We start from the raw sequence: 58,299 nt of genomic DNA, 5'->3' as shown, positions 1-58,299 counted from the left end.
TTTTGACCCTGAACACTATGTGTGTCTCAAGTTCAATTATAAAAATCACCCATTGAAAAAAAAATCTAAATGTAATATAAAAAAAATTACCAAACATCAATTTCAAGGGAGTCATTGGTTTTGTGTGTCTAGGTTTTTTTTTCAGTGGACATAAAAAATTTAAACTACATTTTTTGCGTCCAAATGAATAAATTGTCATTATTATTCCTTAATTTCTGACAAATAAAATAACATCATTGCACAAATACTGATTGAAATGGTTAGTATTGGAATTAATAATCAGATAAAAAAAAAATGTCTTGCAGAAATTTTTTGGTTTCTGTTGCATGATTAAACACTTCCCGGGATCAAATTGTCCAAGGAACATTAATGCTGTACCTCAGAAACGAACAGGGTTACTATTCATCCTTTAGTCGTCGTTTAACAATCTGCTTGGAGTCAGAGAAACTGGGAACGATTTTTGTGGAGTTTGCCTCATTTTGGAGATCACCTAATCTTTCACAGAAACCACATCGAGAGTCACACACACAAAGCAAAACCCTGGGGCGTTTTTGTTTTTTCCGACTTGAAAATTCCTTCGGTGGTTCAAGGCAGTTTCTTATGTAATTATTTCTTGTTTCAAACTACATGCAGAAACATTCAAACTAATATTTTATTTTTAATAAAGTATTAGTTTACCACTGTCTGTAAGTGAATGCAGCAATCTGAATTGTTCGTAGTGATCGCTTCCTCATACTGACTTAAAATGTAATGTTGGGAAAGCTTTGTTTCAAATGTTATGTAGATTATGTAAGTAAACATCATCCAGTTTTCTGAAGCCATTTCTGCTTGACCCATAATGATGTGGATTAGACTTGTATGAGCCTCAGATAGAACATTGTCATCTGATCTTCTGCATGTTTGGCCACACTGGGCTCTCTAAAGTAAACCTTTTGTTTTGAACAAATGAAACTTTTTGTCTGAGTCATTCTAGGTTTTTTCTTTTGTTTGTTTATGTTTGACATCCATTTCGAATCTGGTGGGAATGGGAGAGATGCAAAGAGGCACAAATGTCTTCTTGGAAAGTTATATTGGGACTTTTATGGCGCTCTTCAAGTTGAGTTAGGCCTGGCTGTAACCACTGATGTGTGTGTCTACATACGCATTCACGGAGGGCGTTTGGGCACACCTTGCTATTGTCAAATTGGACCTGTGTCTATTTTCCTAAAGGTGTAAGTTTTTTTTTTTGCGTTAATTAATAAAGGGTGTCCAAATCTTTTCTCACAGATTCTCACTCCAACTCCATAGCTCCATGTGTCTGTTGTTCCTTAAAATAGATGTGAACTGTTGGTTCAGTGATTAAAATGTGGTTACAGTTGTTTCATGGTGATCCCACACTCTGACAGTCGGGGAAAAAGTCAGTCATCCTCCATGAACAGTTGAACATAAGCTAAAAAAACTCTTCTAACAGCCCTGACATTAGTATTACAATTATGTTTGTGAACTCAAAAGAAGAAAACACAAAGTGCACTAATTATATTATTTTATTTTACAGGTTTTGTTCAGTTTGCCCTTTATGAACAGTTTTTCCGTTCAGTGCGCTTTTTATTAATATAATGTCTGCTGCAAACTGGCTTGCACATCCCTTGAATCGTGAGCACGTTATTTCTATTTAAACATCTTTATACTATAATCTTGTATAGTATAATATTATTACTAAATGTTTTATACATTTTTAATACTTTTTGAAAACTGTGAACCTGTATATCTGATGCTGCTTTTCCAGTAACTTTCTTCCACATGGTTCATCTGACCACTACTGCCAACAAGTAGCTGAAATCCTCAAATACTTGAGATTAGTTATAAAAATTCTACATTACTGACAATTTTAATAGTTCAAACACACAATCTACCTCAAACATCTTAGCACTACCACAGAGGCAAACAACTACGATCTGACTATCCTGCAGTCATGGGGTTACAGCTGACCCACACCAAGGAAAAGAAATGGCGCCTTAGCAAACATGAATAATTTAGATATGCCCAAAAGATCTGTAAACAGGAATATTCTGCGCAAATTATTAGCAGCCGAAAAGTTTTTTAAAAATCCACGAATACCGAACCGCGAATGGGCGGTGGTCCGCTGCAGTTTGTTCGGAATAAGGATTACTTCATTGCCATTAGTCCAGTGGAAAGAAACACATGTTTTTAACGTCTGCTAATAAAGAGGGAAGTCAACGGAAATGTAAAAAACAAGTACAGAATCTCAAGATTGAAGCATAAAACAGAATCAACTGTAATGTAAAAGTCTGAAGATCTAGATAATATGAAAGTTATATATATTTTTTAAATGTTTCACTTAACTGCCTGTCAATGTGCCAGTTTTCTGTTCTTCACAGTAAATAACAGTGAAACGGATGTTCCCTCCATATGTGATGAGACCGTTGGAGTCCAGGTCCCATCGTGCATCAGATCAACATGTCATGTGGGAACGGCCTGGCTGGACACAGTGTAGCAACTTGTAACACCATAAAATTACAACTCTTTACAAGGAAATCAATTAACTTTTAGGACAGCGAAACACCCTCGTTCTTTTTAACACAAGACAAAGTGGAAAATGAGAGAAACGTGTTGTAAGCTGACCGATGAATGAGTCAAAATGGTGAGGAGGGAAGCTGTCATTTCCCTGCAATCTGCTGCAGGCCAGACGAAAGAGTTTCATATCACTGTACTGGACAACCATGGATTACTTCTTTACTACTAGAATGGAAATATATTTTATTACTCTTAATTATCAACATATTTATAGATAATTAACTGGTAGATGTTTAGAGTTAAAAAAAAAAACATTGGAATATTAATTAATGTATACATTTGACCTATTTTTCATTATTTTAATAGAAAATGTGAAAATATTTTTCATTAACATAATTATTGAAACTTTTGAAGCAAAAAAAAATGTGATTACTTTATAAAATTTTAAACAAGACAAACATAAACATGATTTGTGAAAAAGTGCCCATGAATAATCTTCTATATCCTTTACAGTAAGATCTTTTCACAGAAATAATTATAGATGACAGGATAATTTTAAATCTTTCTGTCCTTTTTATTAAATCATGAACTATTACACAGGAGTATGTTTGACATAATTAGTGGCTCGTTGAAACATTTAGGTGAAAATCTAAAATTAAAATGCATTTTCTTACGTAAAAATATGCCATTCTGATGTAATTCATATAAATAAAAACATTTTTTTTATGTGTTATTCTTTTTCCACACCCAAATTCAGAGTATAGGACAATCCATCATTCTTTATATGTATGTTTGCTGTGCAATGACTGTAACTCACCCATTAAGATATGGTCAAGTGCCATTTTAATGAGTGCACAGCAAACATTATCTGTGCGATAGCGTACCCAGTGGAGAAGCTTTATTCCATCATTTTCATTCACTTTCATATAAATTCTCAACATGTAATTTACGTTACTCCTCCTCTCTACGGTGAAATGACAATTGTTTGTGTCCATTAGAAACAGGCGTTCGTTTTTCTTCTTTTAATGCTGATCTTAAGGCTCTCAACACAATCTCCACCCAATTGTTAAGGAAAATCTTTCCAGCCATATGTGTCATTTGAAAGTAATTTAAAAAGCTACCAGTCCACCCAGCTCACTTAACCAGGAAGATGTGGTAAGGGAATACTTGTACTTTCTCCTTAATTACACAGAATATTGATACAAATATTTATATGTGAATTAATTATTTAATCTAAATAATCAGAGGACCAGCAAAATCTTCCTCTTGTGCTTTTTGGGGAGATCTGCTAGTTTGAATTAATGACTGTTTAAAAAAGGGGAATCCTTTAAAAACCAAAAACCTTAAACAACTCCAGTTTAGGAATTTCATCAGGTAGCGGAAGCACAAATGCAAAGTGTCATATATTAATATTAATATTAGGTATTGAAGCTGATTCTAGTTACTACCGAACAATCAACCAAAGTAATTTTAAATGATTAGGTCATTGATTTCTGCACTAAAAACTGCAGTGTTAAATAATGCCATGGGATCCAAAATTTGCATCCACCTAACTTTTGTGCTGGTGCACTGAGGGACAAAAATTAGACGCACAAGTGCAACCATCGCAAAACGTTCTGGGGCGTGTTCCAGTTGCAAGTCATAAAACTCATAAAGTTTTCCACTTGTTGCCGTTACTGTCAAAGTAACCCGCTGTAATGGATAAATGATTCTGCGTATCACTTTTATCTGCACATATTCACACTCCTGCACTCCTTACATAACCATAATATGAGACTGGTGAGAGGTGACTGTCACATTTGAACAAAACTGGTTAAGGTGGACCAACACCTCTTAGAAAACGTGCAGAATGAAGAGAAGATAAAACCAAACCTGCTGCTACAGTCTTTGCTTTTTAGAGCACCAATAGTTTAAGCAGCATTCATAGCAGCATTCACTTAGAAATTTTAGGATGCTGCAATGGTAAAGTGAAAAGCCAGACCAAGTCTAGATGTTTTTCAGTTATTGGCATGAAACCGTGGAGTCAAATGAATGACAATCTCAAACGATGTCCTTTAAAAGAGCCTTAAAATGGACAATGGTAGAAGCTGTTTAACAGTGTACATCTACTGTTATACTTTCATACATGAAACCATGTAAGTAACGTATGAATATTCATGCATTTTTTCAATACAAATGTGTGTGTTTATTCTTTTGTATGTAAGCATATGGAGAGAATATATCTGTTATTCCTGTAAGCTGCTTAGTGGATGAACAGAGGAGGGAAGCTTAAGATTTGGCTTCGGCCTTTTTGAGTTTGTAAAGTTGTATTGTTTCTGTTTTCTGTGTTTAATGTTGACAATTTGCCAAACAAACGTGAAACTGAACTGAACTGAACTGAACTGAACTGAACATGGTCATATGCACTGATGAGTGTATCCTACAATATACGATTATGGCCATGGTGTTTTTATACCAGTATTCGTACCTATAATTAATATTTATTTAATAACCTAACGTCTAAAAAACTAGTAGTAAATCATGATCGTAAAATTTACAGACCTAAGACATTTGAAATGTCACACATTGCGCATTAAATCTGAAATTAAACTTTTGTTTCACGTTTTGAATTTAGTTCATGAAATTAACTTTTTGAAAATGTTCTAGTTTTTAACCCCTTCACCTTCATGAGGCCTCATTGACTAACATGTCACCATTTTCAGGGTCACAATTAATTAAGATGCAAATGTAGATCACTGGGATTCTTCTCCATGAAGGTAAGACACTGACTGCAAATTGATTTCTGACATCTCAGTATTTTTCACTGTGACAGGGCATTGAATCCTGAGGTGTGAATAGGAATGGTGAGAGTCCAGGTCCCTGTGGTGCTCCTGTGCTGCTGACCACCTGATTAGACACACAAACCTTCAGTCTTACAAGCTGTGTTTAGCTGCTCTTTATTTAGGCGGTTGCTGAGGACTCCAGACAAAACTTGTGGAGTTTTTGACCCACAAGGTTTGGACACAGTAAATCAAACCGTATTTACTGTGCTCTGAAAAACCAAAGAACGTGCCTCCTGTTCTGCAAGCGGTGGGTTTGTTAAAGCAGGTTTATGAAGCCGTTTTCAGCTCCATCTACAGTGATGGCATTTTTATCACTGTGTATTTCAGTGATCATGCTGCTTGCCAAAGTTCAGCTACAATATTGGTAAGGCACCATTAGCCTCTATCATAAATATACAGATCATACTGATTGAACTATTCTGGTACTTCAAACCAAAAAGCTATATTGCTTTTTTTCAGATTCATAAAAATAATTTTTTATTATTATTTTTTTTCTTGTCAGGACAATCACTTGCTCATTTTAGGGCAGGTGAGGGTGTGAGTTTCTTCTATGATTGAATACTTGGGAAGCTAATCTTGGCAGGAAACATAAGTGAGCTCACTTTTTAAAAATATTTGTTTGTTTCCAGTTTTGTTTTTTGTTTTTTTTTAAGGATAAATAGAGCAAATAATGTAATCATTTTCTCAAAGATTTATTATAATATTTTATTTGGCAAAAATAGAAACATTTTCACATTTCGAAATATTTACAGCCAAACAAAAAACATAGAGAAACAAACATATAGACCTATCAATGTATCAAATTCCATAAAAGTGCATTTGTACTGTACTTCACACATGATGAATATACCAACTGTAACAATAAATCAATCAGATTTATTGGGGCCTGCCTAGCAATGCATAAGGAGAGCAGTGACTGACTTGCGAAGCAAGTCAGTCACTGCCTCCATGCATTGCATGGCAGGCACCTATTGTTCTTCACCTAATAGAACGCCTCTTTATTATTATTGGGGCCTGCCCATAGCAATGCATAAGGAGAGCAGTGACTGACTTGCGAAGCAAGTCAGTCACTGCCTCCATGCATTGCATGGCAGGCACCTATTGTTCTTCACCTAATAGAACGCCTCTTTATTATTATTGGGGCCTGCCTAGCAATGCATAAGGAGAGCAGTGACTGACTTGCGAAGCAAGTCAGTCACTGCCTCCATGCATTGCATGGCAGGCACCTATTGTTCTTCACCTAATAGAACGCCTCTTTATTATTATTATTATTATAGAACTTTATTTTTCTTCCGTAGACCGGAATGCGGCTCGCACCGCTGCGAGCCCACCCACAAAAGTGGTATCAAAACGTGCGGCTCGTTCCCGGCATTGGAGCTATTACTTTTGGTGGGATTCGGAGTTACGATAAAAAAGTAAAAAGCGAAAAACCATCAAAAAATTCTTGTCAGTTAGAAACTGCCCAAACTAGAGTGTAACTGACGTTTCGTTAGAGTGTGGGAAGCAGTGCGATTCTGACCCCAAATAAATTTTGAAATCGCCATCACGCCCACAAATATCGCCCTATCGGTATCAAACTCGGTCATGACATAGATACGCATGCCTGCTCCGGTAAAATGTTTTCAAAATTTTTCTAGGGCTTATGGTTTTCTGTCTAGGGGCTTCAGAGCAAAGTGATGCGACAGGATTTCGACTCGCTCAGCCAGGATCACTTCCATGTATTTCTGAAAAATGTCAGACCTCAGCGCACACCATTTTTATCTTGTCGCTGTTATTAATGTGAGTGATGTACAGATATGAATAGCGGACTATCGGAGACGAAAGATAGCCCTCTTATACGCTTCAAACGGTTTTCCGATACGTATCACGGTTTCCGAATGGGAAGGAGTTGTTTGGACCGCTTTTTTCAGTCAAAACTGACTGGGTGTCTCACAAAGATAGAATTCTTTCTGTCTCACACACATGACAGTTGCAGAGGATTAATTACCATAGCAACGAAGCACAGCAGGGCCGAGAAGCTAATTAGAACTACAAAAACGCATCACTGTAGTTTTTACTGTGGCAGAGCTCTGAGGAAGGAGCTGGCCTGTAGAACTACTTGTGTTTTGGGCATTTTATAACTGATTTTAACCAACCTTTGCTACACATGGGATTAGTGTTAATTAAGTTTAATTAATCTTAATGAAATTAAGCTTAATGAAAATTTCAAAATAAAAGCCTTGACAATTTTATATCAATTGCTGTTTGGAGCATTTTAGAACTGATTTAACACAATCACTGTTACTCATGTGAATAGATTGGGGCCATTTAAACGAGGCTTACTGAAAATTTCAAAATAAAAGCCTTAATATTCCTTTCTGGCTCATGCCTATTTTAGTGAAAATGGCTGCCTCAAACTGATAGAATTATGTCTCCCCCTGTCTGACTCACAGCATGCAGAGGATCCATTACCATAGCAACGGAGCACAGCAGGGCCAGTGGTTAGGACTACAAATACGCATCACTGTAGTTTTTATTATGGCAGAGCTCTGAGTAAGTTGTTGGCCTTTAGAACTACTTGTGTTTTGGGCATTTTATAACTGATTTTATCCAACCATTGTTACACACAGGATTAGTGTGGTAATTTTAAATTAAGTTGAATTAAAATTTCAAAATAAAAGCCCTGACATTCGTTTATATTATGGAATTGCTCTCTTGGGGATTATGTGACTTTTTTATATACACCACTGTTACACTTTAGATTATTTTGGAAAGTTAAAATGAAGCTTACTGAAAATTTCCAAATAAAAGCCTTAAGACTCTTTCTGGCTCATGCCTATTTTAGGCAAAATGGCTGCCACAAACTGATAGAATTATGTCTCCCCCTGTCTGACTCACAGCTGGCAGAGGATCCATTACCATAGCAATGGAACACAGCAGGGCCAGTGGTTAGGACTACAAAAACGCATCACTGTAGTTCTAACATGGCAGAACTCAGAGGAAAAAGCTGGACTTTAGAACTGCTTGTGTTTTGGGCCTTTTATAACTCTTTTTAACCAACCATTGTTACACATGGAATTAGTTTGGCAATTTTAAATTAAGCTTTAAACAAATTTCAAAATAAAAGCCTTGACAATTTTTATATTAACTAAGTGCTTTTTTGACCATTATATGTCTGATTTAACCAAATCACTGTTGTACATGGGATTACATTGACCGTTTAAAATTAAGCATTCTGAAAATTCCAAAATAAAAGCCTTGAGATTCGTCTGTGGCTAATGCAGCGCCGCGGGCGCTGCAATGATATTAGCTTGCATTATCTTTTCCTCTCAAGTTAGGGCACTGTCTTGCACAGCAAGGTAGAGCATTAGCATTAGCCTTTTACCTTGCATGAGGTATTCGCTATTTCCCTTACTTAATGCAGTAAGTCATGCTTGTGACTCTCCACATGGTATTGATGACATTGCAGCTTTCTTTAGCATGGATGCTAATGTTTAGCATCAGAACGCTGGGTCCAAACTGACGGGCACATTTTGGCAGGCCCCGGTTAAATTTCTTCAGGAATTTTCTAGTATAACTTATTCTTCCGTAGACCGGAATGCGGCTCGCACCGCTGCGAGCCCACCCACAAAAGTGGTATCAAAACGTGCGGCTCGTTCCCGGCATTGGAGCTATTACTTTTATGGGGAATCGGCGTTACGACGGCGACGTAAAAAGCGAAAAACGAGCGAAATTTCCAACTGCCGAAATGCAGAGCATAACTGCCACCAACTGCCGCTCCGCTAGAGTGAAAAATGAAGTGGATTTCTGACCCTAAATAAATTTTGAAATCGCCGTCATGCCCACAAATATCGTGCAATCGGTCTCAAACTCGGTCATGACATAGATACGAATGTTTGCTCCGGTAAAATGTTTTAAAAATTTTTCTAGGGCTTACAGTTTTCTGTCAAGGTACTTTAGAGCAAAATCAAGTTCCAGCCTAACTGACGCTCTCCACCATGTATTTTAATACTTTTATGGAAAATTTCAGACCTTTATGCACACCATTTTTATATCATCGCTGCAATTACTGTGAATGAGCTACAGATTTGATTTGCAGGACAATCGGAGACAAAAAATAGCTCTCTCATACGCTTCAAACGGTTTTCCGATACGTATCACGGTTCCCGAACGGCAAGGAGTTGTTCGGGCTGCTTTTTCCATTATAACTGACTGAGCTGTCTCACAAAGATAGAAATCTGTCTCTGCCTCACACACATGACAGTTGACCTCTTTAGAACTACAATTCCTGAAGGTTAGAACTACAACATGGCGGAACTGTCAGTTACTACTGAGGAGGACTGAGCTGCTCTTTAGAACTACAATGACTGCAGGTTAGAACTACAACATGGCGGAACACTCAGTGCCTACAAAAGAGGTCAGAGCTGATTGTCAGAACTACAACATGGCGGAACTGTCAGTTACTACTGAGGAGGAATGAGCTGGCCTTTAGAATTACATTGTGTTTGGGCTTTTATAACTGATTTTAAGCAACCATTGTTACACACAGTATTTGTGTGGAAACTTTAAATTAAGCTGAATGAAAATTTCAAAATAAAACCTTGAATATTTCTCTCAGGCCTGTCAGAAAAACTAACTTCTTCAAGCATTTAGAATTAAGTCTCTCCTTGTGTGTCACACTGACATGACAGTTGACCTCTTCTTTAGAACTACAATTCTGGAAGGTTAGAACTACAACATGGCGGAACACTCAGTGCCTACAGAAGAGTCATAGCTGATTGTCAGAACTACAACATGGTGGAACTGTCAGTTACTACTGATGAGTAATCAGCTGGCCATGACAAGTACTTGGTTTTTGGGAATTTTAGAACTGATTTCAAAACTCCATAGTTACACATGGGATTAGTGTTACCATTAAAATTAAGCTTAATGTAAATTTAAAAAAAAAGCCTTGATTTTTCCATCAAGTAATTGCTCTTTTGACCACTATATAACTGATTTAACCCAATCAGTGTTAAACATGGGATGAGATTGGCCATTTAAAATTAATCTCAATGAAAATTTCAAAATAAAAGCCTTAAGATTCCTTTCTGGCTCATGCCTCTTTTAGGGAAAATGGCTGCCTCAAAACTGATAGAATTAAGTCTCCCCCTGTCTGACTCACAGCTGGCAGAGGATCCATTACCATGGCAACGGAACACAAAGGGGCCAGCTGATTAGGACTACAAAAACGCATCACTGTAGTTCTAACATGGCAGAACTCAGAGAAAAAAGCTGGACTTTAGAGCTGCTTGTGATTTGGGCCTTTTATAACTATTTTTAACCAACCATTGTTACACATGGAATTAGTGTAGAAATTTTAAATTAAGCTTTAAAAAAATTTCAAAATAAAAGCCTTGAGAATTTTTAGATTAAATAAGTGCTCTTTTGACCATTATATGTCTGATTTAACCAAATCACTGTTATACATGGGATTACATTTACCATTTAAAATGAAACATTCTGAACATTTCAAAATAAAAGCCTTAAGATTCGGCCGTGGCTAATGCAGCGCCGCAGGCGCTTCAATGATATTAGCTTGCATTATCTTTTCCTCTCAAGTTAGGGCACTGTCTTGCGCAGCAAGACAGTGCATTAGCATTAGCACAAACATTAGCATTTCTCTGTTCCCCACCAGTGCACTGCCATAGGCAGTGCAATAAGATTATCCTGCATGGTCTTTTCCACTCAGGTTAGATTAGCATTAGCCTTTTACCTTGCATGAGGTATTAGCTATTTCCCTTACTTATTACCCATATTTAGTATACTGAATGCAGTAAGTCATGTTTGTGACTCTCCACATTGTATTGATGACATTGCAGCTTTCTTTAGCATGAATGCTAATGTTTAGCATCAGAACGCTGGGTCAAAATCGACGGGCACACTTTGGCAGGCCCCGGTTAAATTTCTTCAGGAATTTTCTAGTTATTATTATAGAACTTTATTTTTCTTCCGTAGACCGGAATGCGGCTCGCACCGCTGCGAGCCCACCCACAAAAGTGGTATCAAAACGTGCGGCTCGTTCCCGGCATTGGAGCTATTACTTTTGGTGGGATTCGGAGTTACGATAAAAAGTAAAAAGCGAAAAACCATCAAAAAATTCTTGTCAGTTAGAAACTGCCCAAACTAGAGTGTAACTGACGTTTCGTTAGAGTGTGGGAAGCAGTGCGATTCTGACCCCAAATAAATTTTGAAATCGCCATCACGCCCACAAATATCGCCCTATCGGTATCAAACTCGGTCATGACATAGATACGCATGCCTGCTCCGGTAAAATGTTTTCAAAATTTTTCTAGGGCTTATGGTTTTCTGTCTAGGGGCTTCAGAGCAAAGTGATGCGACAGGATTTCGACTCGCTCAGCCAGGATCACTTCCATGTATTTCTGAAAAATGTCAGACCTCAGCGCACACCATTTTTATCTTGTCGCTGTTATTAATGTGAGTGATGTACAGATATGAATAGCGGGACTATCGGAGACGAAAGATAGCCCTCTTATACGCTTCAAACGGTTTTCCGATACGTATCACGGTTTCCGAATGGGAAGGAGTTGTTTGGACCGCTTTTTTCAGTCAAAACTGACTGGGTGTCTCACAAAGATAGAATTCTTTCTGTCTCACACACATGACAGTTGCAGAGGATTAATTACCATAGCAACGAAGCACAGCAGGGCCGAGCAGCTAATTAGAACTACAAAAACGCATCACTGTAGTTTTTACTGTGGCAGAGCTCTGAGGAAGGAGCTGGCCTGTAGAACTACTTGTGTTTTGGGCATTTTATAACTGATTTTAACCAACCTTTGCTACACATGGGATTAGTGTTAATTAAGTTTAATTAATCTTAATGAAATTAAGCTTAATGAAAATTTCAAAATAAAAGCCTTGACAATTTTTATATCAATTGCTGTTTGGAGCATTTTAGAACTGATTTAACACAATCACTGTTACTCATGTGAATAGATTGGGGCCATTTAAACGAGGCTTACTGAAAATTTCAAAATAAAAGCCTTAATATTCCTTTCTGGCTCATGCCTATTTTAGTGAAAATGGCTGCCTCAAACTGATAGAATTATGTCTCCCCCTGTCTGACTCACAGCATGCAGAGGATCCATTACCATAGCAACGGAGCACAGCAGGGCCAGTGGTTAGGACTACAAATACGCATCACTGTAGTTTTATTATGGCAGAGCTCTGAGTAAGTTGTTGGCCTTTAGAACTACTTGTGTTTTGGGCATTTTATAACTGATTTTATCCAACCATTGTTACACACAGGATTAGTGTGGTAATTTTAAATTAAGTTGAATTAAAATTTCAAAATAAAAGCCCTGACATTCGTTTATATTATGGAATTGCTCTCTTGGGGATTATGTGACTTTTTTATATACACCACTGTTACACTTTAGATTATTTTGGAAAGTTAAAATGAAGCTTACTGAAAATTTCCAAATAAAAGCCTTAAGACTCTTTCTGGCTCATGCCTATTTTAGGCAAAATGGCTGCCACAAACTGATAGAATTATGTCTCCCCCTGTCTGACTCACAGCTGGCAGAGGATCCATTACCATAGCAATGGAACACAGCAGGGCCAGTGGTTAGGACTACAAAAATGCATCACTGTAGTTCTAACATGGCAGAACTCAGAGGAAAAAGCTGGACTTTAGAACTGCTTGTGTTTTGGGCCTTTTATAACTCTTTTTAACCAACCATTGTTACACATGGAATTAGTGTGAAAATTTTAAATTAAGCTTTAAAAAATTTTCAAAATAAAAGCCTTGACAATTTTCCCATCACTTAAGTGCTCTTTTGACCATTTTATGTCTGATTTAACCAAATCACTGTTATACATGGGATTACATTGACCATTTAAAATTAAACATTCTGAACATTTCAAAATAAAAGCCTTAAGATTCGGCCGTGGCTAATGCAGCGCCGCAGGCGCTGCAATGATATTAGCTTGCATTATCTTTTCCTCTCAAGTTAGGGCACTGTCTTGCGCAGCAAGACAGTGCATTAGCATTAGCACAAACATTAGCATTTCTCTGTTTCCCATCAGTGCACTGCCATAGGCAGTGCAATAAGATTATCCTGCATGATCTTTTCCACTCAGGTTAGGGCTCTGCCTTGCGCAGCAAGGCAGAGCATTAGCATTAGCCTTTTACCTTGCATGAGGTATTAGCTATTTCCCTTACTTATTACCCATATTTAGTGTACTGAATGCAGTAAGTCATGCTTGTGACTCTCCACATTGTATTGATGACATTGCAGCTTTCTTTAGCATGGATGCTAATGTTTAGCATCAGAAAGCTGGGTCAAAATCGACGGGCACACTTTGGCAGGCCCCGGTTAAATTTCTTCAGGAATTTTCTAGTTGGGGCCCTGCCCATAGCAATGCATAAGGAGAGCAGTGACTGACTTGCGAAGCAAGTCAGTCACTGCCTCCATGCATTGCATGGCAGGCACCTATTAATCTTCACCCAATAGAACGCCTCTTTATTATTATTATTATAACTTCTTCTTCCGCTACCGTTAATGCGGCTCGCACCGCTGCGAGCCCACCCACAAAAGTGGTATCAAAACGTGCGGCTCGATCCCGGCATTGGAGCTATTACTTTTATGGGGAATCGGCGTTACGACGGCGACGTAAAAAGCGAAAAACGAGCAAAATTTCCAACTGCCGAAACGCAGAGCATAACTGCCACCAACTGCCGCTCCGCTAGAGTGAAAAATGAAGTGGATTTCTGACCCCAAATAAATTTTGACATCGTCGCCACGCCCACAAATATCGTGCAATCGGTATGAAACTCGGACATGACATCGATACGTATGTCTGCTCCGGTAAAATGTTTTCGAAATTTTTCTAGGCTTAGGGTTTTCTGTCACGGTGTTTTAGAGCCAAATCAAGTTCCAGCCTAACTGACGCTCTCCACCATATATTTTCATACTTTTATGGAAAATTTCAGACCTCAGCACACACCATTTTTATATCATCGCTGTAATTACTATGAATGAGCTACAGATTTGATTTGCAGGACTATCGGAGACAAAAAATAGCTCTCTCATATGCTTCAAATGGTTTTCCGATACGTATCACGGTTCCTGAACGGCAAGGAGTTGTTCGGGCTGCTTTTTCCATTATAACTGAACTGGGTGTCTCACAAAGATAGAAATCTGTCTCTGCCTCACACACATGACAGTTGACCTCTTTAGAACTACAATTCCTGAAGGTTAGAACTACAACATGGCGGAACACTCAGTGCCTACAAAAGAGGTCAGAGCTGATTGTCAGAACTACAACATGGCGGAACTGTCAGTTACTACTGAGGAGGAATGAGCTGCTCTTTAGAACTACAATTCCTGAAGGTTAGAACTACAACATGGCGGAACACTCAGTGCCTACAAAAGAGGTCAGAGCTGATTGTCAGAACTACAACATGGCGGAACTGTCAGTTACTGCTGAGGAGGAATGAGCTGGCCTTTAGAATTACATTGTGTTTGGACTTTTTATAACTGATTTTAACCAACCATTGTTACACACAGTATTTGTGTGGAAATTTTAAATTAAGCTTAATGAAAATTTCAAAATAAAACCTTGAATATTTCTCTTAGGCCTGTCAGAAAAACTAACTTCTTCAAGCATTTATAATTAAGTCTCTACTTGTGTGTCACACTGACATGACAGTTGACCTCCTCTTTAGAATTACAATTCCTGAAGGTTATGACTACAACATGGCTGAAAACTCAGTGCCTACAGAAGAGGTCATAGGTGAATATAAAAACTACAACATGGTGGAACTGTCAGTTACTACTGAGGAGGACTGAGCTGCTCTTTTGAACTACAATTCCTGAAGGTTAGAACTACAACATGGCGGAACATTCAGTGCCTACAGAAGAGGTTAGAGCTGATTGTCAGAACTACAACATGGCGGAACTGTGAGTTACTGCTGAGGAGGAAGGAGCTGGCCTTTAGAATTATATTGTGTTTGGACTTTTTATAACTCATTTTAAGCAACAATTGTTACACACAGGATTAGTGTGGCAATTTTAAATGAAGCTTAATGCAAATTTCAAAATAAAAGGCTTAAGATTCATCTGTGGCTAATGCAGCCCCGCAGGGGCTGCAATGATATTAGCTTGCATGATCTTTTTCACTCAGGTTACGGCTCTGCCTTGCGCAGCAAGGCAGAGCATTAACATTAGCACAAACATTAGCATTTCACTGTTCCCCACTAGTGTACTGCCTATGGCAGTGCAATAAGATTATGCAGCATGATCTTTTTCTCTTAGGTTAGGGCTCTGCCTTGCATAGCAAGGCAGAGCATTAACATTAGCACAAACATTAGCATTTCACTGTTACCCAGTGTGCACTGCTGTAGGCAGTGCAATAAGATTATCCTGCATTATCCTGAATTAGCATTAGCCTTTTTCTTTAAATATGGTAAATAGGTAAGCAAAGATATCAACACAGACATTAGCATTTTAGTCCCCCCACAAATACACTGCCTTGCAGAACAAGGGTAATGCTGTTTAATTAGCATTAGCCTTTTCTTAAGACAAGCATTTTTTTCATATTCTCCCAGGTTAGAAGAAGAGTATTTGATAAACGCTGGAAAATGTCAATATCTGATTTCTGTAATATGTACTATCTTGTGTCTACGTCTGTCACGTAGATTAAATATAGTCACAGGGAACCTTACCTTTGTCTAAACAAGTAATTTTTAGGCTCTGTGTCTTAAAATATTCTATTTTTTATTTTATTTTATTATTATTTTTTTTTGTGAAGCTGGGTGGTCAACAGAAGCATATGCCATACACGCTGGAAAATGTCAGTCTCTGATTTGTTGATATGTAACATCTTGTATCTATGCCTGTGACGTAAGGTGCAGATTCCGACAGCTATGTTTACAATTGTTATTGTGTTGCATCTTTTAAAATTGTTATTTTGTAAAGCTGACTGGTCAGCAGGAGCTTACGTCATACACGCTGTAAATGTCAATTTCTGATTGGCTGACACGTATTCCCAAGCCGCCGGAACTTTCTGGAACTTTCTGCTTCCGAGTCTGCTTCGGTCAAGGTAAGACGTGTTTGTGATCTATCCATAATATATAGTATTTACAATTTTTATTTCAGTACAATATTATCATAACTGTTTGTAGTTGTTAGATGCAGTGTTCGTTGACAAAGGTGGTTGATTTTAAAAGCTTACTGCGCGATATTTCGTCGTGGCTCTGATAGCGTACTTGCTAGCTTGATGGAATAAGATTTTTCTGAATTTATTGATGTTATTTCGGGCCCTCACGAGACTTTGCGTGATTTATTAGTTGTTCTCTATAACAGGTTAATATGTGACTTTGTTCGGTTCTAGTCCAATTTGGGGAATATTATCCATATTATGGTCTGAAGCGAAGCAGCTGCGGTAATTTCTGAGCGGATTTGCAGCGTCACTCGGCAACGGAGAACCTAGAGCATAGGTGTCAAACTCTGGCCCGCGGGCCAAATTTGGCCCGCAGAGTAATTATATTTGGCCCGCGAGGCAATTTCAAATGAATATTAGACATTTACGTCAGAAAGGAGGCATTAAATGTGTATTTAAATTTTATTTAATATATTTAATATTTTATTTCACATATTAAATATATTTTATTTAATATAATTTGTTTTATTATTATTAGCAACTCAATTTTGCACACCTGCACTTTTAAGTTAGATAAGCTTTGCTTGTTCAATATTTATTGTTATTTTAGAACTTGTTTGGGTCCATATTAAAAGATTCATTTGTTCAACCTTGGCCCGCGACTTTGTTCAATTTAAAGTTTTGGCCCACTGTGTATTTGAGTTAGACACCCCTGACCTAGAGGTTCTGATTGAGTAAATAAAGTCAGATGTTTTGTTTTGCCTTAAATAAATGTATTACATAATGATGAAAAAAACAAAAAACACTTGCTGCAGTCACTTTATGAACTTTATAATTTTTAAAAATTCAAATGAAAAATCTAATTTACAACACACCAAGCTAATATTGTGTATTTTCATAGGTTTGTAATTTTGATGTTTGACAAGTTTTATAATTTTCTTTAAAAAGCTTATACAATAAAAAAACTTGGTTGATTTGATTAAACTTTATTTTTCTCCATTTACATATTTAAATGTACAGATTAATTTGTTTAATCTGTGTTTTTAATTAGATTTTAGAACAAGTTGTATTATGTACTGATGTTTACACCAGTTGTGGAAAAGATCTTAATCATATTTAGATGCCTTAGAAGAGTTTGAAATTAATTCTTGTATTTAATAAAAAAAAATGTTCGATGTCTTTCAGTTATTTTTGTAAGCCTTTTTTTAATTATGTATTTTTCTTCTCATTACAGCTTTTCATTGTGCGAGACTTTGCGATTTGGAAATTTTCACTGCGACCTGCTACAAATCACCTCTGCATCACTACAACATCTTATTAACCCATCAATACATATTCAGACAAGTTTCATCACATTTTAACATTCACACATTCACTAACACACACATACACACACACCTAGTGTTACACAGTTTAATTTCATATATATTACTTAATTTAATTTTTATTTGTAAATAACCACCTTTCCCCGGCAGTTGTCTTCTTTTTTTATTGTGGTGTTACAGGATGCCACGTCGAGGACGACGCTCGGAGGCGGCCAAGGTGAGATGGAGGAAGCTGGAGAGTGTGCCGGTCGTCGCCAAGGTATATTAATACACACTGCTGAAATTGTTTTTGTCTAACGGTAGTTCTTATTGTAGTTTTGACTTTAAGCACGATAATAATCGTTTCTGTGTTTACAGCCTGAGACACCACCGCTCGCGTCCAGCGCTTGGAGCCCGACTCGGTCCCCGCCGAAGAAGGTATGGCTATAATTTTACATTTTAGCAACTTATTGTTGAATAACATCATTTGCTTTACTAATTTTATTTATGTCTTTAGACGTCGCGACTGCTGGAGGGTGGCCTGCCCGACCAGGTATGTTCATGACAAGTTCAGAATCATTTAATTAAAATAACCCAATCCAGTTATGTTTGTAATTCATCTAAACATTTTGTAATAATTCTTTTGCAGATGTCGCCTCCCGTGGTGCGCCAGGAGGAGCCCCGTGTGCAATCGACCTCTCCTGGGTCACGTATGTAGATAAAATCTTTGTTGTTTTGTTGTTACATTTTCAAAGGCATGAAAGCCTAATATTGATAAGTGCACATCTCTAAACAGGCCGTGGGACGGGGCATCGCCATCGGGTCCAGACGTGGCCAGCCTCCCGGGTGACCAGACGGAGCTGCAAGTTGGTTCTGCCTACTGCCGAGGCTCTGGAGAAGAAGGTACTTTTTTTTGTCCAGTCTCATACACAAATCTTGGTTTCAATGATAAAATTCTATAAGCAAACTTAAATGTTTGTTTTTCTTTTTCAGTTTGCTCTTTTGGTTGGTGATTCCCATCTGCGTGCTATTGTGGATGGGTATTCTACCATGCCAAAGGGCGACTTCTCCTTAGGGATGCTTGCATCCCCCGGGGCCTCTGCGGAAGAGTTGCGGCTTGAGGTGCTGGATGCAGTTCTGCCTCGGCCCCCCGAGGTGATCTGTCTTCTGGCCCCAAGTAACAACTTGACCGCCAGCAGGACCTTCGTGGAGGCCGGAGCGGCGTTCGGGGCTTTGTTGCGTACCGTCTGCAACCTCTCTGCTAATGTAAGTATAAAGTCCACTGCATTTATTCATGATGAAATATATCTTAAAACTTGGCATGTGTTAATTTGCTTCATTTTTTTGGATTAAAATTACAGGTGGTCGTTGTGGACTTTCCACCACGCCTTTGCGTGGAGGAAAGTGTGCAACAGCTGCTGCGGCAGGAGTTTCAGCGTGTGGCTGCTCAGAGAAGTAAGTGATGTACAAAATTTGTGTTCAGACTAAAAATTAACTTACTTATCCTTTTGAATCTACATTATCTGGAATTACTACATTGTTAGTGTGACTAACATTAAGAATGAAATTTTCTTTTATTTCTCTCTAGGTGTTCGGTACATCCCTGTCACTGAACACTTCCGCCTAGCCTAGCCTGAGCGTAAGTTGAATTGATTTTTATAATTGTAAAAGTGTTGTTAGGCGTACTGTATTTTATAAAATGTATTTATAACTCGTAGGTTCACCTGAGCGACCGTCCGGGGATGGAAGTCCTTTCTCAGTTGCTTCAGGCTGCGGTCTGCTCGCAACTTGAGTTAAGTGCACCGAAATCCCCAGCTCCTGCGATGTTGGCTCCTCCCCCCCCTGGGACGGCTTCCCCCCCCGTGGCGAGACGTCCCCTGCCCCGGCTGGTTGTGGTTGGCGAGGTGGCTGCTCCGCGTCGTTCGGACCCCTTCGACTGGACTGTGGTTCGCCGAAAGGTACTAAATACATGCTTTGTTGATTTAAGCAAAATTTTGCATGTTTAACTCAAAGAGTCCATGAATGTGTATCACTTTTTAACATGTCTGTTTTGTGTGTGCCTCCCTGAGTCGACATTTCAACTTTTCTTTAAAGTGCTGATTGTAAACAATATACCAGTTTTTTAATTGTGTTGAGGGGAAAGTAAAACTGGAGTTATGCTAAAATAATTAAGTCTATTTTGTAAAAAAAAAAAAAAAAATCATGTAAATGTTAAAAACCACCTATTTTGAGAATGTGAAAGGGAATTGGCTTACAAATGTAAAATATGAAATGCAAAATGACATCCCTTTGTTATTTGAAATCTCCAAACAATAAGTATGGGCTGTATTTTATTGATACGGAATGGGGGAAAGTTGTGCAAGTAATGGTGTGAAAAGAGCAACTGTGACAAGCGGGACCAGTGTAATGGCAAAAACGGTAAAATATTGATTGGTTTGACAGAAATCTGTGACACACACTTCATAATTAATACATATTTTTTAGAATTATGTATACTTTATTGGTGCCTAAGGAAAAATTGCTTACTTTTGCCAAAAAGATGGTTCGTCCAAATATTAGTTAACACAATTGAAACCATAAGGAATTTAACATTTATGGAAATGTATACATGACTGCGATATTGTACATAGTTTAAAAATGTAACTAAATATAAAATAAAAAGACAAAATAACAAAATGTGGACTTATATGTTAATCTATGAATGACAACATGACCGCAGACAGGACAGAGGTCAAGTAGAATGAGTCCAGAAAAAACTAGTAAAGTAAAGAAACTCACTGTCTGGTCATTGTATATGAACAATTATACAACTAACAAATGTGCAAGAGACAGGCTTGCTCTTTTTTTAACTTGAATATAAGGAGGGAATTTTGCAGCCACAATCTGAGGCACAGTAAAGATTAAGACGATGTTGATGGCAGTTTTATTAGAAATTTAGATAATGTGAGGAATAAAAGGTAAGATGGCGCATCGGTAGGGTAGAGGCAGGTACTTGTGGTCCAAGGAGAGGAATGGCGGCACTGCGCAGCTGGAAGAAGCCGATCACCAGGGGATGAGGTAGAGCGACTCCCCCAGCAGCTTCCAGCCATTGTAAACTCCAGGAGTTAAGGTAGAAACCCTTTGTGAGTTTCACTGTGAAAAATAAATTGTTTTTCAAACTTGAATTTTTTGTAACTCCTGTATGTGTAATAACAGTATATCCAAAAGGGGAAAAAAGTGTAATTTCATACAGTTTAGGTTGTGCTGAAGAAAATGCCACATATAGCATTGATATGTTTTCTGTTGAGGAAATTCAAAGGTAAAATCAAAGTTTGTTCAAAATGACTATACATGTATGTCCTGGACCCAGAGGGTTTGCTGCCACTGAAAATACTTTTTCTTTGTTTACAGACATCGCGTGGTGTCCAGGGTGGTGATGGCTGTCCACACGCCACTGGGAGGGTGGTTGACCAACAGGTATGATTTTCTTCACGTCAAAGCAAAACATGTTGTGTTCTCAGAGTAGAAATGAATCTATTTTAAGCTATTTTTGTTATTTTTCAGGGAGACCTGCTGGATTCTTCCATCCCCCCGAATCCGGTGTGGTTCAGCCCAACGTTGCTGGAGGAGATGGACCGGATCGTTCCTGCGTCTGGCCGTGACGCTCCGTTACCTACATGTTCTCCGACGAGGAAGAAGGTATTTTATTTAATTTTTTTAAAACACTAATCATTAGAATTTGATGTCCTACAGTTGGTTTTAACAATTATATAATTTCTTCTATTTTTTTGATTAGAAGACGAGTCCGAGGCGTCGTCCAGTTTCTGATCCCTCCCAGCTGATTCCGGTGGAGCAGCAGGTGTGACACTGTTTCAGAAAATATATCACGGACTTTAAGATAATGAAATGTATATGTTAATAGCTTCTGTTGATTTATAGATGGAGGGAGCGCCGAGAGAGACCACCACGCCAGCTCGTCGCCAGGCACGGAGACCGGTCCCCCCGACGGACGCCCCCGCCGAGTCCTCTTCTGTGCCGCTGGAGGACCATGTCCGGGATGGGAGCTGCCAGGTAACTCCTTCCTACCATCTCAGTCACAACAAATGGGTGCAACGTGTTATGGAGAAAGTTGGCATACGTGGTTCTGCGTATGACGAAGTTGCCAAAGATTATGTCACTCACCTGAGCACAAAAGCTAAAAATGGCTGTGCAAAGTGAGTTTATAAATTTTAGAAAATGTGTGTTTTCAAGTTTTCAACTTTGTGGGTGTGCTGCTTTTTTATTTGTGCCTTTTTTATTTTTATGAAATTGAATATTATTTCAAAATTTTTGTTTTTGTAGATTGGATAAAAAAGAGAGAGCTAATATTGTTGATTAATTTATAAAGTACAGAAAAGTGAATTTGAGATGCACAAATATGAACATATGTATTTATGTTGAAAACTGATCCATTACTGCTGTGAAAGTACTTACAATTATGTTACTTTATCAAAATTGTATTTCAATTAATTTATTTATTGCCAGAATAATTGATTACTCTTTTTGAAAATACGTGTTTACAACTAACCCAATCGGTGGTAGGTAGTCATCAGGTGAATATTTGTATAAGTAATGACTTTTTTTATGTTACAGGCTTCGGCGCTGGAACCCGGGATCAGCGGTCCACCTGTCCTGTTGGTGAGTGCTTCACATTCCCAGGCCAACAACAGGTATGCTGCATTTTCCCGTAATCACCAGTGTACATGCATGGCACTCACATTTTTAGCGTACCACAATGAGGGGTTGCAGTTTGACACAGTGTTGCTTGACAGAGTGATTGAAAAAGGAGACGAACTTTATGTCGGTGTTAAACAGCAACTGATCAGTGATGGAACATTTCGTGACAATCACTTGACGTTTGAAGAGATGCCTGACCATGTGCTGACAGACAGGAACATCTATGCAGTACACACAACTGGTGTAAGGGTAGGTCATGTTTTTGCTGATAGCGGGAGCCAATTGGGTTTGCCTCTTGCCCTGCAACTGGAATGCCTGTCGGAAAATGTCACCCATGCCTTTCTTTTGGTGACTCCAGAGTGCATTGCAGTTTTCAGGGACAGAAGTGGTCGATTTGGAGTTTTTGATTCCCACTCAAGAAATTCCGCAGGCCTGCCCCACCCCAGTGGAACTGCAGTAATGATGACTTTCTGCAATCTGTCTGACATGGTCAACCATCTGCACAAGCTCTTTAGAAACCGCGGCCCCAATGCCACCTATGAGTTTGTGCCAGTAGGTTTTGTCAGGGACAATGACAACCCTTCTGAGGATTTGGCCTTTCAGAACATTTCACCTAGAGCCACAAAAGTAAGTCCAACTGTTTTCAAACCAGAGAGCCCCGCTGAAGAGAAAATGCCTCCTTGGCTTAGGGAAGTTGCAAGTGTATTAGAGGAGACAGCTCCAACCATTCCAAATATATCAAAAGTTCCCAAAGCCAATAGAAGAAAAATTAAAAACAGGGTCAAAATGCAACAGGGAAAGAATGTAGTAAATAAAATTAAAAAAAGTTCATATGAAAAACAAAGATATCTGAAATCTCCGACATTTAGGACTAAAAAGCTACAGGCCTTAAAAGAAGAATACATTCTTCATCAAGCACAGAGGAAGGATCAGTTCAAAAATAGATATAGAACAGATGCATCTTTTCAGGAGAGAAAAATAAATTATATTAGGTACAGATTCAACTTTGTCCACAGCTTTAGAGCCAGTCGTAAAGCCTACATGGCTGAGTATATAAGGAAACGGTTCAGAGATGATCCGGTCTTTAGAAGCAGGCAAAAATTATACATCAGGAATCGATTCAGAAACGATCCGGTCTTTAGAAGCAGGCAAAAATTATACATCAGGAATCGATTCAGAGACGATCCGGTCTTTAGAAGCAGGCAAAAATTATACATCAGAAATCGATTCAGAGATGATCCGATGTTCAGAAGCAGGCAAAAATTATACATCAGCAGTCGATTCAGAGATGATCCGGTCTTTAGAAGCAAACACAAAAAAACAATGTGTGAATATATGAAGGTGAAGTATCATAGTGAGCCTGCTTATCGAGTCAAACATAAAGAAAAATGTGCTGCCAATAGAAGAGGTAAACTATCAAGACAAGTACTTTCCAAAAATTTGACACTGCAGCATGCTTTACGAATCAGAAGGAAGTACAGAAGAAATGTAGGCTTTAACTTTGAAACTCCACGCCCTTTGATGACTGACGAAATGAAAGCTGCAATACAGAACTTTTGTAAGAACATTCAAAACGGACCCACATATGTTTGCACTGTGTGTCATAGAGCTCTTTTCCCCAATCAAGTAAAGCAGTGTAAAAGAGATAAATATACCAAGAATATGCGTGTAGTAGCTGATTGTCTAACAGGTACGTATGTTCATGTGTGTGGAGCTGTGTGCTCAACCCCTTGTTCTGTACCTGAAGAGAGGATGGGGGAGTGGATCTGCTACACATGTGACACCTATCTAAGTAGAGGAAAGATGCCATCCATTGCGGCTGCCAATAACCTCCACTTGGCTCCTGTTCCCATAGAGCTTGCGGAATTGAATGTACTTGAAAGGCAATTAATTTCAAAAATTCTGCCTTTTGCAAAAATTGTTTCCTTGCCCAAGGGACAGCAAAGGGCAATACATGGAGCAGTTGTCTGTGTTCCTTCTGACATGGAAACTGTTGTAAACAGTCTTCCGAGGCCCGTGAGGAAGCCCAGCTTTTACAGGTGAAGCTGAAGGAAACCAAGTACAAAGGTTACCAGTACTTTTACACGGTCAACATGAAAAATGTGTTAGCTGGACTGAGGAAGCTTAAAGAGAGTCATCCGGATTACAAAGAGGTAAGTATAAATGAAAGCGCAACATTTGAAGGTTTTCAAGAGGATCAGCCAGTTGAGGACTCGGATACACAAGCAGAGGAGGCTGAAATGGATGCAGCAGCAGACCAGCAACCTGACCACATAGGGGCAGAGCATCAGGCACTTCGACCTGGTCTGATCTTGGACACCTGCATGCAGCCTCCGGACATAGCACAGGAAGTATTGTCATATGGAGAAGGAATTTTCAGCATTGCACCGGCCCAGGGGAATAAGCCCATCTCCTTCTTTAGTGTCCCGAGACTTGAAGCCAAGGCTTATCCTGTACATTTCCCAACTGGAGTAAATACGTTAGATGAATCCCGCCGTGTTGCACTTTCACCGAGTAGGTATTTCAATGTACGGCTGTTCTCAATAGATACTCGGTTTGCAAAAGACCAGAGTTACCTTTTCTTTGCTCAGTTTGTTACTGAAACTCAGATGGCCAATGACAGTATGTCAATTCAGACAAGAAAAGGGAAACCGAGCACCAAAGATGGGAAAAATATTTCCAGCAAAACGCTACAGGACAAAAGGAGCTGGAAAACTGATCCAGAATAAAGAGGCCACCCGTTTCATGCAGCCTTTAAGAGGAACTCCAGCTTATTGGGAAAAAGGATTACGTGATTTGCACGCCATGGTGAGGCAACTTGGAAAGCCCACTTTCTTTTGCACGTTCTCTGCTGCTGAAATGAGATGGCCAGAAGTCATTGAGGCAATCAAAGCTCAACATGGAGAGCAGGTAAGTTTTTCTGAGCTTGACTGGAATGCGAAGTGTGACATTCTTAGGAGCAACCCTGTCACCGTCATGCGCATGTTTGAAAGAGAGTGGACGCACTGTTTAGAGACCTCATTCTTTCCCCTGCACATCCCATTGGACCAGTTGAGGATTACTTTTATCGTGTGGAATTTCAGGCCAGGGGTTCACCCCATATACATGCTGTGATATGGATTAAGGATGCACCTGAAATGGAAGACCCTGCATGTTGTGAAGTCATAAAGTTCATTGATCGTTACATATCCTGTCAGTTGCCTGATGAAATCAGAGATCCAGAGCTCCACAAATTGTAACAGAGGTTCAAATGCACAGCAAAAAACACTCAAAATCATGTAAAAAAGGTAATGTTGAATGCCGATTTGGATTCCCAAAACTACCAATGGACCGCACCAGAATCACCGTCCCAGTAATTGACTTTGATCTGGAAATTGATGACAAAAAACCAAAGCAAATTAAGCAAAAAGGTAGGAGAAAGTCTAAAAAATCCAGATCACCATTCATCTCAAACCTACAAAGAGAGGCGAAGAGAAATTGAAACCAATTAGGGATTTACTGAAGGATGAAAATCATCTTTTAGGGATTTGTCAGAGTTACTCCAGGCTTGTAACATGACCAAAGAAGAGTACATTGGCCACGTTGATGCTCTCACTTCTGGAATGGTGGTAATGATGAAACGTGATCCTAAAGATAGTTGGGTGAATGGGTACAACCCTGATCTTTTGCGTGCGTGGAATGCCAACATGGACATTCAGTATGTGCTTGATGAGTACAGCTGCATTGAGTACATGATGTCCTACATAGCCAAGCCAGAGCATGAATGGCACAGTTCCTCAAATCGGTTGTTAATGATTTAAAAGCGACCAATGTTAGTGAACGCGATGAAATGAAAAAGATTATGCAGGCTTATTCAAAACAGAGAGAGGTTAGTGCTCAAGAATCGGTTGCGCGCACTTGTAGCCTACCTCTCAAAAAATCCTCGCGTAATGTTCTTTTTCTTCAAACAGATGAAGACGGTGTAAAAATGAGCCTTCCTATGAGTAAACTCGTCAACATGTCTCCAGATGAGGAAAATGTGTGGATGGCAGGATTGCCGGAAAAATATCTAACAGACCGAAACATTAGAAATTCGAACACATGTGCCTGGCAGAATTTGCGTCAGAATACCGCGTTTTATATGGTAATCAAATTCAAGGGCCAATGCAATTCCCCTACTTAATGATGCAGGATTCATCCAGAAAAGAACGATGGGCAAACCTGCAGTTATCAGATTTACTCGTTTCTCAGAGAAAAAACACCCGAAATTTTATAGACGGCTTCTAAAGTTGTATTGTCCACACAGAAGAGATGAGGACCTTAAAACTGAGGAACACACCACCTACGAAGCGTTTTACAACAACGGTTTCCGTGGTAGATATCAGGTTAAAAAGTATGTGGATTTCAACCGCAAAAGGTATGAAGGGCAAGGTAAAAAAATTGACAAAATTATGGAAGAATTTAAAAAGCAAGGACCGGTTCGTAATGCCTGGAACACTTTTGCACCAGAGGTTGAATTGGACAATTTAGAATGCGCTGCTGAGCGACCACCATTTGAAGAAGATGAAGAGCAAGACCCTATTCCAGATTACGAAATTGATGTCAATACTGGAGACATGCCAAAAATTGAAGCTCCACAATTGAGCCCTGATTTCATCAGACAAATGTACAGAAGTTTAAACGAGACTCAAGCATCCGTGTTTTACGCCATTCGCGATTGGTGTCTGAAGCGCGTCTGGGTGACAACCCAGAACCTTTCTTTTATTTCTTGACAGGAGGAGCTGGCTGTGGTAAATCTCATGTCATCAAATGTGTTTACCAGGATGCAACCAAGCTCTTGCGCCAGCTTCCTAGACTTCTTGATATTGGTGACATGTCCAAGCCCACTGTGCTTCTCACAGCTTTTACTGGTACTGCTGCGTACAACATATCGGGGAAGACTTTACATTCCATCTTGAAACTACCCAAAAGTTTAAAACCACCATACAAGGGTCTTGGAAATTCATTGGATGAAGTGAGGGCAGTTCTTTCTAGTGTGGAAATCTTGATCATTGATGAAAATCTCCATGGTCTCCAAAGACCTGCTTGCATATGTTGACTGGAGATTTCAACAAATAAAGGGGAACAACAGGTTCATGGGTGGGGTCTCTGTTCTGGCTGTGGGAGACTTCTTCCAACTTCCCCCCCTTGGACGAGCAAACCTCTTTGTGTCGCCGAGGACGGCATGCTTGATATCTGGAATGAAAATTTCCAGATGATCAGCCTGACCGAAATCATGCGGCAGAAAGATGACAGAGCATTTGCAGAGCTCCTGAACCGGATTAGAGTTAAAGGTAAAACTGATTTGCTTAGTGACGATGATAAGACTCTTTTGATTCAAGCTGTTACTGAGCCCAAAGAGTGTCCTATGGATGTCCTACACATTTTTGCAACAAACAAACAGGTGGACACCCATAATGCAGCAGTTGTGGCTTCTTTAGGTGCAGTAACAGTTGACATCCAGGCAGAGGACTACAAAAGAATTACAAAGACAGGAAACATGATTAACTTGGGCTGTTGCATAGCAGGCAACAAGCGAGACTTGTCTAACAATATACAGGCTGGTTTGGGTTTTAGAGTAATGATAATAGAAACTTGGATGTAGAGGACGGTCTTGTCAATGGAACATTTGGCACCATAGCTGATATTGTCACCAGTACCACAGAGGGAAAGACTAGCGTAAAGTTAATTGGACTTAAATTGGACAATCCTCTTGCTGGACATACAAAAAATTCGGGGTAAACCAGACGGCTTTGTTTATATTGAGAGATTTGAGGAACAGAGTAGCGTAAAGGGAGTGGTACGACGGCAATTTCCAATTAGGTTAGCCTTTGGTTGTACAGCACACAAAGTCCAAGGAATGACTATGAAGTCTGCTGTCATTTCTTTGAAGCGGATTTTTGAGCCAGGAATGGCATATGTAGCTCTCAGTCGCACAACTTCCCTGGAAGGACTTAAAATCATTGATTTCGATGAAAATAAGATCTACGCTGATGAAAATATTAGAGCAGCGATGGAATCAATGAGACCAGCAACGTTTTTGCACACCAGACCACTCTTGCATTTTCAGTCAGGTCATCAGAGTGCAACATTAACGATTGTCCACCACAATGTCGAAGGCCTTGTCTGTCATTCTGAGGACATGAAACAACATCATGAACTCATGTTGGCAGATATCTTATGCCTTACGGAGACTCATTTGTTTGGATCTTCTGTTCCAGCTTCCTGCCAAATGGAGGGCTATTCTTTTTTTTCACGGAACAGACATGTCTCCTACTCGAACAGAGTCGACATTGCCACCAAAGAGGGTGGGGGAGTAGCGACTTACTGCCGGAGTCTTCTCCAAGCGCAGGAACGGAGATTCTTTAATGAGGTTACAGATCTTGAATTTAACGTTGTCAAAGTGGACACCCCAATCAGAGCAGTCATCGCGACAGTTTACAGGCCACCAAGTTATGATCTTGGAACATTTTTTAAGAAATCTGCAAAGCCTCTTGGTTGGCCTGAATTCAATGGCTATTCATCCCATTGTCGTATTAGGAGACTTTAATGAGGACCTTATTCCTCCTGGGAAAAAAGCCATCAATCAGTTGTTTAGAGCCAAAGGTTTATGCAACTTATCTCTGATCCAACCACAGAAAAACGTACTCTTCTTGATCATATTTACATCTCTCATCCAGAATATTGTGTCAAATCAGGTGTCTTGCAGACTTACTACAGCTATCACAATCCTACATACTGTGTTGGCTTCAGTATAAGTTGCATCTACAGTGGCTTGCAAAAGGAGTCATGTTCCTTCAAGTTTTCCATATTTCATCACATTACAACCACAACTATGGAAAAACAGCGGAGAGGAGAAGTATTTGTTTATTTTTGCAGGTATATACTAAGTAATACACACTTTTCAGTTTATTTGCAAAAAAAATCTGTCATATTTTTAAGCCTCCCTGGTAGAGTCTATTCTGGAGTCCTGGAAAGGAGGGTCATCAAGATGCTGGAGAATGCATGGGAGTTCGTCCAAACAATCTACATGTGTTTTATGGACTTTGAGAAGGCATTTCACAGGGTCCCTCTGGGAACTTTGTGGGAGTTCTCCTGGAGTATGGTGTCCAAGTCCTTTGATACGGGCTGTAAGGTTTCTGTGCAACCTTACAGAAACGTGGTCTGCATTATTGGCAGTAAGTCAAGCTCATTTCTGCTTAGAGTTGGATTTTGCCGAGGAAACGAGCCCGACTCTGCTGGCAATGCACACCACTCTCTGACACCAGTCATATGGGGACCTAACAGCCTGTATCAAAGGACCCGGGACCCCATACTCCCAGAGAACCCACCCCTTGCTCCCCGAAGGAAACAGTCGAACTTCTTCTCCAAGTCCACAAAACATCTGTAGACCCAACACCTGCATGGGAGTTAGGTGAACTCCCATGCACCCTCCAGGACCCTGCTCAGGCTGTAGAGCTGGTCCAATGTTTGTTCAAAAAGTCCTTCTTTTTGAACAAAGGCTGGGAACACTGAATCAAACAGTCTCACTTAATCATAAGGGTTCTACTTCATGGGTCTTTCATATTACATTTGGATGAAATATATTTGTGGTTGCAATGTAACAATATGGAACAGTTCAAGGGGTATGATTACTTTGTAAGCACTGTACATCTTAACCCTGAAATCATGATATGAAATTCTTTTTGGAGAAAATGTTGGAATCTAGTTTTTTAATGTCATTTCATTTGACTGTTTGCTTTTGTAATTATGATAGCGTGGATCGATTTTCTTGATCATTGTTGCAGTGGATTTGATATGTATTTATTCATTGTACACATTTCTGAATTATGGTGTATGCTTGTGGATTTTGTTGTAGGCATAAGAGATTCTTGTACACTTAGTGAATCTTTTCAAAACTTATTTACTTCTGTAGAAGAGGCTTCATAAAGAGGTTTTGTACTTGCACATGAAACTGTTTGAGCTTTGTGAATACGAAAGTGGCTGATCTTGAAACACTTATCGGTTCACTGTCAGAGTAGTTGCTGGAAATGTTGCACCAGGGAGCAGTAGATAAGACAATCAGTTACTATATGTATATTCTGTTCTATTTGAAATTAAAATGATTTGAAATGGGGACCATAAAGTTTTCGTAATTTTTCTAATTCAGTTAACATAAATTTTTCCCTTCAAATAAGCCTAAATTTTTTGCGGAACTGCGTTTTTATTCTTCACCGTTTGCGTCACTTAATTAAAGCTCTCCTTGTTTCAATCTCTCCTCAGTCACACTGAACTTTTTAATGCTGCAGCCCCCTAGTGGCTACCTCATCATCACTTAACAAGCAGGACAAAAGTTTGGCTCATTTTTGTCCTGTTGGACTCCCTCCATCTGGTCAGAATTTGTTTGGTTTTGGTGGAATTAACCCTTTGTTCTCCCAGTTTTAGTCTGTTTTTGCAGGGTTTTTCACAGAAAACGATCCTTGGAGGCTGCCAAGAAGACAGAGAGGAAACAAGACCTTGAGGTTTGGCCCATAAGATGTAGAAAATGTATCTAAATTGTAGCAACCTTACAAGTTGTAACTTTTTTGTTGTTGGTAATAGCTGTCTATTGATGGAATGACTTGTGTGTTTTCAGTCCAGGAAATCCTCACCTACTTCATGGACTTGGGCCTCATACAATCTGAGGAGATGGAGTTCTTGTTTCTTTGAATGTTCCAGGTGGGACAATCTGACCAGGTAAGTACATAACAAATGAAGGCTAATTTATTTGCCAATTTGGTTTATTTTAAGTTGAGATTGATAACGTTATATATCTAGGTTTCATAGGAGGAATCCAGTGGATGTATGCCCTTTTTTCTTGGGTCATATTGGTATTTATATCTGTTAATCATTCTGAAATCTTTATTTAAACGAAGTTTAAATTCTACAGATGTTTAAAAATGTCATGAATATTAATTTGTTTTTTTGTCTGTTTTTTTACTACAGAGTCTGTGATGTCACATAGACTGGATCCCAAATGAAAGCTTTGGAGCAGTGGTTGTTTTTTCTTCTTTTTTTTTCTACAGTTGTAAATAGTTTTTCATGTATGTATATATTTAAAATAGTTTCATGTAAGAATATAGTTTAATATATGTTTCATGTATGTATATATGTATAATAGTTTGATATTTATGACAAGTTGATCATCGTGGCAAAGCCATGTTTCACTTGTGAGATTAAATCTGTCAGGCCTTACATTGACACTCAGGCAACAACCCTGAGTGCCACACGGCTGGACAGGACACATGTAAATAAAAAAAGATAGTTTTTATTGCAGAGACATCAAGTTCTGAAATTTATTGTAATCTTTAAATGTTGTAATTGTGGTTCATTGTAATCTTTACTTGTAAAAAGTTTGTAGAAATCTTTAATATGACTTCAATATATTTTTTTAAATTGTGATCTGTTGTGTGTGTGGGTTTTTTCATTAAAAAATTTTGTCACTATTATGAACGACATTCATTTGCCTTAAGTGACAATAGTCACTAATGTATACATTTAAAAATATTTTTTTGTTTTCAAAGAAAAATGAAAGAAATAAAAAAAAATATTATTTAACTAATGTTATTATTGTTTATAATAAATATTAATAGCATTTAGACTATTAAACAGCATTTAATATGCTATTTGATAGTCGGTTAAATAGCATTTAAAATGCTATTTAATAGTCTAAATGCTATTAAATAGCATTTAATAGCAAAATGCTAATTAGCCAAAATTAGCATTTTGGCTAATTTTAGCTTGTGCACTAATTTTAACATGTTAGTCAACATGCTTGTGATTCTCCACATGCTTATAATTTATTAAACCTGGGTATTGAAATGTATGGAAAACAAACACAATTGAAGGTGCAAATTTAAAAGAAATCAACAATTAGTGGAAAAAGATCAATGGAATCACTTTCAAAGTATATATTTCAGAACATATTGTAATGATGCCGACACTGCAGCTGTAGTCTCGTCAAACAGGGTTTATTAGAAATAAGAATAAGAGCTGCTATTATTATGGCTGCAGCCCCTAACAAACTGGTTCACTCCGTGACAGCGTAGCTGGAAACCGAACGCTCAACCCCTGCTGCTCCCACCCCCACCGTCATGACAGACCAATCAAGTGTGAGTGGAAGTCAGCTGAGTCAGAGGAAGTAAATAACGCTACATGTAACAATAAGGAACACATTGTAACTTATAACACATAACCATGTGGAACCCAGCAGAACTAAAACAGAATCGTTTCAATATTATTACCCAATGAAAGAAAGGGATCTTTAAATTGAGAGCCATGTGCGGCATGTTAATTAAGCTACTGTATGGCTGCTGTGCGTAAATGCTAGTTGCTTTTTTTTTTCATAACACACTAGAGAAACTCACATCTCAGTGGGAACAGTGTTGCTCTCCCTTTTTTGCCAGTGCATCAAAGTCTGGAGTTAGTTTTGTTGTGGCAATTCTCAGAACAGATCTGAGGTGTTGGTCAGTTAACCAGGATCTGTGATGAGCTTTTTTGATGTTTATGACGCTGAAAATCTGCTCACACATGAAGGTGAAGCAAACAATGCCAGCATCTTCTGCGGCATCCACCGGAGGTTTTGGAAATGTGGCTTCGAAGCATAAAAGTCTTTCAGTTTAAGAAATCTGAAATTCTCTTTTGAGACGGTGCCAGTCTTCAGTCTGACACTTTGCTGTGCAAGCAAAGCAAAGCATTAGCTTTAGCCTTTTACCTTAAATGAGGTATTAGCTATTTCCCTCACTTATTACCCATGTTTAGTATACTGCATGGAGTAAGCCAGGCTTGTGACTCTCCACATGCTATTGATGACATTGCAGCGTTCTTTAGCATGGATGCTAATGTTTAGCATCAGAACTCTGGGTCCAAACGACGGGCACACTTTGGCAGGGCCCCGGTTAAATTTCTTCAGGAATTTTCTAGTTATTATTATAGAACTTTATTTTTCTTCCGTAGACCGGAATGCGGCTCGCACCGCTGCGAGCCCACCCACAAAAGTGGTATCAAAACGTGCGGCTCGTTCCCGGCATTGGAGCTATTACTTTTGGTGGGATTCGGAGTTACGATAAAAAAGTAAAAAGCGAAAAACCATCAAAAAATTCTTGTCAGTTAGAAACTGCCCAAACTAGAGTGTAACTGACGTTTCGTTAGAGTGTGGGAAGCAGTGCGATTCTGACCCCAAATAAATTTTGAAATCGCCATCACGCCCACAAATATCGCCCTATCGGTATCAAACTCGGTCATGACATAGATACGCATGCCTGCTCCGGTAAAATGTTTTCAAAATTTTTCTAGGGCTTATGGTTTTCTGTCTAGGGCTTCAGAGCAAAGTGATGCGACAGGATTTCGACTCGCTCAGCCAGGATCACTTCCATGTATTTCTGAAAAATGTCAGACCTCAGCGCACACCATTTTTATCTTGTCGCTGTTATTAATGTGAGTGATGTACAGATATGAATAGGGGGACTATCGGAGACGAAAGATAGCCCTCTTATACGCTTCAAACGGTTTTCCGATACGTATCACGGTTTCCGAATGGGAAGGAGTTGTTTGGACCGCTTTTTTCAGTCAAAACTGACTGGGTGTCTCACAAAGATAGAATTCTTTCTGTCTCACACACATGACAGTTGCAGAGGATTAATTACCATAGCAACGAAGCACAGCAGGGCCGAGAAGCTAATTAGAACTACAAAAACGCATCACTGTAGTTTTACTGTGGCAGAGCTCTGAGGAAGGAGCTGGCCTTTAGAACTATAAATTAGAACTACAAAAACGCATCACTGTAGTTTTTACTGTGGCAGAGCTCTGAGGAAGGAGCTGGCCTGTAGAACTACTTGTGTTTTGGGCATTTTATAACTGATTTTAACCAACCTTTGCTACCACATGGGATTAGTGTTAATTAAGTTTAATTAATCTTAATGAAATTAAGCTTAATGAAAATTTCAAAATAAAAGCCTTGACAATTTTTATATCAATTGCTGTTTGGAGCATTTTAGAACTGATTTAACACAATCACTGTTACTCATGTGAATAGATTGGGGCCATTTAAACGAGGCTTACTGAAAATTCAAAATAAAAGCCTTAATATTCCTTTCTGGCTCATGCCTATTTTAGTGAAAATGGCTGCCTCAAACTGATAGAATTATGTCTCCCCCTGTCTGACTCACAGCATGCAGAGGATCCATTACCATAGCAACGGAGCACAGCAGGGCCAGTGGTTAGGACTACAAATACGCATCACTGTAGTTTTTATTATGGCAGAGCTCTGAGTAATTGTTGGCCTTTAGAACTACTTGTGTTTTGGGCATTTTATAACTGATTTTATCCAACCATTGTTACACACAGGATTAGTGTGGTAATTTTAAATTAAGTTGAATTAAAATTTCAAAATAAAAGCCCTGACATTCGTTTATATTATGGAATTGCTCTCTTGGGGATTATGTGACTTTTTTATATACACCACTGTTACACTTTAGATTATTTTGGAAAGTTAAAATGAAGACTTACTGAAAATTCCAAATAAAAGCCTTAAGACTCTTTCTGGCTCATGCCTATTTTAGGCAAAATGGCTGCCACAAACGATAGAATTATGTCTCCCCCTGTCTGACTCACAGCTGGCAGAGGATCCATTACCATAGCAATGGAACACAGCAGGGGCCAGTGGTTAGGACTACAAAAACGCATCACTGTAGTTCTAACATGGCAGAACTCAGAGGAAAAAGCTGGACTTTAGAACTGCTTGTGTTTTGGGCCTTTTATAACTCTTTTTAACCAACCATTGTTACACATGGAATTAGTTTGGCAATTTTAAATTAAGCTTTAAACAAATTTCAAAATAAAAGCCTTGACAATTTTTATATTAACTAAGTGCTTTTTTGACCATTATATGTCTGATTTAACCAAATCACTGTTGTACATGGGATTACATTGACCGTTTAAAATTAAGCATTCTGAAAATTCCAAAATAAAAGCCTTGAGATTCGTCTGTGGCTAATGCAGCGCCGCGGGCGCTGCAATGATATTAGCTTGCATTATCTTTTCCTCTCAAGTTAGGGCACTGTCTTGCACAGCAAGTAGAGCATTAGCATTAGCCTTTTACCTTGCATGAGGTATTCGCTATTTCCCTTACTTAATGCAGTAAGTCATGCTTGTGACTCTCCACATGGTATTGATGACATTGCAGCTTTCTTTAGCATGGATGCTAATGTTTAGCATCAGAACGCTGGGTCCAAACTGACGGGCACATTTTGGCAGGCCCCGGTTAAATTTCTTCAGGAATTTTCTAGTTTATGCTGTTAGATGGATTTGATTACAGTGAATTGTGTGAGCTTTCTTTGCCAAAAAAATAATGTATGAGTATGTATGATAAAGTGTTGCAATAAACTCAGGCATTGGTCAGAGATGGCTTTTCTGCTTGTTGATGTTTCACAGTGTGGCTTACTCTACATACAGTGTGCAAGTTTCAAGTAAAATATGCAGAACAGCCTGAGATGCAGTGCAGCATTCAGTGAGGAGACAACTTCATTCTCATAAGTGTACACAACTATATACATGGACAGTAGTGGCATCAGTAGATTTAGTCTTTATAGAAATAACCAATCACTTTTCCCCAGATTTAAATATCATAAATAAATGTCTTAGACAGTAAGCTTTCTCATCATCTAATGAGAAAAAGTTTCCATATTGCAATAATTCCAAAAACTTCAGCTCATATGCTTTTAAATATGCAAAAACATCTCCATATGAGTGAAATAGTCGATGTTGCCCTTCTGATTGATAAAAACAATACTTAATCCCTTAGTGTGTACTGACAAAATAAATACAATAAATAAAGTCATTAAAATTGTATTCGTCTTTAGATCTACACGCTAAGGGTGTAGCTTTGGGAGCGCCTTCTGCATAACCTGCGGAACCACACCCAGTAGAGGAACATCATGACCAGCCAGTAACATACGTAAGCCACACAACCAAAAATAAGGAACCGAGTTTCCATAACCTTGGCTGGACTTGACCAATCTTTCTGAGTCTCTCTGTAGATTGTGTATCCAAACCCGCCTAAGAGAACAGCAGCCCACACTGACAACGGAAGCAGGGGGATGTAGTTACCCACGATCTTACGCCTGCCAGACGTCCCCCAGCTGCTTTTGTTCATTGTGAGAATGGCAAAATACTTTGCAGGCAGCAAACTGGTCATGTACAACGAGGAGTAGAGCGACATGAAGACCATCACGATGTTTTGGCGAAGGAGGCAGGCGTAGGCCGCCTTCACCAGCCCGATTAGCTGGATGCAGCAGAGAACCCAGAGGATGTCCCACAGCGAGCCCGTCCAGAACAGCTGGATGATCGTGGCTGTGACAAAGAAAGGAAAAATACCAGAGACGATGGACTCGTAGGTCATCCAGAGATGATGCTTGTGCCACCACATCGCGTTGTAGAGCCACTCGCGAAAGTAGGACTTGGTCCATCGAGTCTGCTGGTTGAGCCAGCGAAGAAACTGGGCGGGTGTTTCTGTGTAGCACTTGGAACGAGCTGTGTATCTAAAACAACACAACAGACAAAATTATAGAAGTGTTTTGATTTAGCATCTCAAAAATATGATGAATTATGAGTAGTTTATTTAGTTTGGGTTTTGTAATAGAAATAACAAAAGGGCATGTACTTTGTGGCGTAGCCCATGCTCAGCATTCGATTGGTGAGATGTCTGTCATCTCCAAATGTGCAGTGACTTCCCAGAAACTTCTGGTTGTACCAGGACTCCAGAAACTGCTGGAGGATGTCATTCCTGTACAAACCTGCATGAAAAAAATATGTATAGAGTGAGGTCTTTCAACAATGGGGAGCTTATTTCAAAATGATCCTCCTTTGACATCAGTGACAATTGTTTTCCTTACCCAGAGGACCGCTGATGCAGGACACACAGTTGAAGAAGGACTGACAGGACCGCTCGATGTTGAAAGCCATCCAGTACCGGAGGCTGCTCATGAAGCTGATGTATGAATCTTTCAGGTTGAGAATCATCACATCTCCTCCCACAGCACCGTACCTGGGGTTGCTCTCTAATACCTTGCACAGTTCCACAGTAGCTAAACGGTCCAGCTTGGTGTCAGAATCACACACCTGAGGAGTCAGAACATGAAACATCACTGAAAATTTGCAATGCCACAAGTTTTTTTTTTTCTTTTTTAACAAGACATTGAGTAAGACTTTTTGAGATTTTCAACAAATGGAGAAAAGTAAATACCTGAATGTAGTCAACTGATGATCCCAAAGCCTTAAATGCAGTGTACATCACCTCCCGCTTGCCTCCCCACTTCTGCATGATGCACACACACCTTTTGGTCTGGATCAGATGCTCCAAGTCTTTTTTCTGAGGATCCTCTCCAATGACATAATCAGCATTGCTTTCTGTTCCCATCTCTTCATCTTGCTGAGGCTTTGTGGGATCCCATGAGTGGTAGTTGTTCTTCCACACAAAGAAACCTGGATCCTGGTCTGCAAACACTTCCCTAAACATGTCCATCATGTACCTGTCATCGTCTGAGTTCCCGTCTATCACCATGATGATGCGCAACAGCTCTGAGGGATACTGCAAGCTCTTGACAGAGTTGAGGCACTCTCTAAGATAGCTGGGATCCTCCTGGTAAGCCGAAATAGTGAATCCAATTGTTTTAGTGTAGCTGCACGGTTTCGTGCGAGTCTTCATTCGCCGGTGCTCAATAAAGGCAAAAAGGCTTTGAACCAGAACATGGAGGGAGAGCAGGAGTCCGTAAAAGCCAAAGGAAATGATCCCGTACATGGATGTCACCAGTGGAAGCCTTCCACATAGGCCCACACCATGACTCCCAGAACCAGCAGAGCAAAGAGGAACGTGAAAATGGCTCGAAGGATTGTCCAAAGCTTCTTTAATGAATGTTTCAGCTTCATTTTGCTCTGCAGACCAAAAGACACGACAGGTTGGTTAACTCGTTCAAACGAGGCTCAAGAAACTTCAAATACTTCCAGATGAGAAACCTGAAAAAGTTCTCTGATAAAGTTTGAATGAATTTTAAATACTATGAGTACATGAGGCCAAAAGAGATAAATCACTTAAATGACTAGACACTCACACTTTGTAAGCACGATCAGTTAATTTTTCTGATTTTCTGAAAGACAGGACAATATTGCAACTCAGAAACAATATTTTAATATTTTTTAACCTGCATGCCTATGATTTTTTTTCTTTGCATTTTATAATACTAATAATGTCAAAGAGCTTTGCAGAAATTATTAAATAAAATCCTTATAATAGTGAAAAATCTAGAATCGATTTAAATCGTTAGTTATAGAAATGGTGAGATCTAATATCTCACAATATCTAAGATTTTATCAAAACAAATATTTTTACTGCTGAACAATAACAAAATGTAATTTCATTGTAATATTTACTTTGAATTTTTCTCGGATTAAAGTCAGAATGTTAAATAAAATCCTAATAAATTAATGGAAATTCCAGTTACACGATTTTCCCCTCTTTTCATCAGGTAAGTAACTTCACAGAAACATATAATCAAAATATTGCGTTTCCCCCCCGTTTTTTTTTTTTTTTTTTTTTTTTTTTTTTTTTTATTATTTAGATTTTTATTTTTTTCCTAGTGGACCTTACCTGATGATGCGCGGCTCCCTCGGCTTCGGAATTGCAGTTCGCACACCTCTTGTTGTTCTCAGTCTGAATGCTTTGGCTGTGAAGTTTGCTGCTTTTATAAGTTTTTAGGTTTGGGATGGGGCTACGTGCTGGGTTTTATGCCTTGTGAATGGTTCATTAAGAGCACCGCTGCTGACTCAGTCCTGCGTCAAGAAGGAAGGGGCGCGCGGGGCAAACCTTTGCTTTGTTTTGTCTTAACATGGAGATCTTATACACTGAAAAAAAAAAAAGATGGATTACGCCTTAAACAGCTGCAAACAGCTTCTTGCGAAGTTTCTATCTATCTATCTATCTATCTATCTATCTATCTATCTATCTATCTATATCTATCTATCTATCTATCTATCTATCTATCTATCTATCTATCTATCTATCTATCTATCTATCTATCTATCTATCTATCTATCTATCTATCTATCTATCTATCTATCTATCAGTGATCCTTATCTTTATAAGAAACAAGTTTTTGTTGTTGTTGTTGCTGATTTACAAATATTACAAACAATTGTTTTGAAACTAGTTGAGGATTTTCTTTTCTTTTTTTTTGTCGGTATCTGCTCTGTTCCCCAATATGACACAGTTCTTGAGACATCGCGTTATGACGTCACGGCGTCCCCAAAAGAGACATTATGACGGCCGAGGCTTCAACAGGGTTGTTCACTAGGTAGATGTTTCCCCTGGTGGTTATTTTTTAAAACTGCAGGGACAAAAAAAGGTTTTTATCTTATTTTATGATGTAATATGATATGAATTAAACCATATATATAAAAAAAATTCCCTTCTCACCTCCCGCGGGTGGTTCTTATCCTCTGAGCTCGGGTCCTCTACCAGAGGCCTGGGAGCTTGAGGGTCCTGCAGTATCTTGGCTGTGCCAAGGACTGCACATTTCTGGACTGAGATGTCTGATGTTGTTCCTGGGATCTGTTGTAGCCACTGCTCCAGTTTGGGGGTTACTGCCCCGAGGGCCCCGATGACCACAGGCACCACTGTGGTCTTCACCTTCCAGGCCCTCTCCAGTTCTTCCCTGAGGCCCTGGTATTTCTCTAGTTTCTCGTGCTCCTTTTTCCTGATGTTGCAATCACTTGGTATTGCTACATCTACCACAACGGCTTTCCTCTGTTGTTTATCCACTACGACAATGTCTGGTTGGTTCGCCATTACCATTTTGTCTGTCTGGTTCTGGAAGTCCCACAGGATCTTAGCTCTGGCGTTCTCCACCACCTTTGGGGGTGTTTTCCACTTTGATCTCGGGTTTTCTAGTCCATATTCTGGTACATCCCTGTAGGGGCTTGTCCTCCCATGATGGTATCTCTGGCACCTCAACCTCCGTTCCCTGTTGTCTGAGACATTCACTGAGCACATTGTCTGTTGAGGCTTTGTCTCTGATGTATTTATGGATCTTAGTTGTTTCGTCCTGGACAGTGGTTCTCACACTCACTAGTCCTCTGCCTCCTTCCTTGCGGCTCGTGTACAGTCTCAGGGTGCTGGATTTGGGATGGAACCCTCCATGCATGGTTAGTAGCTTTCTGGTCTTAATATCTGTGGCTTTTATCTCTCCTTTGGCCAGCTAATTATTCCAGCAGGTATCTGATTACTGGCAGGGCATAGCTGTTTATCGCACTGATTTTGTTCTTGCCATTGAGCTGGCTTCTCAGGACTTGCCTTATTCGTTGGAGGTATTTAGCTGTGGCTCCTTTCCTTGTGCCTCATCGAGGTTGCCATTTGCTTGTGGTATACCTAGGTACTTGTAACTGTCCTCTATGTCTGCTATTGTTCCTTGTGGGAGTGAGACTCCTTCTGTGCGGATCACCTTCCCCCTCTTTGTGATCAGCCGACCACACTTCTCTAGTCCGATTGACATCCCAATGTCAGTGCTGTAGATCCTGGTGGTGTGGATCAGTGAGTCGATGTCTCGCTCACTCTTGGCGTACAGCTTGATGTCATCCATGTAGAGGAGGTGACTGATGTTTTATATTAATATATATATATATATATATATATATATATATATATATATATATTATATATATATATATATATATATATATATATATATAAACAAATAAAAATAAACTGTTGTTTTCTGTTTTTTTTTGCTGTTGTTTTTCAGTCCGGCTCTCAATGTCCTGACCTACCATGATCACATCCCTGGGGAGGTTCTTCACCAATCTGTTGACCACTCATGAGTATCCACCCTTAGCCACTGGAAGCTGGCATGAAGCATAAACACGCTTCATGTCGGACACAAATAGAAGTTACATCCCTATATGATGTCATGTCGGGAGATTATATGCACAAAAACTGTAACTTGATCTGTTGGTTATCCCCAGGAGTTATTATTTCATCAATAACCATTTGAGCCTCTTATTCAGTCGGCTTCCAAGTTTGTTTGCATGTTGAAACTCCTGTGTTTTCCTTGCAGAGTAAAGCTGCATCTGCATGCAGTTGTCTGGCATAGTACTTGATTCATACAGTGCATTTAACTCCTTAGTTTAAAAACAGGTGCTGATTATTATTATTTAACTTTTTCACATTTTAATGTGACATTTATCCTTTAATTAATTTGAAAAACAACGCTTTTGGTGAAGCAAGCGAGTCCGTTGTGTACAAATGCACAGCCATTGTTGAATCTTGTCATTTTTTTATTGTGTTCATTAAAATCCAGCTTATGTGCAGTTTTCTCTGAGAAACCTCTGAAATACCATTAAAATGCTCAACAAGCACGGGAATTCGTCTGAATCGATGCCATTTTGTATTATTTTGTAAAAGGAGCAGGTTAAATCGTTGTGCTGTTCTGTCATTTAACTGAATCATCGTTACCTTAGTTTTTACTTGACCGACGTCTACATGTCTCGGTTTCCGAAAAAGTTATGTCTTTCCTTGCGAAATTCCAAATAAACCAACAAACAAATGTGTTGTGCTAAAAGCAGTCTTTAAACAGTCTCCTGTTAAGGTTAATGTCCCTTAAAGAAAACAAAGATATTTTTGCGTACAGGCCTTCATAAACCTTAACAGGTTGGCAGTCTTTATCTGGAGGTCAGGCCAGGACCTGGTGACTCACTCATAGACTCTGTGCTACGCCCAAGAAACCAAATTCACTTAAATCATTTCTGAGGTTTACTAAAATAGTTAGACCATCTGAGAGAAGAAGTTTCTGGACTGCAGTTGGTCGTGCATGATGTCACCAAAATAATTTTATAACCTTACTTATGTTGATACACTTAAAGGAAGATCAGTCGAACGTTACCGTTTGCTCTATTGCCAATAAGCCCCTGCCAGAGTGGTGTGCATCCTTTACAGTTTTTTTCCCCCCACAAAGAGCCATGCACAATTTGCCATGATTTACAGATGGCTGGCTCTAAGTGACAGTTTTATTCCTCGGCAGTCTTTAAGCAGTACACTTCTCTGCCCACTCATTGTCAAGTTCATGAGTCTGAGCTTGTTGCTGCAAATGTTCTCACCACATCTAAGGCAGCTTGATTTGTTATCTCCAATATTACGCTCCCAACCACTTGCCTTTAGATTTTACAACTTTACACGCTCACGGCGATGAGTTATGCGCATGTGGCTTTTGAAACACTTATAATCAGTATGACACAGTTTTCTTTGAGAATTGTCTGGTGATATCTTGTCAGTTTGACAAAGTGGACAGATGTGAAGAGCATTTTGCATTTTTAGTAAAGATAATTGCTGCTTGACTGATATCTTGAATTGACATCTTACACATAAGCCTGTTCTTTAGCTGTCAGTAAACGAAAAAAACAAAAAACAAAAAAAACCATAACATACTCTTAAAGCCCAGATCCAACAATCACTCACCCCAGCAGAAAATTTGGGGAATTTCTGTCCATGGATTAACCCTCCTGTTGTCCTCGGCTCATGTCGACCGAGGACAAGCCCTTAAAAATATGTTTTCAATTGCAGCTGCATACAGAAACTTTAATCTAACAGTCCTGCATCAGAACTACGGTGTGCACAACTCAGGGGGAAGTTTAGGCTCAAGCAATTCAATGTGAACTTTACAAAAGAAATAAAAATAACTAAACCCAGGCCTCAGGTCAGACTGAAAGACTAAGGAAATCACAGCTGGACAGGCAAACAGTATGGAATGGCATCACTGATCTCCGTAAAACTGATATCTTTTCAAATTTCCCCCCCTCCTGTTGCCCTCGGGTTGACATGACCCGAGGACAAGCCCTTATAAAACATTTTTTTAATTGCAACTGCATACAGAAACTTGAAATCTAACAGTCCTGAATCAGACCTACAGTGTTCACAACTCAGATGGAATTTTCTGCTGGAGCAATTCAAATGTGAACTTGACGAAAAAAATAAGACTAACCTCTGTTGTCTTCGGGTCAAAATGACCCGAAGACAACAGGAGGGTTAAAAAGATTCCAGTAAACTTCTCCAGATGCCTGGTAATGACCTAATTATTTGACTCAAGTGCGTTTAAGCATTGACATATCTAAAAGAATATGCCAGAATATTCCTTAGAGCAAGAATATTCCTGCTCTAAAGAAAACACTTGTATCTTTTAATGCCAACTATGTAACTTTGCTAATATTTCTGTCTTAGGGTGGATGGAGAGCATCTGGAAAGGCAACTATTCATCACTGTTAGGTGTGGACTTTTCACTTGGCTTTGACATGAAATGTCATTTTGAGGCTCAAGCAAGTTTTCCTTCTAATATTGTTATGAGCAGTTTCCCTACAGCATGTTTCTGCCTCCTCCATGGGTATGGCATGGAAAACATGGCATCCCCATGAAATCACCAGAACACTTTCTGTCACATGCATGTTGTGCTGGTCCTCTATGGCTGGTGCAAACTGCTCTTTTGGTTTTTTTTCTACAGTGGTTTTTGTCTTGCCACTATATAATTAATGCCAGATTTGTGAGTGCAAAAGTAATGATCGTCTAAAATAAGATTCTTCCTTCTGAGAAGATTTTGTAAATTTTAATCTGAAGAATACAAAAGGTTTGCTCATAGAAATATTTTATTCAACATTAGTTACACAACATTTTTACAGTTTAAGCAGTCACTGCATTGTGACAGCCCTCTTCTTTCTCCATCTTCAACGTGTCATTGTATGCCGGACAGATGTCTTCCTGGTATTCTTGCCAGATTTCCTGTGCATGTGTTATGATAAACATTCTCAACATGAGATGTGCTCAGCCAGAAATGAGGAACACATTGACTCCAGGTGCAGTTACTGTGCCAACGTATTTACAGAAAGTGTGCAAAACTGCTGAATAATGCTGTTACAGAAACCAAGAATGTGGAGTCCACTGTTTCTTTGCTTGTCTCTGAGGTTTGGGTTGTGTGTGGCTGCTTTTCTTTCATTCCATGCAGACAGTTTTCCACCAGAGGGAGCCACGGAGTGACAGTCTTCCATTGGAGGATGGACTGCAGATGTAATTGGGTGAACCTGCACACCATGAAGGCAGGAGGATAAGAGGAGCCATTTTCCAGTCTTTAGGTACCTGAGTGTCCACCTATAGTGGTACCTCTGAGTCCTCTGCACTTTCTTGTAATTTCATGAGTAAGATCTTCCTCACTTGTTCTGCAGGTGGGCCAAGCATACCTAAAACCATTCAATTTTTTCAATCAAATTTGAACCATGGATGTGTCCCTGGCTCTGCCTATGGGTAATATCGAGATACATATCTGTTATGGCCAGTTAGTCCGGTGGTTTGTCCTCTGGCACTGATCTCTGGATATACCTGAGACACCTGAGACACTCGAGTCTCTTTGCTACATCAGAAAATTGCGACACACTACAAAAATACTTTTTCAGATTAGCTTTCTCGTTTCTACCACAAATGCATAAACTTTAAAAATGAGATGCTAAAAACAACACAAAAAAAACCTTGTTTGCATTTTTACAAAGAGAGTGTTCCTAGACAATTAGGATTTCACTGGGGGAAAAAAACAGTGAGATAAAACTCAGAATGAGCTGATCAGTTCTCTACTGGGGAAAAGACAAGAATGCACTCAATTCAGAAGCTTGATTTCTTAACGAGCAGAAAAAGATTAGCCTTATATGTGTTGACATGCACCTAATTATGTTCAGGACAGCCTAGGTTTCATACACATGGCATTTGAACATGGTTAGCTGTAATCAGCTGCAAGATAAAACATTATTTCAGCTCAGTCTATAGTTATGACAGGTCAACATGTGAAAGGCTTAAACATGTGCATGTGTATGTAAAAGCTACATTTTGGAGGTTGCATATTGTTTTATAACACCAAAGACTTGATTTATTCTGCAGTGACAATACTGCATAACGGAGTAGTAGGGCCATACCAACAAAATATTAAAAATAAATTAAATTACAGGAGCATATCGACCCTTGTCAAGCTGTCGGTCTAGAGTGAAGGATTATGCCAACTAGCGGACGGTCAGGCTGACAAGCAGAGATTTGCAGACCCTGGAGCTCATTGGCAAGATAGAACTGACTTTGGAGAAGTTGCCAGTTTGGTCCGGTGGGAATGGCTACAATAATAATTTGGATAATTGAAATCACCGCAGAGATGTACCAGTCAGAACTTACAGCTGAATGGAAAGATTTACGCCAAATGCCGGAACTACCAAGCAACAGTCGCTATCTGAACCGGCTTCCCTGTGTTGGCTTAGGCAGGCTGTCTTTAAACAAGATTCTCTTACCCACCATGCTTCCCCGGAGACATCTGTGGTTCTGTGGCAGGCTCTAGAAGGCCACGCTGATAAACCTTTCCACCATATTATAGACTGCTGGCTAGAAGAGCTGTGTGGCAAAGTTCAGTGTCTTTGCCTCTCAGCGTCACTGTCTTTGCATGTATATCCATGCACATTGCATGGATATCAAAAGCCATATTCTGTGGCTATGAATGCATCCTCCCTGAACTCGTCGCCTTTGTTGCATTTATTTGCTTTATACATGCAGAGGTTTCTTTACAATCCCTCATTGCGCCCACTTGGACTCAGTGAGGGATATGATTCTTCCCTCATTCTACCTGATGTTGCCATTTAATCTTAGTCTAATGGAAAGGGCTACAGCTCCAGGCACCCGCCTTCCTTCTTTTTGTTTGTTTTCTGTCTTTCTTTGAATAAGAATCAAGTTTAATTCTCACTTGACCTGATGGGGCTTCCTCAACATCTGCTCCATCTTTCAAAGTCACAATGAGAGTAGTCAGCATTTTAAAGTTTGTTTTTTTTTAACTTCATGTGTATAAAATCCACCCTCATTTTATCTTGTGGACCAGTAAAAACTACTCTTTACGCAAATATGTCAAATTGTTGTTAGACTTTACTCATTTTTCTCATTTACATCTGACGCCTTTGGCTTTACATCTCAGCCAGAAGCCATTGTTGTCTTGATCCAGGAAACATAATTGCAAACTTTTGTGTACACTCCAGGCTTGTTTCTCTGAGCACAGCCGTGGCCCCAGGACACAACTCCTGGAGCTGTCCGTCACACACCATAGGACCCCCAGAGTCACCCTGAAGTTCAAAACAGATTACAGGACGTCATATTTTGCAGCAAGATAAAAACATCTGTTGATGTGCAACAGCGATGGTACCTGACAGGAATCTTTCCCTCCCTCAAGGTATCCAGCGCATATCATGTTTTCAGTTATCTGAAAGGGATATGCATTGAAGCAGGTGTCATCGCTCAGCAGAGGGACTTCCAGGCACTGCAGCTTGTCTGGGTACCTTGCTGTAAACACACCGCAGTCAGCTACTTCTCCATGTCATTTTCTTATCTCTTCGCGTTCATTGAAAATTACAGAGCAGACAAAGTTTAACTCACAGCCCTCGTCACTGGGGCGAATGTTTCCCCATCCAGATATCTGGCACATCGTTCCAGCACTGCCACAGTCTGATGGGAGCACTGCAGGACGCACATAGCTGTTCAGAATAGCAGACTGACTCAGCTTGATCAGCATGATGTCACTGTCCTGCGTGCGGGGATTGTAATCAGGGTGGCGAATGAAGGCGGCAGACATGATGTGCTGTTCCGTATGGTCGGGTTCCCAGATGTCATGCTCTCCCAGTCGAACTTCTAAATTTGAGCTGAAAAAGATTCATTTCAGAAACCCAGTTTAGTTTCCCCAGCACTGCTGTCCCTCGATTACAATCACAAGGAAACTGTAGAGGTTTTAAATTATATTTCCAACTAGGGATAGCAAAGTTTAAAGCAGGATTACACTGTAAAACAACATTTGAACATTTTGTGACGCACTGACAGTCAATCCCTCATTAAGAAATGTAGACAAATCAGACTGAGTTTGGAATATTTTACAGAAGGAAATGGACAAAAGATCCCAGAAGACTGCATTCAAACATGATTCTACAAAATATTGATTGAAGAGCACAGTTTTCAGATATTGATTTGAAAAAAAAAAAAAAAAGAAAGTAAAGTCCTGGGTTTGTTTCCCCTCAAACACAATTATGGGTTGGTTTTGGTCGGTCAGATAAAACACAAAACAAATACACAAAATTTGTTTATTGTAATGTGAAAAATTATGAAAAACTTCAAGTTGTGTGAACAACTTTGCACAGCACTATGCATGCAATAAAATGAAAAGATGTTCATCATCAGGTTGTACCTTGGTTTGCAGTGTGCAGCCGAGAGCACCCACTGATCAGACAGCAGAACGCCTCCGCAGTAGTTGTACCCAGTGAAGAGCGACACTTGATAGGGCACAGAGTTTCTCGAGCATTCATATCCTCCAACGATCTTTTCATCATCCAGGCCAGCTGCACGTTACAAATAGGAAATGGTAAATTGCCTCCAGTTGTCATGAGCTTTATCGAGTCAAAGGACTCCAAAGAACTTTGCAGTTAATACACACATTGTAGCCTCAGCTACCCAAAGGCAGTCAGACAGAAACAAGGCTACTATTTAGAAGTCGCAGACAGAGCAGAGGTTCGAACTCAACATCTGAAGGTTTCAGGATAAATCTCTTCTTTCTGAGCCACTGCCACCCAGAAGTTGAATTACATTTTCATTTTCACATTTTATGATATAGAAAATGTATTGCTGGTGTCAATTATAATTACAAGTTCTAGTGCCACCTATTTTTCCCATGTAAATGAATATAAAATATACCTGCTACGCCTAAGAAGATCAGGAAAAGAAAAAGCGCCATGCCTCTTTCTGGTTTGTAACCAATGTGTCCTCGCTCTCTTTAAGTTAGGTATTTTAGTCCTCTTATCTCCCCTTTTAAGCTCTTTTATCACCTCAAACATAAGCCATATGTTACATTTCCCGAGGCATGCTGAATCTAAAGTAAACCTAAGGAATACGAGCCAAAATAAAGTTTTAAAAAAATGTATGTGCAGAAAAAATCGCTCAGAAAATGTATAAACCTGGTCTAATGTTGTCATTTTTATACTTGCAGTCAAGCCTTTTGCCTTAATGTCCTTATTACATTGTATGTGATGTGCTTGTAAAAATAAAGAAATTGACATCCATAGTTGTGCATGCAGCTGAAATGTTCTGAAGCACAGAGGTCTAAATGTCCTGTTTTTAATAATGTTCTCAGTTGTATTGAACAAATTATAGGAATAAATGGCTTTAAGTTTTCACCTTCAATGGAATGAGTTTTATCCTTCTTAAAAATGCTTTTTCTTCCCTACCCATTTTTAGAGCATTTTCTGGTATATTTGGCATTTCTGGGACTTTGATTATCAGGTTTGCTCACATTAAAATCTCAGGTAATTTATTTTATTTTGTGAGGTTTCTGTTTCACCGTGGCCTCACTGAGAAACGTTTTGAGTGACTGACGAAGGCCACAGTTCACCCAGAACTTGGATGTAATTCTACATTAAGTAACTTATTTTTATTAAAATCTCCCTTCATTGTAAGTACAGGTGTATTTTTTATAGCTATACTTTAGAACTATCCTTCAAATGCATTTTTTAAATGACAGCTTTAAAACGTCTCTTTTACAGAGAAACTGATTATGGTGTTTCTCCATGGTGTGGGTTTTTTACCTATTTTTCCAACACGAACTCATCAAGATGTTAGATGTCATCTATAATCACTTTGATCTTCCAGTGTTTTCATAGATTTTTGGTTGGATTGTGTTTTGCCCATTAGCCAACCCAGATTCTGTTTGTTGTGTTATCGTCAAGCTTTTATCATGAATGTCTCCATATCCTTCTTGCAATTCTAAAAATTCTGCCACAAATGTCCAAAAGCACTTCCACCTCAGGATGCTCTCACCTCCAAATGTTGCTGGTGGTGCAGTAATTTGGGGCAATGATCAGACCCAGTTCTCCTCCAAACAGGGAGCTGGTCTCATCTTACCAAACGATATTTTCTTAATCTTTAATTCCAAATGCTGGTTAAATGTTTTTGGTTTCACACGCTTTTACTTTAATTATTCAAAATGTTGAAGCTTTAAGAAACGACACTCCATTTGCCCGAAGCACTCCACTAATTGGTTTGACTCCTGAAAACTGTGATTTTAATATATGGTCTAAAGGTGATGTCAGAGTGATGCCAAATCACCTCTGACTCAGAGCTTCAGAATGAAGATGAGATGACAGGCATGATGCTCCATTACTCACATGTGAGCATAGCTGTTTATCAACACCAGACAGGGAATTATTTAAGGATGTTTTGTTGCCCAAACATATGATTAAACACTTAAGCGCCGAGCATAACACATTCCCATCTAGCACGGGCAGGTTCTCCTCCCTTTCATCACTGAGTAGCACTCAAATTATTTCACTCACTTTTAAAATACGTTTGATTACATTTAAAATACAAAACAAAGCTGAAACATGGCATTGAAATCCAAGTCATCAGGTATGGAGACGATCAGCTGCTCAGGTCGAAGTGAGCTTCTGTTTTTATGTTATTGGTCGATTTTCATTTATTTTTTTACTTCAGGATGAACATTTCAAGCTGAATGTTTTTCCACAGGACCAACCAAGCCCTTGTGGTTTCCTCCAGTTATAGCTGAAGGTTTTGACACTGACAGATTTATTTATTTTTTTCACAAACTGTCATTTTCCACTCATCTGTATGTTAGCATTTTCACATGTCAGATAACTTTTATACCTTAAATAGGGTAATAATTTCACTGTTGTATCTTTGTGTTACCAGCCTGTGATCTGGTGCCATTGTCAGGAGAAACAAACACGTCGGATTGCTCAGTGGTGAGAGCAAAACAGTCTGACAGATTTTGCTGTAGCAATGTTAAATGCAAAAATATAATTCATTTCAAGATTGATCTTTCAGAAGTTTTAGGTCAGAAAATCAGGGACAGAAAGATGTGAAAGGGATGGAGGATGTCAAAGTCCAAATAGTTATTACAGATCATAAATGATTGTAGCTACGTTACTCATTAAAAAATTACTTTTGTCTTTGCAGTGTTGTTTATCATTTTCTCTTGGTGGTTGATCAAGGTTTGGCCTCAATGTGTGGTAAGATTTTTTTTTATTGCTGACAAAAATAAAAGGAACAAGCAACTGAGTATGGCTGCTTTAAATTGTGATTCTTCTTCCACTTTTCTCTTGGTTCCTCATCTGGTTGGAGCTGAAAGAATTGCACCAGGAGGATGGATAAAAAATAACGTGTTTCTTTTTTGCTCGAACACGTTATTGTGGTTTGGTGAATAATGAGTAGGTGTGATAACAAGCAAGACTAAGTCATTTCTCACCTGTTTTCTTAATTACTTGGCGGATAGATCAAATGCAAGCCAAAAACCTTTTTTTTTCTTTTTGTTAAGGGATCGACTAACAGTAGCTTGTCCATTGGCTTCCTGTGTTATTGCAAATAAAATATAACAGACTGCACTTTCTTCCCTTCGCTTGGATTGTCTCTGGTACGTTTTCTACCAGGTCAATCAGCAAATGAAGTCGTGAACGATGATGTTGATTTTCTTCTACGCAATATATTGCATGTTGTTTTATTTATTTTTATATTTTTTTATGAGTGTGATCGTGTCAAGGAGTGAAATGCAGTTGTTCAAAGCTGAATCTTTGAACAACTCCATTTGTTGTTCAAATGAGTTGTTCAGACCTTTAAAGTTCCCAGACCATTAAAGGTCTTAGTTCCCAGACCTTTAATGCCTGGGAACTAAGTTGGCTCAACGTTCCTCACAGAGGCTCTGTGTAAGTTTGGTTTTTGGTATGTTTTGGTGGTTGTTTTACGGTTCTCTTTGAACTGAAAAAGATTTCTTCACTTGTTGGATAACTTCTGTTGTTGGAATCCAACATGCAGAATTTTAATATATCTGTATTTATCTATTGACTCCCCTACAAATATCTCCACCAGCCGCCACTGGTTGTCTGAACCGTATTTATTTTCATGTTTAAATTTCAGATTTCACCAAGACTGCAGGTAATTTTTCACTACATCTTTGTCCAGAAAGTCTGAGGTCGCTGAGCATCCCAGAACGGGACGCATGTGTTTATTAGCAAACAATCTCATTAAAAATGTGCAACAAACACAAACAGCCAGTGAGCCAGCAGTACATTTGCACAAGTCTTTTAGTGTCACATATGGCATCCAAATGCCTCTGGATCTGAGGAGCAATCAGGACACGATTGCTGGATGACTAAATTAGACAATAAAAACTCCAACAAACTCTTCTGTGATCTAAATCTTCCATATCCTTTCTTGTTTTACACTTCCTGTTTGTTTTAATGTGCATAAAAATTAAAAATCTCCTCGTATTCTGTCATCTGCTGCCCCTTGCTTGGCATCCTCCGATTGCTTCATGTCATTGCTGTAAATAGCCTTGGACGAACAGAGAGACCACTGTGTTGTAAATATGTGCGGCTATGTAGCGTCAGGCTTGTTTTCTGTCATGCAGTCCAGACTGATTATGCATATATCTGTTGAGGGGCAACCAGACGTTGCGGTCAAAAGCAGAGACGTATGTAAGGAAGTGGTTTAGGTTATTGAGGTTCAGCTTTTTTCCCTGTGTGTGGTGAACTTCAGGCACACATACACACACGTGCACACAAGAAAAGATTACTAAGCCATGTAAATGAGAGCTGTTGAAACTGGTTTTGACTCAGAAAAACAAAATTCCTGGGTTATCCACAGCAGGGAGACAGGGGTCTGATTTCCATTCGGAACGCCGCAACAGGATAAACAAACTTTTGGGGGTTTCAGGTTAGAGAGATTCCCAGTTGCTCCTGCGCTAGAAGTTTCAACACAACATCTTTATATCCATCCTACTCTCCAAAAGGTCAGAGTAGATTTGCGAACCTTTTAGATTTCTGTGCAGCAGCAAAATGGAGATGTTTGCACAAAACTTCAATGACAAATATAGGGCGTGTTAGAGTGATGCAAGGAACAGCACCGTGTCATTACTATTTTAGATTCCCACACACAAAAACACACTCAGACACAAAAAGTCCACAGATTCAATTGCATTTTGTCTCTCAGGTTCCTCACAGCTGTTGCCTCAAACCATTAAAACCCCCAAACTTCTAACCATTGCATATTGGATTCTGCTAAAGCTGAAATTCTCCTATAAAACCCCTGCTGGTTGTTTAACACACCCAAATTGGTATTTGTGTGGTACGCACATAATTGCACGTTTGGTTGGTAAATCAAGAACGCTGGCAAGCCTCGGGCTCTGAAGGCTTCCCTCAAACTATAGCCTTGAGATGGCTATTAATATCCCCTGCAGACTCGAGCAAAAGAAGAAAAGAGAAAAAAACTCGGTCTGTCTTTATGGTCCAGAGCGACATTTGAAAAGGTTGCACAGTGTTGGTTGCATGAGATCACATCAGTAAAAACAGGATTTGTAGTCTGTACCAGAAATGGAGCTACAGTTTAGGAAGAAGAACTGCTGTCTACAGATTAAATGTATTGCTTTGAGACCTATTGCAAACTAAATCCAGAGGAAGCTTTCTTTCCCCTGGATTCTTAAAGCCTGAGCAACCAGACAACAGAGAAATTAATCCACCTACACAGAGCGGGTGTGGGTCTGAGCGTATGCAGGGACTGAAGGCGTGTAAATAGATATGGGGAGTTTCTCTCACTTATCCTTTCCCGTGTTCATCCCCCTTTTTTTTTCTTCCACCCCCTCACATCTGGTTTGCTGGCAAGGCTCAGTTCCTGTGAGGGGTGTGTGTAAATAAGCTGGGGACCCAGTTTACGGGGTAGGTTGCAACCAGCATCTCACACTTGTGGAACTGGTTGATTTTAGGAATTTAGGGTTGATTTTGTAGCTTTATCAACCAATTAATCAATCGGCCAAGCTTATTTGTATTGTATGTTTAAGCAACAATGCAGTTTCAAACTTTCTACATCGTGAAAACATATAAACATCTTAAACATATCACACAGTCACAAACTGCGAAACCGCTAACATTAAATTTTGTCAAGCCCCATTGTTAAAGTCATGAACACGTCAAATATGTTGGTCAATGCTCCAGTTATCATGGGTCAAAGGCAACACAAACAGGTGGGTTCTACCCTGGATTTAAAGGAACTCAGTGTTTCAGCTGTTTTGCAGTTTTCTAGATTTGTTCAGATTTGTGACGCATTGAAGGCTAGTTTTATACATTTCTTTTTCTCCATACCCCTCACATTTATTGTGGCCTTCTGATGGACAAAAATATGAAACTAGAAGAAAACCTAGACAAAAACAAATACTAAAACAAAATAAAACCAACATCTAAAAACGAGAAACCAAACTTACAAAAGGAATAAACTAGAACAAACAAATCCTAAACTCCAATTATTACTGAACAAACGAAGGGATTAAGCTGGAATAGGGGGAGAGATAATGAAAACAAGAAATCTATCCAAAAACATAAAAGCAGAAGTTCACAATGGCAAGGGACATAAAACTCCAGCTTACAATCATCCAATGAATAAGTGGGTGGTTTGGAAGAAAAGCACAAGAGAGACCATGTGGGAGGAAATTCAAGCAGAAAGACAAACTCAAATGAAGCATTTGATCCCTGAAAGGTAGGGCTTCACTCTGGGGACATCAGCCACATTTGCAGAGTCTTCAGCTCCCACTCCTCCACATTCAGCTTGATGTCATTACACAGCGTCACTGGTAGTTTTTTTGTTTTAATTAATACAATCAAAGATTATAACACCTGAAAAAAGAGCAGGAATTGACCAGACTGTTGTGAAAAAAAAGAAAATTGCTACTTGGAAGAATTATTGCTCAGATTTGCTTCAGGGTATGAATACCTCTTTGTTTTTGGCTTGTTTCTGTAATGATTTTCTGGGTGATAAAGCCGCCAGAAATATCCAGACTGTAGAAAGGAATTTATATCTAACTTCCGAGGAACAGTGTTTCTCTTTGCTATTTCAACAAGTTAAAAGTACTGCTTCATCTTAAGCTTCATCTAAGGATTGGTTGCACAACCCCTGGAATGTAGGCCTTCACCGTCACAGGTTCGATCCTCGACCTGTTGACCTTTTCATGCCTTCCCCCTCTCTCACAGCCCACTTTCCTGTGTTGTTTCACTGTTAAACAAGGGTCACTTGAGGAAAATAATTTTTAAAAAATTCTTAAGGGTAAAGTTAGCAAGATTTGCAAAGTCTGATCCTACAAGCCTATATGTTCAGTATTCATCCACTGCTACGAAACTTTTTAGTAAGCTGTCATGAATTATTAAAAATAACATCATATCAGGTCTTAAAATGTGCTGAGTCTGATTGATGTTACTTCCAAGCTTTGTCTCTATTGAAGCATAAATTCACTGCAAGCATCTGCTTTGTTTGGGGAAAACTGTGTGTGCCAAAATCCCAGCGGGTTCCGCAAGCTCAGCGAAACAATGACGTCAAAGGTAAAAAGAAGGGAGACATTAAAATGTTTGCGCTCAGGTGAGAAGTCAGCATGCAGCAATTACTGAACACTTAACCTGCAGCAAAACATGAACTCAGGCCACAGAGTGGCAAACATTACACTGCAGGATCATCGGTGGGTGGATGAGAAGTCAGATCTTCTCTCCCTCCAGTAGTCATCTCAGCAACCCTCAATTTATGCATTTACTGAAGCCGTTTGCTTACGCTCTGTTTTGGAGTTTCCCAAAGGACTGCTGTGGAGGATGTGAGGGCACCTGAGGAAAAGACTTGCACTTAAGCATGAGTAAGATAGCTGTTCAGAGATTCGTGGGAGAGTAAAGCGGGAGAGCAAGGTTTTCTCAAAGCCGGCGGAGACAAGAAAGTGAGGGAGAGAAAAGTGAGCCTTAGGTAGAGGCTGCACAGAGTAATTATGAGTTAAAGAAAACGCAGCACAGTTTGGATATATTTTGACATGACAGACAGTTTAAAGGCAGAGATCAGATTGTGCAAAGTTAACATTTTGCATCGAGAAGGCTCCACCGACAACCTGCGTAGGCATTTGGAAACTCTTCATCCGTCAGTGCATTATTACAACCACCCAGGCTTTTTTTTTTTCAAAAGGTCATGAACCCATTAAAAAAAAAAAAAAAAAAAAAATAAGGAACTGAGTAAAACAATTTCATAAGACTTTCAGTCCTTTTCAGTCATGGAGGTCAAAGGATTCAGAAAGTATGCTGAAGCTCTCAGTCCAACATGTAAACTTCCAAGCAGAAAAACACTCCCCCCAAAAATTCACCCCAGGCTGACAGAGAACATGCTTTGCTCCTAGAAAGGGTAAAAAAAGCAACAACTGTCTGGATAACAACCGACTGCTGGAAATCCCGAACCACGCATTCTACATGCCATTTTGTTGAAAATTACAAACCGTCCTGCCTACTGGCTTGTTTCACGTTCTGTGTCAGACATTCTTCTGAGAAATTAGCAGCAGAGCTGCTCAAAGTGGCACAAGAAAGGGACGTGGAAAGCAAAGTAGTGTGCCGTGTTAGAGGGAACGCAGCTAAAATGCGACTAAAACCCTGAAATGGGATCCACCAAACAAGCTTTGCACACACAATTAACTGGCTTGTAAGAGATTCTCTGAAGGTGATGAACAGAGAAGCTCAACACTGTCCAACGACAGATGGGCATTCGTGAGCTGGAGCTGAAACAAGATTAGGTTAGTAGGTGGGACTCCACTAAAACAGATTCTGGATTTCAAGGATACAGTCACCTCCACTATAACCAGAGCACCTCCCATCCATCTGAGTCATGAAGAACGTGAAGCCTGCACTGTTCACTGAGGAGATGAGCAAGGCAGATGCAGTCCTACATATCATACCATGATGTTATTATTTCCCAGCTGTCATGTTTAGTCAATGTATTAGTATCATGACAAGCCAAGCAGATTAGGCATGACTGGGTTTATCACAGAGTTCAACACATCACTGTTTGCTCATTTTCAGTTATGTTGCAGCCTCCGAAATGTTCAAGAGTTAACAGACAGTTGAGCACTAGACCAGAATAACCAGGGGGAAAGTGAAGGAGTCCATGCATGGAAATTAAATTCCACAGGATGGAGTGCAACCCTGTTCGATCAGAAACCACCAGAAACCTTAACCCAAGATTCAGTGAAACCAGAGCAGCTGATGAAACTCTTCAGAGAATAATTTCAACAAGATCCAGCCAGTCACAGGACCAAGAGGGACAAGAGGGAGCAAAGTGTCCAGAAGAGGAGCCGCACACATCGGCTGTTTGGAGGTTCTTTGAAGAATTAGCGACTGGTGAAACTAAAACGAGTCCATCAGCAGACTCCACGGTGGAAATGGGATTAAATCTTGAGGAGACTCTTTCACAGACCCGCTGAGCTGGTGGCGAACCAAATGTTCAGTATCCACTTCCTTCACATGGATGCAATTAGTCTCTGTATTGAAACACCTGTCCCCTCAGAGAGACTCTTCTTCAGAACAGGGCCGATCATAACAGGAAGTAGAAACAGGATCAGTTCCTCAAAGCTGAGGCTCTTGGTTTTCTGTTTGCCAATCTTCACTAAATACTTGGTAAAACTGTCATACTTAAAATAAGGAGTGTGAAATTTGTGGCCAGTGGCCTTTTCAATAGCATTTAAAATACTGAATCCTTCTGCTGCCCACACTTCATGAATCACCTGCAAATTCTTGAATTAGCTTTTTCTTCCCATTCCTCACAATGTGAGGATTTCTGTGTGCGTTTATTCATCCCTGTCTGTCTACCCCTGGATTGTTCCCAGACGTCCTTCGTTTACCCTGTTTACCTCCGGTGTATTTAACCCAACCTGTGCTCCCTGTCAGATTCTTGTCATGTCTTTGCCATTGCTTTCTAGTTTTGTTTCCAGTTGCTACCAGTATTTGAACTTCTTGCCTTCATTGAGTCATGAAAATAAAACAACTTTTTGGGGTTTTTTACTTCATTTTTCTTTAGCTTTTTGAGATGCAACATCAATAATAGACTCAGGGGTGGAATACAAATTTTGTATAACAATGATATTAAACCAAGGACTGTTCTAACATATACTGAATGAAGTGAAAGGGAAAATAGACAATGTGTTGGGTAATCAGACGTGACAAAAGGGTTTGTGTATTGGGCTTCTGTGAACTGGACTTCTAGAGAAGAAGAAAAAAGAAAAGAAGAGAAGAGAAAAGAGAAGAAGGGAAAAGAAAAGAGAAGAAAAGAATCTGCTCTGACGTCTGTAAGATTATATTTTTGCAAATCATAAGCATTTAGATCTAAGAAGTGCAGCAGCTCCCTGCTCGCCAGATGAGGAGGCTGCGAGCCCCGGGCGTCCCGCCCAGCTGTGATGTCAAACAATTAGGGGTGTCAAAGGATCTGAGCTCCACATTTTCCCCCAAAGCAGACTGAACTGCTGAGCGCATTGGACTCATCCGGACCAGACAAGGTAGGACGATTAAAAACTGGCGTTTTATCAAGAGATTAAACAAGTCGGGAGCGATTAAATGTGGGATTGAGATTGAATGGTTGAAATGTACCTTTTGTTTTTTGTTTTTTTGTTGTTTGTTTTTTGTATGGGGGAAAAACAACGATTCCTGTGTGAATCTGGGTTTTGCTGCGATGCTGAAAATAATAACCCGAGGATGTTAAACTCCGCCGCACTTTGTGAGATGAGTTTTATTGATGCGCTGCGATGGTTTGGGTTGGATTTCGACGGAGAGCAAAAAGCTTCTGCTCATCAAAACCCCCGGTCCCACTTTTACTCTCGCTTTGATCTCCGATTTACACGCAGCGCAGAAATTGATGCTTT

General features: G+C 39.5%; 3 protein-coding genes, 1 long non-coding RNA gene and 1 pseudogene across 4 annotated transcripts; 3 read left to right on the top strand and 2 right to left on the bottom strand.

Annotated features, from left to right (window-relative positions):
• The first annotated feature begins 17,620 nt into the window (after positions 1-17,620).
• On the top strand, positions 17,621-19,254 carry LOC129356493 (uncharacterized). The gene is made up of 7 exons (XM_055026088.1): positions 17,621-18,065; positions 18,164-18,223; positions 18,303-18,338; positions 18,435-18,495; positions 18,582-18,688; positions 18,779-19,051; positions 19,147-19,254. The coding sequence occupies exons 1-7, from the start codon at positions 17,988-17,990 to the stop codon at positions 19,246-19,248; spliced, it is 717 nt and encodes a 238-aa protein (XP_054882063.1). The 5' UTR covers positions 17,621-17,987; the 3' UTR covers positions 19,249-19,254.
• A 255-nt stretch (positions 19,255-19,509) lies between these two features.
• On the top strand, positions 19,510-24,523 carry LOC129356510 (uncharacterized). The gene is made up of 5 exons (XM_055026100.1): positions 19,510-21,241; positions 21,329-21,463; positions 21,561-21,623; positions 21,704-21,835; positions 22,397-24,523. The coding sequence occupies exons 1-5, from the start codon at positions 21,116-21,118 to the stop codon at positions 24,521-24,523; spliced, it is 2,583 nt and encodes an 860-aa protein (XP_054882075.1). The 5' UTR covers positions 19,510-21,115.
• A 5,712-nt stretch (positions 24,524-30,235) lies between these two features.
• On the top strand, positions 30,236-31,854 carry LOC129356506 (uncharacterized). The gene is made up of 3 exons (XR_008605419.1): positions 30,236-30,999; positions 31,113-31,347; positions 31,463-31,854. It is a non-coding gene; the product is annotated as an uncharacterized LOC129356506 (long non-coding RNA).
• A 4,523-nt stretch (positions 31,855-36,377) lies between these two features.
• Positions 36,378-38,440, bottom strand: LOC129356507 (hyaluronan synthase 1-like). Its single transcript, XM_055026098.1, is given in 5 exon segments — positions 36,378-37,053; positions 37,176-37,308; positions 37,408-37,633; positions 37,758-38,326; positions 38,329-38,440. Coding segments are annotated over 5 exon segments (1,716 nt in total).
• Positions 38,441-46,469: 8,029 nt separating this feature from the next.
• Positions 46,470-48,827, bottom strand: LOC129356494 (trypsin-3-like; annotated as a pseudogene).
• Positions 48,828-58,299: the final 9,472 nt, after the last annotated feature.

This window comes from Poeciliopsis prolifica, unplaced genomic scaffold (assembly GCF_027474105.1).
Source record: "Poeciliopsis prolifica strain line A6 unplaced genomic scaffold, Auburn_PproV2 SCAFFOLD176, whole genome shotgun sequence".
Classification (NCBI taxonomy): Eukaryota; Metazoa; Chordata; class Actinopteri; order Cyprinodontiformes; family Poeciliidae; genus Poeciliopsis; species Poeciliopsis prolifica.
This window is presented reverse-complemented; position numbering and strand designations above follow the sequence as displayed.

What these genes read in the sequence shown, in the direction of transcription:
- LOC129356493 (XM_055026088.1), top strand. Translation starts at nt 17,988, where the DNA reads ATGCCACGTCGAGGACGACGCTCGGAGGCGGCCAAGGTGAGATGGAGG. An exon ending in GTGTGCCGGTCGTCGCCAAG is followed by an intron (nt 18,066 to 18,163) that starts GTATATTAATAC and finishes CTGTGTTTACAG; the next exon opens with CCTGAGACACCACCGCTCGC. An exon ending in ATCGACCTCTCCTGGGTCAC is followed by an intron (nt 18,496 to 18,581) that starts GTATGTAGATAA and finishes ATCTCTAAACAG; the next exon opens with GCCGTGGGACGGGGCATCGC.
- LOC129356510 (XM_055026100.1), top strand. Translation starts at nt 21,116, where the DNA reads ATGTATGTCCTGGACCCAGAGGGTTTGCTGCCACTGAAAATACTTTTT. An exon ending in GTTCTCCGACGAGGAAGAAG is followed by an intron (nt 21,464 to 21,560) that starts GTATTTTATTTA and finishes TTTTTTGATTAG; the next exon opens with AAGACGAGTCCGAGGCGTCG. An exon ending in TCCGGGATGGGAGCTGCCAG is followed by an intron (nt 21,836 to 22,396) that starts GTAACTCCTTCC and finishes TTTATGTTACAG; the next exon opens with GCTTCGGCGCTGGAACCCGG.